The sequence below is a fragment of the Triticum aestivum genome, chromosome 6B (genome assembly GCF_018294505.1).
Source record: "Triticum aestivum cultivar Chinese Spring chromosome 6B, IWGSC CS RefSeq v2.1, whole genome shotgun sequence".
Lineage (NCBI taxonomy): Eukaryota > Viridiplantae > Streptophyta > Magnoliopsida > Poales > Poaceae > Triticum > Triticum aestivum.
The window spans coordinates 692,899,268-692,971,356 of NC_057810.1; the positions used below are offsets into that span (position 1 = coordinate 692,899,268).

General features: G+C 44.4%; 1 protein-coding gene across 1 annotated transcript; it reads right to left on the reverse strand.

Annotated features, from left to right (window-relative positions):
- Positions 1 to 20,997: 20,997 nt before the first annotated feature.
- On the reverse strand, positions 20,998 to 22,815 carry LOC123134921 (uncharacterized). The gene is made up of 7 exons (XM_044554070.1): positions 22,714 to 22,815; positions 22,415 to 22,592; positions 22,195 to 22,293; positions 21,977 to 22,099; positions 21,652 to 21,758; positions 21,463 to 21,535; positions 20,998 to 21,359 (listed from the first exon to the last, which is right to left on the reverse strand). The coding sequence occupies exons 1-7, from the start codon at positions 22,782 to 22,784 to the stop codon at positions 21,255 to 21,257; spliced, it is 756 nt and encodes a 251-aa protein (XP_044410005.1). The 5' UTR covers positions 22,785 to 22,815; the 3' UTR covers positions 20,998 to 21,254.
- Positions 22,816 to 72,089: the final 49,274 nt, after the last annotated feature.

Genomic DNA, 72,089 nt, shown 5'->3' on the forward strand with positions numbered 1-72,089 from the left:
TCACGGAGGGCTTCTACATCAACACCATTACCCTTCCGATGAAGCGTGAGTAGTTTACCACAGAACTACGCGTCCATAGCTGGTAGCTAGATGGCTTCTTATCTCTCTTTGATTATCAATACCATGTTCTCCTTGATATTTTTGGAGATCTATTCGATGTAATACTCTTTTGCGGTGTGTTTGCCGAGATCCGGTGAATTGTGGATTTATGATCAGATTATCTATGAATATTATTTGAATCTTCTATGAATTCTTATATACATGATTTGATATCTTTGCAAGTCTCTTCGAATTATCGGTTCAGTTTGGCGTGCTAGATTGGTCTTTCTTGCAATGGGAGAAGTGCTTAGCTTTGGGTTCAATCTTGGAGTGTCCTTTCCCAGTGATAGTAGGGGCAGCAAGGCACATATTGTATTGTTGCCATCGAGGATAATAAGATGGGGTTTTCATCATATTGCTTGAGTTAATTCCTCTACATCATGTCATCTTACTTAATGTGTTACTCCCTTTTTTATGAACTACTCTAGATGCATGCTGGATAGCGGTCGATGTGTGGAGTAATAGTAGTAGATGCAGGCAAGAGTCGGTCTACTTGACACGGACGTGATGCCTATGTTCATGATCATTGCTTTAGATATCGTCATAATTATGCACTCTTCTATCAATTGCTCAGCAGTAATTTGTTCACCCACCGTATTATTTGCTATCTTGAGAGAAGCCACTAGTGAAACCTATGGCCCCCGGGTCTATTTTCCATCATATAAGTTTCCGATATACTATTTGCAATATTTTTCTTTCTGATCTATAAACCAAAAATATCAAAAATATTTACTTTACCATTTATCTATCTCTATCAGATCTCACTTTTGCAAGTAACCATGAAGGGATCGACAACCCCTTTATCGTGTTGGGTTCACGTTTGTTTGATTGTTTATACATGTATTTGGTGACTTGTGCGTTTTCTCGTACTGGATTGATACCTTGGTTCTCAAACTGAGGGAAATACTTACTCTACTTTGCTGCATCACCCATTCCTCTTCAAGGGAAAAACCAACATAAGCTCAAGAGGTAGCACGGGGTCACAATCTTAAGGCAATCATGATTTATTGAGTGTTAGTAGGACGGGAGTAATGAGAATATATGTCCAGAATTGTTTCATTAATATAATGAATAGTTCCGTGAGGATCCAGATGCATTTCGGGTTCACCGGAAGGGTTTCAGTAAATATCGGGTGATACTGGGTATTACCGATAAATAATATATAGGTTGAATTTTTTTCCGAGGATGTTATATATATAATGGTTTAAAATTATTTAGAACTATTTTATATTTAATTTAATATCAATGGGTCTTAAAAGGCCAAGAGGTGGAATATAACTTGGGCCAAAAAGGCCCAAGTGGAAAAGTGCCTCCTTCCTTTGGGGAAGGGGAGGAGTCAGACTGCTCCTCCCCTAGGCCGGTGCACCAAGGGGTACTCCTTCCCCATTGGTGGCAGCCCTACCTCACCCTCCAACCTATATATACTAGGGGATTTTACTCTTTTGTATACACAAGTTTTAGAGTCTCCTCTTGTTCAAGTTGGTCCTATTTGACTAATTAGAGCTAGGCTAATCCTCTTGTCCTCATAATTAGAAGCCCGATATGGTTCTAATCTCCTTTCTCTAATTCTTTGGAGATGATTATATCTGGATGAAGAAGCACTGCTAGATCGTGAAGGATGCACGCTTGTAACCAAGTAGAGAGGTCATGCTTTCGGCCTTTGGTTCAACGGACTTTTCGTGGGCGGCCCGCTAGATCATTCATCAACGGTTTGAGGGAGTCCAAGTACGATCTACACCGACATGTTCATCTTTCGCTGCAACTTGGTGACGGTAACGATCATGATCACAACCTTTTATACATCTTCATATTGATCTTGGGTGTGCGGCGCAATTTATTTGTTTTCTACTATGTTCCCAATAGTGGCATCATGAGCAGTTATATGACTAGGCACAGGTTGCGATCTAGATCACATGTGATTGTGAGGGTTGATGTTCTTGATATGCTTACCACGAGTGTTGCTTTAGTTCAATTCATAGACGACATGGTGTCGCTTTTACAAGGTTCTGACAATCGATTGGCTCTGGCTGTCGACGATCTGCTAATAGTTCCTTGGGCTTCACCATAGTTGAGAATAGTGAACTGGCGGTACACAAGAGGGTGCAAAATAAGGATTATCTTCTAGGGTCACGTGTATTTGACGAAGTTTAGTGTGGGGACGAGACTTTTAAAGTCCCTTCTTTCACACCTGATACGTCTCCGTCGTATCTATAATTTTTTATTGTTTCATGCAAATATTATACAACTTTCACATACTTTTGGTAACATTTTATATGATTTATTGGACTAACATATTGATCCAGTGCCCAGTGTCAGTTCCTGGTTGTTGCATATTTTTTGTTTTGCAGAAAATCCATATCAAATGAAGTCCAAAAGCAAAAAAAAATTACGGTGAATTATTTTGGAATATATGTGATTTTTGGGAGGTGGAATCAACGCTAATGGAGGCCCACGGCCTCCACAACCCACGAGGGCTCGCAGGGCACCCCCTGGCGCGCCCAGGTGTCTTGTGCCCGCCCCATAAGTTGGTTGGGGCCCTTCTTCGAGTGCAAGAGAGCTAATTTATGGGGAAAACATGTAAACATATCAGTGCAATCGGAGTTACGGATCTCCGGGAATTTAACAAACAGTGAAGGGCTAGAAAGCAGGAACGTGAAACAGTAGGGAACAAAGAGACAAATCCAATATCGGAGGGGCTCCCGCCCCTCTGCTGCCATGGAAGCCATCGACCAAAGGGGGAACTCTCCTCCCATCTAGGGGGGAGGCCAAGGAATAAGAAGAAGGACGGGGTCTCTCTCCCCCTCTCTCCCGATGGCGCCGGAACGCCGCCCGGGAAAGGATCATGTCGGCGATCTACATCAACAATCTTGCTACCGTCAACACCAACTCTCTCCCCCTCTATGCAGCGGTGTAACATCCCTTCTCCCCGATGTAATCTCTACTTAAACATTGTGCTCAACTCCATATATTATTTCCCAATGATCTATGGTTACCCTATGATGGTTGAGCAGATTCGTTTTGTCCTATGGGTTAATCGTGATCTTGGTTGGTATGATAGTATATTTTATTTATGGTGCTGTCCTATGGTGCCCTCCGTCCTGCGCAAACGTGAGGGGTCCCCGCTGTATGGTGTTGCAATATGTTCATAGTTTGCTTATGGTGGGTGGCGTGAGTGACAAATACACATACTCGAGTAAGTGGGCTATTGCGTATGGGAGTAAAGAGGACTTGATACTTAATGCTATGGTTGGGTTTCACAACCTTAATGATCTTTAGTAGTTGTGGATGCTTGCTTGAGTTCCAATCATAAGTGCATATGATCCAAGTAGAGAAAGTATGTTAGATCATGCCTCTCCCTCATATAAAATTACAAGAATGATTATCCGTACTTATTATCGATTGCCTAGGGACAAATGACTTTCTTGTTGACAAAAGCTATCTACTTTTATTACCTTGAAATGTATTCGTAGTTTTATTCTCGCAAAGTACTCGTAGTTTTATTGTTGGAAAATAGTTTTATACTTGTTTTAGGTAAAGCAAACATAAAGTGTGCGCAAAATTGTATAGGTGGTCGATAGAACTTGAGGGAATATTTGTTCTACCTTTAGCTCCTCGCTTGGTTCGACACTCTTATTTATCGAAGAAGGCTACAAACGATCCCCTAAACTTGTAGGTTATCAAGACCTTTTTCTGGCGCCATTGCCAGGGAGCAATAGCGTGGGGTGAATATTCTCGTATGTGGTTGTTTGCTTTATCACTAAGTAGTTTTTATTTTCTGTTCTAAGTTGTTCTCTATCTTTAATCATGGATATGGAACACGAAACACCAAAACAATTAGTGGTACTTGCTACTCATGGCGATGGGGCACCTCCTAAAACCCTCGATGCTTGTTATGTGAAAAATATTATGCACTACTTTGATAATCCCGAGAAAATCCCATTCAACCTTTGTCATGATAATGAGTTTATGTATGAGATGTTTATATGTTGTAATGTTAAGTGGCCTGCATGTCACGGCATGATGGGTGGAGGCACGAGATTGTCACGTTAATGTAAATATCTTAGAGAGCCTACAGGTTACAAGTGACGATAGAAAACGTACACGAAGGACCCCGACGAGGAGAAGGTGTACTAGGCACAGGACGATGAGCTATAATTCCGTGTTACAGCAGAATTTCTGAATTTTGACGCCACGACAACGTTTTCTGAAACGATCGCCACGAAAACATTTTTGAAAATGGACTCTCTTCTAGTCCTTGCTATGGATTGCATATTTGAGAAAATGGAAGCTGAGAACTTGCCACGTCGACAACCTCACTGGCTACTATGGTTTTCCTTGCCCTAGGGTGCTCAACTTGACTGATACTTATTTGAGTGAGCACACCAGTATCATCTGGCGCATCACTAATGACAATGTCAGGTTCTTCAGCTTCATCATCATCTAGATAAACTATCTCATTCTCAAAGTCACTACCAGTGCTGTTGTACTCACTATCCTGCTCCCCATGGTATTTAACATAAACATCTGCTACATCTCCAACACAGATGTAGTCCGACATCCTCACACAAGTATTGTGATCGAACCAGAACATCAAACGATCAGCTGGTTCTTTCCCAGGATAATGAAAATACAACTTCGTTGATTCCTTGAACTCCAGATGGTCTTTCAAATGCCCTTGAACTTCCTGCAAAGACAACTTGTCCCTCTCAATCTCCGAAATCTTTTCATCTCCATCCATATAATCCAAAACAGGACCATTGTGCATGAACTCGCCTCCGAAATGAAATTTGACGTTCAAGATCTCACTAGGGTCCATTATTTAAGCAAAAGAAACATGGTAATAGCACAACATTGTCCTAATCCGAGCTATTGGAATGAAAGAAATGCACAAAAAATCCTCCCAAAACCTAGACTTATAATTGAAGAAAAGCCCCAATTTTTCTCTCTGAATCCCTAACACTAACATCACGGTTAGAGTATAAATTACAACCACCGGAGGTGGAGTACTTTGACGTCTTCTCGTCATTACGCCGTCAGGATCATCACCACTGGAGCCAATCACTCTCCCGTCGCCATTGTCGTTGCTCGAGCAGGGGAATTCCATGGGACACCACGAGTGGGACAGACTGCCCACTGCGTGGGCTGCCTCCGCACTGAGAACAGGGGAGTGCTCTGGGCCGCTATGGGCCGGCCCAACTTGTACGCGCGCAACAATGACCAATCCCAGTTTTGGTCTATGACATCATCAATCCCTGTTTGGAAGTGCGAGCATGGTTCAATTTGGACAGGGATTAGAGAGTTGAGTGCTCTGATTCCTGAGATTTGGAGTTCGGGGTTTGATTTAGCTAATGCCTACGAGTTCAAGGTCTATTTTGGACCTTTTCTGTTTTGAGGGGAACGTGCACAACTTCCTGAGGGCCGTGCTACCGATTGAGCCAGCCTCACTAGTGCAGAATCGACCTCTAGTCCCGGTTCATAAGGGCCTTTAGTGCCGATTCACCAACCGACACTAAAGGGTGGGGAATAAACCCCCCCTTAGTCCCGGTTCGTCATGGCCCGGGACCAAAGGCCCACCACGTGGCACGAGCCCGCGCCGGGGGCTGCGGGACCTATAGTCCCGGTTGGTTACACCAACCGGGACTAGAGGTTTAGGGTTTTAGGATTAATGAATTTTGGTTTATTTTTCCTTTTTGGTTTGTGTTTTCCATTTAATTGTATTTCATTTCAAACATATTTTACGCTAATGCAGTTGTACGTCAAGTGCCACTGCTACCACATACTGTACACGTCATATATAATAGAATTTGTCGTATGACCAATCATTTATCATGGAATTTCTCGTACGACCATGCATGCATACACAGACACACACAGTGTGTGTGTGTGTGTGTGTGTGTGTGTGTGTAGCGGACGTCTCAAGTAACCATGTCTCTTCATTAATGGTATTTGGGTGAATGAACCAAATGCCATAGCGTCCATCTCTTTTCATTTCATACATCTTCATTCTGCATAATACCACATAAAAGAATATAGTGAGGATAATTACAAGTAATGGACGAGCACAACTAGCTAGAGACTTAAGTTACATAAAGAAATCACTTACAGACAATAGCAACTGATGATAGATTTTTCGAGTGCGTCTTGATTGAATAACTGAATCATTTCTTCAAACTCAACCCACAAATCTTTTGCATGGAAGTAATGCTCTTTCTTGACTTTTACCATGAGGGACACTCGCCCGTTGTTTTCTTCTCTCAGGTACCACTCATGAAATGTGCGCATTCTCGTTAATAGAAGCCGGATCTCCTCGGGCTTGACCAGAGGTTGGCCGCAAACATATTTCCATTTTAGTTCCTCCTCTGTAAACCCGAGGAGTTCCTCGATTCCTAGGAGCTGTTCAACAGTGACACCGGCCTCTTTAGCCTACCTTCTATGATCATCGGTTATTACCAGCTGATCAGCGGTACTCACACATGGTTGTACAATGAGAAGGAGGATTGATTGCACTGCCTGTTCTCCCAGCTGGGGAACATTTCCACGCTTTTTTACCAACTGCTTGGCTCGAGCTCGAGCTCGACTCCTTCTGTTTTTGTGCATGATATGGGCGCTCATAGTCTGAGGCCACTCTCTTCACAGCCGGTTGAGCATTATCAATAAAGTGTTGTGTCACTTCCTCAGGTATTTACTCCTTTGGCGGCGGGGGTGGTTTTGGTGCAAAATGGGCCTAAACTTCGGCATCCACTATGGCCTTGTTTTCCCCGACAGTCAAGTCATAAGGAAACTTTGGAGGCCGTAGTGGATGGCAAAGTTTCATCGTAGTGGATGAAACTTCGGCAACAAACAACTCCAGTTTCATCTGATTTTTTGTCTTGTTGTACTGCTAGTCACCGTAGTTGCGGCGCTCAATCAACTCCAGAGTACTGCCAAATACCCTAGTTTCCCCGACAATCAGACATCGACAACAAACAACTCCAGTTTCATCTTCTCTTCTTCAATTCTTTTCAAAAAAAATTCAAATACCTGTTTTCTTGTTCAACTAAATTTAACTTCTCGACAAGAGGGTCAGTTGCAATTTCCGGTTCACATACCTCCTAGATAAAAATATCTATGTCAACTTGATGGGCATAATTTTCATAAACACGAAATGCAACCAGTAGTTATAAAATAGAATATACCACATCTGAATCATAAATCGGACAAGGGCCGACGGGGACGAATATCTAACCATGCCACTATGTATAAGAAACAAGGTACGAGTAAGAAAATTATACAAGTAACTGTCTAAATCACACAAACATGATTTCTCTTTTATAAAAAGGATAAGAACAAGAGGCTCACCTAGGTGGTGCCGGCGAAGGGACGATGCAGGCGATCGACGGTGGTTAGGTCGGGCACGGGAAGGCACTAAGCAAAACACACCTACATATCCAAACTAAGAAGTTAATTTGAGCTCAGATTGCATATAAATCAAATAAACTACCACATAAAATTACTCCCAAACTAAAACCCACAAATCACTATACTTATAGAGCACTGCAAGAGCTAATCTAGCAATGAGAGATGAAAGGACAAAGTTGATAACCTTTGTGAACACTTGGATGGATGGGGTGCCTTCAAATCTTGACAAATTTTGGCAAAAATGGAGGTGAGCTCGAGCAAGATGGAAAGAAAACAGAAAGGAGGGAAAAACAGAGATAATGGTCTCGGGCTCGACCAAGGGTTTATATGGGGGCATCTTTAGTCCCGCTTGGTTAACAAACCGGGACTAAAGGTGCACCTCTAGTCCCGGTTTGTGACACGAACCAGGACTAAATGTGCTCGTGGGGCCCCAGCCTGACACCAGCCTGCCACCACCCCTTTCACTACTAGGAAAAGGCCTACTAATGGCGCACCGGTTTTGCCTACTAATGGCGCACTACCGGTGCGCCATTAGTATCACGCCATTTGTATTTTTTACTAATGGCGCACCACTGGTGCTCCATTAGTATCTGGTATACTAATGGCGCACCACGCAGTGCGCCATTAGTTTTGCCCATAGTGCACCACTAGAGTCTGCTATACTAATGGCGCACCACATGGTAGTGCGCCATTAGTAACAATTTTTTTAATTTTTTTTTCTTAATATCAGGTCACTATTTCACATATGAGATATCCAACACACATATATATATACAACAAGCATCCATATAACAATCATAGCCAACACACAAGTTCCATCATATATACATACATAGCCAACACATAGTTCCATCGTTACATATTACAGAAGTTTCACATTGTTCATCCAACACCGTTATCCATCAATTCACAAAAGTTTCACATTGATACAAAATAAAAACACAAATGGAAAAGAAGCACTCCATCCATGCAAGCTTCCGTGAATTAAATCAAATCTGCAAAATGATAAACAAGAAGTTATAAGAAGAAGAAGAAGAAGACTAGAAGAGTACTAGAAGAAGAAGAACACTAGAAGAAGAATACAAAGAATTTTCGAAAAGAAGAAGAATAAGAAGAAGACTATAAGCTTATTATGTAAACTTGATCATTTTGTGCTAACATAAGTAATTTTGGAGCTAACCTATAGGAAACTAAGCATATAAGCTCTAAGTTAGCATACTAGAGCCAACTTAGGTAAAATGAAGCTAACCTATGTCATTTTGGAAAAGAAGAAGAATAAGAAGAAGACTATAAGCTTATTATGTAAACTTGATCATTTTGTGCTACCATAAGTTATTTTGGAGCTAACCTATAGGAAACTAAGCATATAAGCTCTAAGTTAGTATATTAGAGCCAACTTAGGTAAAATGAAGCTAACCTATGTCATTTTGGAAAAGAAGAATAAGAAAAAGACTATAAGATTATTATGTAAACTTGATCATTTTGTGCTAACATAAGTTATTTTGGAGCTAACCTATAGGAAACTAAGCATATAAGCTCTAAGTTAGCATATTAGAGCCAACTTAGGTAAAATGAAGCTAACCTATAGGAAACTAAGCATATATCATTTTGGAGATCTGACATACCTGACAAAGTTCAGTTCTCATGCATTGTTCTTCTCCTTCTCCTTCCTCAGCCTGATGCGCCAAGAGCGGCGAGGCGGTGGAGGCAGTGGTGGCAGTGGGATGTAGTCTTCTACCACAATTGGCGTGGTCATGTCGCCCAGCTGTGGGATCGCCAGTGCCACCACCGGTGCGTGGTCATTGTCAGGCACCACCACCATCGCGAGGCCACCTTCAGGCATGACCATCGCTAGGTCATCCTCAGCCACCTCCATCTCTTGCCCATGGTCAGCCACCACCATCTCTTGCCCATGGTCAGCCACCACCATCTCTTGCCCTTGGTCAGCCACCACCAGCGCTAGGTCATCCTCAGCCTGATGCCCATTGTCATCCTGCAGCTCCTCATCCCCACTCTGCTCCTCTTCTCCCACACTCCAGTCTAGATCATCCTTCTTGTTGTCTATGCTGCTGCCAGAATCGCTGCTGCTTTCGCTACAGCCAGAATCGCAGCTGCTTTCGCTACAGCCATAGTCGCTGCTGCTTTGGCTGTAGCTAGTGTCGCTGCTGCTTCTCCCATTACCTGTCCAAATGCAACAATGACCGTTAACAATCGATGTGAGATAAAGCCAAATGTAGAGGAATAAGAAGAGGCAAAACGTACCGGCATCATCATCGTCAGTGTAGCGCATGCGACACATAGTCGCGTTGAACACCTTCATGATGAGCATGGTGGCGTCGTCGTCGTACCTGAAGAGAAGGAAGTACCCCAGCCGCAGGTCGTAGGCACGGTAGAACTTCTCCCACCCACGAGACAAGTACATGTGGCCCTCCTTGATCACCAACTCCACATCCCACTGCCTGCGAAACCCGCTGCCGGCCTGTCGCAGCTTCACATTATTTGGCAGATCTTCACCCATCAGCATGTTCATAAAACTGTCAGGCAGCCTCTGCAGTTTGGGACAATGAGTGATGTAGCAAACAAAAGATATCATATTGAGATGGGTGAAGGGGAGATATCTCATTTTATATACCTGCGTCATGGATGATACTGAAGTCTCAAGTATGATAGTGAAGAACTCGGAAGCATCCAACTCGTACTGCGGTGTCGTAGAGCGGCGGTGGCTGCTTCCCGCCATCTCTGATAAGCAGCAGAAGAGACCAATTAGTACCCTTGCAACAGATCATAAAACATGCATGATAACATGCATTACTCGCAAGTACCCCATATGTCCTATTTTTAGCAAAGTCATGCTAAAATTCACGGAAAATTTTAGCATGACCTTTGCTGAAAATAGGACATATGGAGTACCGGAATTTGCCGGAACGGAAGTTAATCGACATTCCGGCAAACTCAAGGGCCTCTCGGGGTACCTGCAAAATCATTATCCCAGGTGGACAAGGCAATGTGCTACTTGCTTAAATCTCTGTCCAATATTTACAAGACAAACAACAGGTGGCAAAGCCCAGTGTTAAAAAAAAGCCCTCCATCACAACATGGAAAATACGTTGGCCTCTGAAGAGGTGAAACAATATATGCATCTCCAGGCAGTATCATTCAACATTTTGGACAAACCACTACAAGCAATACTGGATCAGATACAAGAAGAATGTGAGAAAATGCAGACAAATACTAATAGATTGAGGTGTTTAACTTGTGGTGCTCTCTGTGCTATACAGACATGTATTCTTGACAAACTAGTACAAGCAATGGTGGATCAGATATAGAAGCAATATGATATAATATAAATAAATGCACCCAATAAAAAAGTACCCATCAATGAGCCTTGTCAAAATGGATTGTTTGACGCATAAAACCCAACTCAGTGCATAAGCAACCAGTGTCCCTTGCCATCATAGAAAAAAGACAGAACCATACAAAGAATTGAACAGTTTATCATAACAGCGGAACACTGATGGTCTGGTATGGCAAGCATGCAAGCTGTAAAGTGACAACACTATAACTGTGAAAAGAGCATAGTCCAGCCAAACATATCACACAAATTCCACTGAAATATAACCTAAGCCACACAAAACAAGTAATGAAACCTCCACCAAGAACAGAGCCATACTATAGCAGCAAGACTGTAGTAAGAAAGAACCAATTCCCAAGTCCCAAAATTACTCATGGTACAAAGGCACATGCAAATCCTTATGCAAGAAGTGTAGATTACAAAAGCTAGACACTCATCACTATAGTAGTCTACAGCAACTGCAGAATCACCAACACTGAAAGTCAAATCTATGGGTACCATGAAAAGAAGTTAACATGGACAGCAAGGAGCTGACACAAAACGAATATAGCCTAATTTAGCTAAGAAAACCCTCAGGTTGTAGTAGCAGATACTGCTCTAAAACATGTGATCCTTTTTGCACGCTAGGTTTAGTTAGTGTTACCTGCCAAGTGCACATGTGACAGTAGTTCTAGCAAGCAATGTTGCTGAAGAGTATAGCATGTAAATTGGATCTTGGGCTATAAGTTTAGTGAACTACAGGCTACTGGGCTTCATGGCTATGAATATCTCACAGAGATTTTAATCTCTTCGCTAGCTCTAGAAAACTGTTAGGTATTTGTCCGTTATTTGTTGCATATCTTACATTTGGTCGGAGAGCGCAAGGCTAATGTGACAATTGCCACAACCAACCTCTGTTTCCCTGATGCTTCTTACAGGGCTGATGCATCAATGTGCCTGGGCATACAAAGATTAGTATATAGTGAAGGACACTGTGCATGCTGGATCTCCTTTTTGTTAAACAATTCGGTAAACTAACTATGATCAAGTTAACTGCATATCGAATTAACCAACTTATGATGACAAACTGAAGCAAGCTATAATCTACTACAATTATCACAAGATAGCAGAAGAACTCATCTAGCAATGCTAGTTGCTAGTAACCAAAGAACCTTCAAACGTGACTGGCTCATGGTTTTTTCATTGTTATTAGATCAAAGCATTTAAAAATTGATGATTTGTTCTAACTACAGGCCTGTACCACTTCTACACATTGCGTAGCTGCACATTCAGAACAAAAAAAATTAGAAATTGCAACAAAATGTCACTTGTCAGGCTGTCACTTGAATTACAAGAGGCAAGTATGTCCAGGGAAAAGATGTTGAGGATGCAGATCTGCTCGCTGGAGAGGAGGGCCGAGGGTTTGCTGCTTCAGGAGCGTGTGGAGGGGGTAGACCCGCGGCTTGGTGCTCGGTGACGCTTGTGGGGAGGCCTGCTCGAGGAGGAAGTGCGCGAGGATGGTGGCTGCCAATGGAGTGGCTCGGCGACGACGGTGGTGCTTCCTGTCAAAGGGTGTGGTGGGCTCGCCGGAGATGGACGGGCCCTGCACAGCGGTCAAGACTCATAGCAGAGGTTGAGGGCAAGAGGAAGAAGAAGAAGAAGGAAGTGGAGGGGAGGGGCTCACCTGCAGTCGAGGGCGTACATGGCGCCGACCGGCCGCCTTGGACCCGGAGGAAGCCGCGGTCGTGCCGGATCCCTAGGGCTTGGGGCCGGCACAAGACCACGCTGCAGCAGAGCTGAGCTGAGGTAGAGGCGGTCGTCGTCTCCTCCTCCTCCTGGTCCTCCTCCTCGGGCTTGGGGCGCGGGGGCATGGGGGCGGCGGCGCGGGGGAGCTGCAGTGGTGGGGGCGCGAGGGCGGTGGGGGTGGATTCCGGCAGGGGTTGGGGCGGCGGCGGCAGGGGACGGATGGGGCGTGCAGGCACGGCGGCGGCATACGGTTGGGGCGGAGGGGGCAAATTAGGTGGAGTGGGGAGGATGGGAGGGAAGCTTACTAATGGTGCACCCAGCGGCCGTGCGCCATTAGAATGTTTTTTTTATTACAGTTCGAGCCCTCAGGTTATATTCCACCTAACCCAACATCTACATCAGAACCCGCCCACTAGCCCGACTGGTCAGCACGCAGCACACACACTAGGAGGTCCTGGATTCGATTCCCAGGCTCCCTAATTTTTATTTTTATGCATTTAAAATGCTGTTTGATATTTATTTGTGTTTAAATATGTTCAAACTTGTTTAAATCATAACAGTAATATTTTTTTTATAAAAACAGTAATAATTTTTTTAAAAAATATGTTCAAATTTTTTATTTGAAAATATTTATGAATATGAAAAAGGTGCAGTGGAGGGTGCGGTGGGTCATCGGCGATGGTGGACTGGGGAGGGTGCGGGCCGGGGGTCGGCGGCGGCGGCCGGTGGAGCGGGGGAGGGTGCGGTTGATCATCGACAGCGGTGGAGTGGGGGAGGGTGCGGGCCGGGGGTCGGCGGCGGCGACCGGTGGAGCGGGGGAGGGTGCGGTGGGTCATCGGCGACGGTGGAGTGGGGACCGGATCATTTCTCGATTGTATAAAATGCTGTTTGATATTTATTTGTGTTTAAATATGTTCAAACTTGTTTAAATCATAACAGTAATATTTTTTTATAAAAACAGTAATAATTTTTTTTAAAAATATGTTCAAATTTGTTATTTGAAAATATTTATGAATATGAAAAAGGTGGAGTGGAGGGTGCGGTGGGTCATCGGCGACGGTGGAGTGGGGGAGGGTGCGGGCCGGGGGTCGGCGGCGGCGGCCGGTGGAGCGGGGAGGGTGCGGTTGATCGTCGGCGGCGGTGGAGTGGGGGAGGGTGCGGGCCGGGGGTCAGCGGCGGCGGCCGGTGGAGCGGGGGAGGGTGCGGTGGGTCATCGGCGACGGTGGAGTGGGGGACCGGATCATTTCTCGATTGTATAAAATGCTGTTTGATATTTATTTGTGTTTAAATATGTTCAAACTTGTTTAAATCATAACAGTAATATTTTTTTATAAAAACAGTAATAATTTTTTTAAAAAATATGTTCAAATTTGTTATTTGAAAATATTTATGAATATGAAAAAGGTGGAGTGGAGGGTGCGGTGGGTCATCGGCGACGGTGGAGTGGGGGAGGGTGCGGGCCGGGGGTCGGCGGCGGCGGCCGGTGGAGCGGGGGAGGGTGCGGTTGATCGTCGGCTGCGGTGGAGCGGGGGAGGGTGCGGTTGATCGTCGGCGGCGAGGGAGACGTCGATTTCCCATGAACACGGTTTTCGAAGACCCGAATCTCTATCTAGCTGGCGATACGTTGTGTCATCCATTTACCTTACGCATCCAGAAAATCCGTGGACTACCTGCCCCGTGAGATATCCGTAACCGAGATAGTCGTGTAGTAGTGCAAAATATATATATACTAATGGCGCACCGCGTAGTAGTTCGCCATTACTAGTTTAAACTAGTAATGGTGCACTATGACACGATGCGCCAATAGTAGTTTTGCAAAAAAAAAAAGAATAAAAAAATACAGTACTGGCGCACTCCTTGTCTGGTGCGCCATTACTAGTTAGAACTAGTAATGGCGCACTTCGGTCGCATGCGCCATTAGTATGTATGTAAAAATGAAAAAGAATTATCACTAGTGGTGCACCTTTTGTCTGGTGCGCCATTAGTGTCTTCCACACTAATGGCGCATCACCAACTAGTGCGCCATTAGTATATAGTAGTGGCGCACTACATCCCTGGTGCACCATTAGTGTCAATCCTATCTATAGCCATTTTTCTAGTAGTGTTTAGTCCAGATTCATGTCACGAACCGGTACTAGAGGTTCAACATGAACCGGGACTAATGATGCCCACCCCCCTAGCCATTAAAACCGGCACTAATGGTCATATTAGTACTGGGCCGTTTGCAAACCGGGACTAATGGGGCTCACGTAAACTCATTTTTCTACTAGTGTTAATCGTTTGTTTATTATTCCAGCTGGGTCACGCAAAGCACGCGAGACGAGGTTTTCCTTCTTTGTTCCTCTCCTCTCCACGGGTGAAGGTAAAACATTGAGGACTCGTTGCACCCGCGAATGCTTGCATCTCCTTCTTTGTTGATTGCCTTCACAAAATGTTCATTTTAAACCTTGAACTTGTAGAGCTTAGCTAAATCAAACCCCAGCTTCGAATCCTGGTCCTTGGCACACTGAACTTATCAATCACGGTGTAAATCAAACCGTGAAGTTGTTTAGTGCACCGGGAAAGAGACGATCCTCGGGTTACATCTCTCATGTCACTCCTTTGGTTGGCCGGTCAGGCTGACAAATAGTCATGTTTTTTATGAATTTGAAAAAATATGCATGATTTTGAGAAAAGTTCACAAATCTGAAAAAAGTTCGAAAATTAAAATATATTTGCAAATATGAGAAATCTTCAGGAGTTTGTAAAAATGTTTGTGAACTCAATTTTTTCACAAATCCGGGAAAAATTTGGAAATAAAAAATATTCTCAAATCTGAAAAATCCTCAGGAGTTTGGAAAAAAATTACAAAGTGATAAAAAACAAACATTTTTTTGAAAAATGATCAACTTTGAAAAAAATGAACACTTTGAAACATAAACATTTTTTGAGAAAATGGGAACACATTTTGAAACCTGAACAAAATGATAAAGTGATTTTTGGAGTTTTTAAAAAATGAGAACAAATTTCGAAATGTGAACAAAATTTAAAGTTCAAAATCTTTTTGAAAATTTTAAAAATAGGAACAAACTTTGAAACCTGAAAAATGTGTAAGAAACATGTTTGTGACATCTAAAACATGTCATATAGCTTTATAAAGTTTTTGTGCCATCTAAAAACCTGAACAAATGTGTAAGAACAATGTAAACAAATGTTCATACAGTTTTATAAAATGTTTGTCATTTAAAAAGATGAAAATGTGTATTTGGAAAAATGTTACCTTCTGTTCAAAAATGGGTAGAAAACATGTATTTGAAAAAATATACATAATGTATTTGGAAACTATCGAAGGTATATCAAAAAATGTTTCATGTGTGCATTACAGATGTACATCGTGTACAGAGGAAAATAGACATGTGTAACAAATAAAACCAGTTAATGTTGGGAAAGAAATAAAAAAAAGAAATAAAAATCAAGAATATGAAGAAAGAAAGAAAAGGAAACCGAAAGTATAACAAAGAAATAAAAACCAATGAAAACCAGTGAAAGAAAGTATGATGAAGGAAAAAAGAAAGCCACAAATTGATGAGAAAACAAAGAAAAAACAAAGGAAGAATAATAGGAAAAAAATAGAAAAACAAAGAATAACCAGAGCGGGTGCGCGAGCGACTGTGCTAATGGGCTGGCCGGATTGACTTGCCACGTCAACAAATCCCAGCTAAACACTCTTAATCTACTATTACTATAAAAGAAAGAAAGAGCAAGAACCAGATCATCCTATCCATCAAAACCTGCAATCTAATGGTCTACATTCCTCCAGCATACTAAACGTGTTTTACGTTTTAATTACCCACAATGCCATTACTTAATCTACTACCCCACCCGCATGAAAAAATAAGGCGGCTGCTAGGCGTCATCCGCCTGTTAATATCACAGTTAGCATCCCGCAAAACAGCCGTTGGATTTTATTATGCGCGGGCGTCGGATTTAAGCCACGTGTACACCCTCCCGACCAGTTCCTGTTGTCGTTACCCGTGTTGCTGCAACCGTTTCGTGGAAGCATAATCCCCACCTTCTCTGTAGCTCCTCTGCGCCCGTCCGACGCCAGGGCGAGGAGGAGATCCACGCCGCCGACGCCGCGTCGCCTCTACCACAGCTGCCGCCAACGCAGCATCGACTCTGCCACCGCCGCAAACGACGCCGCATGCCTCTACCTCGCCGCCGTCGAGGGAGCAACGCCCCTGTTCACCTTCCAGCGCCATGGCAGCTCACCACATAGTTCGATCTATGTTGTCGGCCGCCATGGATCGAAGCTCCGGTGCTCCATCGAGTAGCAGGAAGGCCAGATCGGCCCCGATTCTCGACGGCGAGCCGATTCACCGGAGTGGAGCTGCAAGGGAGCTCCGTGATCCTCCTGTCTTCTCTGCTGAAGCCTCCCGGGCAAGCTCGTCACAAAGTTTGGTAAGTTTCAAGCTCATCACATGCATGAAGCATTCAGGTTGTTTTGACTTCTGCTATGTCAACTGAAAAAAGGCAGTATGAATTGCAGCATATCTCCTTATGCCAACTGAAAAATTCCTTAAAGTGTGTACAGAAAAAACTCCTCCCAATTTCAGTTTAGAAATGCTCCAAACAAAATGTGATGGGGGAGGTAGTCTGAAAAAATGCTCCTTACACTTTCAGTTTAGAAAATGCACCAAATAAAAATGCGCAGGAGGAAGTCAATTCATGACTGTGTATAATTTGCTACTTGCAAAATTCAGTTTAATATTTGCAAAAACAAAAATGCTGGGTGGGGGTTATCTGTATGTTGTGAAAATTATATAGCACCGGTGCTATTTTGACTATGTTGCATCGTTTTAAACAGCGATCATGCTGGATAAAAGTTCCTTTACTAGAATTTTTTTAAATAGAAATGTTGCATCAGGTAGGAAAAAGCTAAATTGTATTACAAAAAATTTATCAACTTGATTACTTTGCTTGTAGCACTGTGATCATTGAAGTAGAAAAGATGTGAAAGCATTTTGTTTAGTAACATGAGGTGAAAACATGGAAACATGAACACAAAAATCGGATGTAATACATCTTTTATGCTAGAAGCACTACTTTCTTGCATATTATACCTTTTTACCTTTTTTACTGACATTGTGATAACTTTTTTCTGCAACAACAAAAATAGGATGCTGGTGCTGGAGGTGATGATGATGAGAGCTATGTTGTGGGGCGAATTTCTGCTGCAAATGGAGTTAGTATGGAAGGGATGATTAATGCTGGTGATATCCAACATGATGTGGATGATGCAGATGATGATGCAATATCATCGCAACCACTTGTTCCATATGTGGGCATGACCTTTGATTCAGTTGACGATGCAAGGAAATTCTACAACACATATGCTTTCAGGCATGGGTTTGGAATCAGAACATCTGCTTCAAAAAACAGCCAGGCCAGAGGATCCACAAAGCTAATTAGCAGGACTTTCACGTGTGTTCATGCACGAACTGATGGAAGCAAAAGTGAATCTGATAGCACTACAGAGAGTATTGCAACAGAGTCAAGCAACACTGGCAAACGCCCTAGACTTTGGATGATCATGGCAGACACAAGAAAAAGGAATAGGTTGCAACGTCATGATTGCAAGGCTCACATGATAGTTGGACTCCGAGATAACCGATGGACCGTCACGTGCTTTACAGACGACCATACACATGCTCTGGTGCAACAGGAAGAGAAGGTTAGGTTTTATCGGTCTCATCGAAAAATCCCACGAGAAGACCTCCAAATGATAAGGACGTTGCATGAACGCAACTTGTCAACCTCGGATTGCATGGGAATCCTTGGAGATTGTCACGGAGGTGATCAGAGGCGCCTTGGTTATGTCAAAAGGGATGTTTCAAATGCACGGTCCGAAATGCGGCAAACCATGGCGTTTCAGGACATGGCCATGACAATTGAATACTTTGAGAGGCGGCAAGCTGAAAGCCCACAGTTCTTCTATGCAACACAAGTGAATAAGGAGACAAATGAGGTAGAAGCATTGTTTTGGGTGGATGGAAGGACAAGAGCACTATACCCCAAGTACAAGGACTATGTCTTTTTCGATACAACCTTTTGCACAAACAAATATAATATGCCTTTTGCTCCGATCGTAGGCATCAACAACCATCTTCAGACTATTGTCCTAGGTTGTGCAATTCTTCCAAATGAGCAAACTGAAACCTTCAAGTGGGTCTTTCGGCAATGGTTGCTTGCGATGAACAATGAGTACCCAACAAACCTTATGACCGACCAGTGCAGAGCAATGGAAACTGCAATTTCTGATGTGTTCCCTCACACAATCCATAGATGTTGCAGGTGGCATGTACAGCGGAAGGCGCGTGAGAAACTTGGGAGGATGCTTACAAGGGATTCAATTTTTGAGAAAGCTTTCTATGAATGCATCAATGAATCTGAGACAGTGGATGAATTTGAAGAAACATGGCAACACATGTTGCATTGCTTCAAATACACGGACAATAGGCACTTACAAAACATGTGGGAATGCCGTCAGACATGGGCTCCTGCATACTTCAAAAATGATTTCTTCCCTTTCACAAGCACAACCGGGAGATCGGAAGGGCTGAATTCTTATTTCAAAACGTTGGTGCATCCACAAAACTCGGTTTTCACATTTGTAAGGCAGTATGAACTCCTACAAGAAACAATGCTAGACCGTGAAGATAATACTGCTTTCACTGGAGAAACGACAACAACACCCCTATGGGGTCGATACAGAATAGAGCGCCAAGCTGTTAACTTCTACACACGCAGCGTCTTTGGCAAGTTCCAAGAGCAAGTGGCAGCATCAACAGCTTATATAATCAACCAAGTGCCTAATCTTGAGCAGGAAGGTATCATGTTTGAGCTTTACTCAAACTTGTATGATAATCCAAAGTTGTACCATGTGCATGCTATGATAGAAGAGGGGCTGTACTCATGTAGCTACCATTACTTTGAGATGAATGGTGTGCTTTTCTCACACATCATAAGGGTGATGATACGGCTAAATGTGCAAGAAATTCCAAGTAGATACATGCTGGAAAGGTGGTCCGAAGCAGCTATGACAAACATGGACACATCTGGGAGGTTCCTTGAGTTTGGACTACCAGAAACAAACACTCTCAAGTACAACTCACTGTGTAGAGACATGAATGCATTGGCAGCAGAAGCAAGCTCTGTTGATCCAGCTTACAACTTACTGACAGATGTGATGAAGCAGCTCTGGCCCATAGTTGCTTCAATGAAAAAAGAGCAAATGGCAAGGAAAGATGTGGTGCAGCAGCAACAACCCCCTTGAGCAGGTGAATCTAATGATGAAACTGGAGCAAACCCACAACCATCAGCACCGCTACAAAATGCTGCTCGTGTGCCGAAGCAAGGTCGACCAACAGAACGAGCAAAAAGAAAAAAGACATTGTTGGAGTAGCGAGAAGAGGAGCATAAGAAGAAGCTTCAGAAAGAAGCCAAGAAAGAAAGCAAAAAAGCATCCAAGAAAGAAAGCAAGAAAGAAGACAACGTGGAGTCATCGAGCAAGCCAAAACCTAGGAGGAAAGTTACTTGTTCATTTTGCAGTGAAGAAGAACACACTATCAAAACCTGTGAGTCATTCCGTGAGTACAAGGCAATGATGGCTACTAATCTTACAACAAAATGTCAGTTTTGCTCCGAGGAAGGCCACACAATGCAATCATGCATTCACTTTAAAGCTGCGATGGCAAAAGTCGAGGGACATGCTCAATAGGGTCATCTGTAGTTGAATTTCATGTATTAGCAATTTTAAAAGTGTAGTTTCGAAAGTAGCACATATTTGTACTGGGTAGAAGTACTGAAAAATTATGTGCACTTTGTTAGAGGTTTTGGTTCATATTACTGCTCATGTTGCTGCTCATATTGCTCGTGTTACTACTCATGTTACTTCTCAAAAAACCATGTATGTTCAAAAAGTTCATATTGCTGCTACAAAAAAAGGTGACGGCGAAAAAATTATGAAGCATTCTTACTGTGTTTTGTGGTGAGTTGAGAAGGATCTATTTTAAATAATGTTACATAATTTTCAGTTATTAAATAAAAATGAGTTTCTCAACATGTGTTGATTCTCTCAAAATAATTTCAAGTAAATTTTTTTGAGAATGCTTCTAGCGCTCACTGCTTAGTTGCAAAATCTCCCAGAATGCTTCTTCCAGCAACATTTATCACAAAAAGCTGTTGCTTCAAAAAAAGAAATTGTACAAAAAATGTTTCATGAACATGCTTCCTCTAGCCATTCCGATTCCTTAACATTGTGGCTGATTTTGTGACAACATAAGGAAGCACATGGTAGAAAAACACACATGAAAACCCAAAAAAATGAAAAGCATTCCATGAACTTGTAAAACTTGAGCACCAAACAGCGAAAAAATTATAACTTGCTTACAAATTCACCACATAGTTATAGCTTCCATCAAATCTCGAAACAAAAAAAATATGTTTCCTTACTACAAACTACTGATAATTATTCCAGCCATCCAAAAGAGCCCAACATCTGGTTTCATTACATGGAGTCTCATTTGGCACACAAAGATAACAGAGATGCACTACTAGCGAAATGAATTACCCAAAATTGCAAAGTTGCATCTTCAAGGCCGCTGCAAACGCCTTCTACAATGCAATGTGGTCACTTCCTTCAAGCCGCTATGATCGCCTTATGCACATCAGCAGGGAAAACCTTGTTCAAAGGATGGAAAAACAACTTCGAAGCAATGGTCTTCCGCACATCAAGCATATTTTGCTGCATTAAAAAGGTGAAAAAATGGAGAAAGAATAAACCAAACATTATCAGAGACGCAAACTTATGAAAAAGTACCAAAAAAGCAAGATCATCAAATTTTTACCTTCTTGAAATCATTCATCATTTGGCCATCAAAATTTTCAAGGTACATTGTTGAAAACAATCCACAATCAAAGCTGTTTTCATTACACCATACATAAAAAAATTGGGTTGAGAAAAAGGTTTAAGGTTTTACATAAAAAGGACATCGAAAAACACTACTTTTATGGATGGGGTGTATGATTAGACTTACTGAGTTGATTGTTGTGGGTAGTCAAGCACAGGCCAGTCTGTTTTGAAAGAAGATAGATCCGCTGTGAAATCCGACTCTTCGGTAGCAATCCTCTTGAAATTGATAAACTGCAGAAATATGAAACATTAGCATAAAAAAAGTAGTGGCTATGTCAAACACGAAAAGTGATGGGGGGGGGGGGAATGCTACCACCACTAAAACATGAGACACATTCAGATTCACTCCCAACAAAAAATTGAGCATGTGTTCATTGGGGGATCTGCTTTTTTCATTTTAATAAACAAATGAAAACTACACATAGAAAAATATAAAAAGTGTTACTTGCCAGATTCCTTGCAGCAACGTCCAATTTCCCGTCATCCAAAGAGTCAAACATATTGAACTCCTTGTGCAAGAGGTTAACCACACAGACAATCCAGTGGCCATCACGGACGATGGTGAAGAAAAGCTAGAAAAGAAGTAAAGACAAGATATATGTTAAAATGGAATAAACTATAGGGAGCATAAAAAAATTGAGTAAAAAAATGTTGGGAGCAGACTTACTAGGTCGAAACCTGAAATCTGAAAATTTTGGCACGCCTTCCTCAGCTCTCTTGCACAAACACTCGGATCAAAAACTTCTGGGTGGACAGAGAGTTGAAGCTGCAACACATTGGACATAAGGAGAAGACATGAGAAAAAATGATGGATAACTTCTGCAAATAGGGCATAAAACTCTAGAAAACTGATGGCAATAAAACGGAGCAACAATAGATGAACTAACACTCATTAAAACAGAGAAAGCAAATTTCTTCTGCTTCTTTGAAGACGACAACTGTTCAATGTTGAAGGTTTCGATGAATAAAGACATGACTTCGTTGCAAATCTGAGCACGTGGCTTCAACGACTTCTGGAAGTTGGGGTAGGTAATGTGGAAATCACCAATCCTAATGAAAGGAGGCCTGCAACAAGAAGGATGGAGCACAAAAAATTAGAGTGGAGCGTTTTGACAAAGGCGAAAATGTAATAAATATGAGATAACAACATGATGGAAGCAAAAATCAGTAAAAAGATGACACTTACTCAATTTCCCCTCTCTTCATCTTCTCCATCTTGTACCTCTTCATGACATAGTACTGGTACATTGCTTCCATCTTTGAATCTGTCTTGATTTTCTTGTACTTTGATCCGGCTGACATTGGACTCCCTACTCTTTTCTTGCTCTTGAGCTTGTTCTCGTCCTTACTCTTCAACTTCTCCTTGTTGAGGTCCGGACTTGGTTCCCTGCTGCTAACTAGAACAACTGGCTCTCCTTGTGTTTTCAATGGTCCATCTTACAAAAACAAAGGAAAAATTGATTTTCTAGAAAAATGTTGCGAGCAGAGATTTGTTCAAAAACAAACTAGTAGTAGGGCATACCTGCAGCCCCGCTCGAGAATGGAGCCATGGAGATTGGTGTCACATCAAACACTGGAGCTTGTGCTTCTGTTGAGATTGGAGCCCGAGGAGTCACATCAAAAACAGGACAAGACTTTGGTGTTGTAGCAGTGTTTCCATTGCCATTGGGTGGAGCATTGGAGTTCCCATCTTGACTTTGGACACTAATCCACCAATCATACTCCTCGGTGCCCTCTTGGAACAGACACATCGATGGCGCATCACTCCAATCTCCAGCCACAGTAGTATGTATGTATTGATTGCGCTGGCTGAGTTGGTGACCATGCTCAATATCTTCACAACTAGCCACTTTATCCTTTGCATTCTCAAAACACTCTGCAGGGGGGTCAATAACAACAGGACTAGTTCGTGTGCCCTTCTTAACCACATTGCTGCCATTACACTCATGAGCATTGTTGTTTGCATGATTGCTTCGAGCTCCTTCAGCAGACTCAACCACCTTGTGTGTTGTTGGCTCATCTGCAGCCTTCCTGCTAGAAGTTTCTTTGGTACATCCATGATGATCTGACTTGTCTACATCATTGCTGCGAGGGGGTGGCACATGAAAACTAACATCCGCTGCTTCCTGAGAGCTTGGCGAAGCAGCGTGCACATCTTTGAGTAGGTGCCCCATTCGCTTGCAATGCATTGCTTGCAACACTTGCCCAAAAGAGCTAAGAGCACCTTTTAACTCCGAAGAAAAAAGTTTTGTGTGCTTGTCGTAGATTGCAGCCAGATTTGATGGTAGCTGACAAAATGTATAGAAAGAAATTGTCATCGGTATGGAAGCAACATATAATAGAACTAGAAAAAAGAAAAAAGCGATAGAAAGGTATTTAAAAAAATTTAAAAACAGAAAAATAAATACATAAAAAAACCTCACCTCGAGCTCTGCCCCAAATGGTGTTGGGTTCTGAAGCCAATCATCTAGTGAACCACACACATCTCCATCGGTGCTTTTGCCATCTTCTGTTGGATTGCTACCTTCTGTAGGATTCTGTTTCGCAGCCATGTCATCCTGGTTATCATCAATGTTGATATTTTCATCCCCACGATCTTGAGTATCACTGCAATCTGGGTTGTCCGAAACATGCTGATCTTGAGCAACTTCACTGTTGTTTCCTTCATGTCCTTGGGCAAGCAATGCTGCATAAGGTGTCTCTGACAAAGGGCGAAACTACATGACACAAAGTAAAAAGAAACAAGTATTAAAACCATGAGTACACAAGCATAAAATAAAAAAGGGCAGATAAAAATGGGAAAGAAACAATACTGCAAAGATGGATAAGGAGAGTAAAACCAAACAAAAAACTTACCCGACACTTCCCGAATGATGGTTTGCCCAAAGAAAGCTTGTTCCTATCATATTCCAACACAATATCAAAATCAGTCTGATGCACAAAGCAAGCCCTTGGGAGAGAATAGTTTAATTTGTGCTCGTTGATGGCAGCTTGAGGAAATATCAAATGGTCCATGTAAATAACCTGAATAGGAAGACAAGACATAATATATCAGACACAAAAAAGAAAAAAAATGTGATTTTAAAAAACACAAACATGTTGTGATATATAGAAAAATTCCAAAAAAGAAAGAATTGTACAGCAAGCATAGGGAAGCATCCCCCAACCCAGAATGAAGTAGAAGCATGTTTTTTAATCTTGTCCTGACACTTCTTGACCTGTCTCATTGCAACACTTAAAACATGCTCATCCTAAGCAAAATCAGTGACCTTGTCCATATCTTCGAGGCTTTTCAAGTACTCTAGGGGCACCATGTTGCCAGTGCTTGGAGTTAAAACTGTTGCAAGCGCTAAGAGCACCCATGACCTCTTTGTAGTATTTCCATCATGGTCCCCTGCCCAATGAAGCACATCCACTGTATGCGCAATTGGAGCCCTGCCATTCTTGTGATAAATGTTGCGGAGCTCGCAATGATGGTGTCTCTTGAAAAGCTCAACTGGTTTGTTGCCTGATGGGATGTTGAAAACCTTCTTCACCATGTCTCTAGTGAACACAATGACCTTATTCCGACTCAGCCTGAAAACCCCCCAAAAAATATTGTATTAATTCCTTACTATCAACATGGCCTAAAGAGAAAGACAAAAAGTATATGATGCAGGGGAAAAAAGGAAGAAAAGAAAAAGGGTGGGTGCAATACCTCAGCTCATGAGTGTCAGTGTCGATATTCATAGTTATCCACTCCATCAGATCATGTGGTATTGTGAAAGGGGAGATGCTCGTGAGATCACCAAAGCCAGTTTCATTTATGTATTCCCTCTTCCTATCATTGAGCTTTGTATTCGCAACTTCACGCAAGCGTTTTGCTGCAAAGCGTTGACTGAATGCAGTATCAGACTCCATTACTTCTTCCTCCGACATGAAACTGCAAAAATCAAAATGAATAAAAAATGTAGTGGGGTACAAAAAACATTACATAATTACTACAGAAGCGACGGTCATTCAGATTTTAGCATACTCGACATCTACCAAAAATCATAACAATGAAACAAAAACAAAAAAGTACCATATGTTCAAAAAGTTATTAAACTGAGCTGGTTTTGCAGCATAAGTGATGGTCGTCGCGGCATAGTCTATAAGTGATGTGTCTCTAGCTAGTTAAGTTTTCCTGATGCAGTAGATTTGGCTTTGTAGATCAAGTATCTAATATCACACACTGTAGTTTGTATTTTCCTAACTAATGGGAAGAGAGTTATCAATGTGAGAAGGAAGCATCTCCACCCGAAAAAGCAGAGTAAGGCGGTCTAGCTCTGGTTCAAAAACAGTCGACCAGAGCAAGTAAAAGCTGCAGGCAAGTAAAGTCAGAGCAAAAAAGCAAAGGAACCACACTTACAGCATGTATCTATACATCAATTCCAAAAACACTGACTTTCATTCTAAGAAAACCCCCTAGGCTAAACAACAAATGTAGCATAAAACTTGCCTGACCACATAGCAGCATAAAAACCTATGCAACATAAAAAACATTCCTGACCAGATAGCAGCATAAACACCTACCCAAACATAAAAACTTGCCCTGACCAGATAGCAAGCATGAACACCTATGCAACCATAAAAACTTGCCCTGATAAGATAGCAGCATTGCAAAAATGTAACATCACTGACAAACCTAGTCATCCACTCTCTGAAAATCTTGTCCCCTATCCCTAAAGTCTCAACTACAAACATTTCCAAACCCTATCTACAACATGGAGCGATCAACACACCAACCCCTAGGTGAAATGGGGGTGAATTTGGCGACATAGAGGGAGTAACTGCTCAATTGAAACCCCTGAACGAACAAAACTCATGAAATTCGACCCGGATCTACTCATCCAACACTGTGAACTACTGGGATTAATCGCGAAATGAATCCCTAAAAGGAGATCAAGCAGCGCGGGGAGAAAATTTCTACGAACCGTAGGACACCATACCTCTCGTCCGCCGCCGCAACTAGAGGGGGGTCATGTAGCTTGGCGCCGTCGCCGACGATGCTCGCCGCCGCCCAAACCTCCGGTTCCCTTGCCGTCCCCGCAGCATCCAGTTCCCCTGCCGCCGCCAGGATTCTGGATCTAGCAGTCGCCTGCGTCATCGCCCGAGCTAGAGAGAGGATGGGGATCACAAAACGATGGAAGCAGGAAGGGAGGGCGAGCTAGTGGGGGGTCGAAGCAAAAAAAAAACACCTGGGACACGTGCTTCAACGCCCCTGGTAGTAACGCCCCTCCACCGTCTGATGCCGCGTGATCCAACGGCTCGCGAGACGGTCGCTCTGATGGCTGCGTGCATCCGGCTGTTTTAGAGCGTTTTCCAAAAAATAACCTCCGGCCATGCACGCACGCACGCCCCGCACATCCCACGCCCCGCACCTCCGCTCAAGGAACAGAGCACGGCCGGGGCCTCCACTGCCATCCGCCCCCATCCGCCTCCATCCTCCGTCGCCGCCGCCTCCACTGCTCCCGCCTCTGCCGCCTCCCGCATCCCCCTATTTTGTTGCCTCTCCCGCCTCCCCGCCCATCTTCCTCCGTCGCTGTCGCCGCGGCCTCCGCCGCTCCCCGCCTCCACCCTCCGCCGGTCCTCTGCCGCCGCCGCCGTCAGCCGATCCTCTTCTCCGCCGCCGCGAGTGTGAGCCTGACGGCTACCCCTCGCTTCCTGGCACGTCCCCCACACACCTGACGTCGCCTCCCCGCCTCTTCCCTTCTCACATCCATGCCGCCATGCGCAAGCCTCACTCCCTTCCCCTCACGATGCCCCTCCCCGTCGGCGTCCTCCCTCTGCAACATCGCCTTTCCACGTGGCCGCACGACGGTGCCTCCCCACGAGCCCCCACGCTCCTCGACGACCAGGTCACCACCACCCCTGACCGGACAAGCGATGGTTCTATGACGGACAAGATGATGGGTATGGGGACACTACAGCCGATGAACACGGCTCAGAGCAGACTTGCTAATTTGGCAATTGTGCAGGAGCCCCTCCCTCTGCAACATCAATTTTCCAATGCGCAGGTGAGCCATCTGCTTCCAACGGTGATCTGCCCTAAATTCTTTTCCAGTGTTTTTCCCCATTGTGGTCTACTTTTTTCTGCTGATTTGATTGGCTCGCCTAGCAGGAGCCTCGGGAGCGAGACGTTGCTGCGCCTCTTTATGTTTTTAGTGTTTTTGTTTACTAGCATTGTGTTCTGCTTCGAGATTCAAAGAACAATAGATGCATTGTGAGACTAATATATGCCCAGAATTAGCAAAGAGCCTAAGACATACTCAACATTTTTCTTAGCTAAGATAGTTATGAAAAAAGAGACTTTGTTAATCAGTACTGAAATGCATAACACCTATGCTACAATGTTATTTTTCGTTGTATATAATGTGAACAACATGATTTTTTTTTCAGGTCATAAATTGCTTGGAAAAATGCAACATCGATGCTAGAATCCCGAGGAGACTATGGCCGGTGGTGGAGATTATTTTGTGTGCTGACGGTGGTGGCTACACGGCGGAGGCCCACACACTCGACTTCGACATTGCCATCTTCAACAAGAAGGTGTCCTTCGCCGGCCAAGATCAGGTTCGCACCTGCACTCCCGTTCCCATTCCTTAACCCTCTCCCGAAATTGGTTTCTGATGTCTTTTGTTTTGTGTGTGCCTCTGCAGTATATGGCGGCGGGCGGGCGGAACCTCTTCCCACTGCTCCCGGAGGCGTCAAGGGTGTCAAGCCCTCCGCCGTGATCGGATGGGGCTCCCAGGTTCATTCCCAGCTTTGCTTTGCTTCCTCACTATGCAGTTTCTCTCCTATCTGTCAAGATTTGCTATGCCTCTCTCTGCTGTTATTCTACTGAAAATTGTTCTTGGAGCATCAAAGCCAATTGCTTGACTGGTAAACATGTGTAGGAGGATTCGTTGTTTAGCGTTATTAGACCTCTATAAATACATGTATAGGAGGATTCTTGGAGCTTTGTACAAATAGTAAGGCCATCAAAGCTAATTGCTTTACTGGTGAACATGTATAGGAGGATTCTTGGAGCTTTGTATATACATGTTTGCTCTGTGCTATAAATAAAGACTCTCCTTAGTGGTGAGAATAAAAAGGAAGAAATTTATTATTCACAATAAAATTTTATTGGGTGAACCGTAGAAGCTGACTTTGTTAGAGAAAGGTTCAGAACCCACCCTTTCTTTCTTGAAGGATTGAGAAGATTTTGACTTTGGAACCTTTTAGATGCACACAAAGAAAGCAGATTGTGCTGGTTGATAATGATGGTGAGAAGATCAAATTTATTTTATGGGGAGAGCGGTTTCACATATTGTACTTGTACAGAAAGAGAGCTATTGTGTTTCTTTTCAGAGGATAACTTTTGTCAGCCATTGTGTTGCTTGCAAGCAGAATACTTACTGATTTAGTTCTCACACCGATTCTGCTGAAGCTGTGATTTGTACCGAGTTATATTGTGTCAATCCTAACGTTGGTATATGCAACCTAACATGTTGAGTTTACTGCAACGAAAACAAAAAGAATTTAATATTTTTTTTGATAACAAAAAGAATTTAATATTGTATATGGTGTTACATGTCATAATATGTTTAGTTCCTGTTAGCTATCTTCTGCTTTCAGTCCATGGAGACTTGCAAAATATGCAAAACCACAAACTAGGTGCAATCTGATGTTCCGTTGGTAGAACTCGCTTTTTGAGAAAATAGTACCCAACGTTCCATGCTTTCCACTCGCTTTTGGTGATTATTTTGCCATTATGTAAATAAAGGGAAACTGTTGAGAACACTTCGGATCCCCCTCCCTGCACCACACATCATGCTGTTTGATACAACTTGTGATATATCTTGCATGTTTGAAACCATATTTTGTACAAATACATCTGCAGGTCATTAGGTAGAGTTGGAGTTAGTCATATGTTGTACATCTCTGATCTAACTCAAGAAATTTCTTCCTACAATTATACGTGCATTGCACGTGCAAGCTTACTAGTTGTCTAAAAAAATAAACACTCTCAAATTTCAAAATAGACCGCGATCATAAAGTTTGGTGTGCTGATTTCAAGGATTGAAAACTCAGGATTTGATTTAGCTTTCATCTAAAAATGCAAGGTTTGTTTTAAACATTTTCCCCTCAAATCAAAACATAAAAGGAGGTTGTGCCCGCACGACATCCTGATGGCACCGGTGATGCCGTCGTACGTACGTAGTCTAGCACGGCCCCACCGCCCAGGCATTGCATGGCGGTCAATGCATGCATGCTAGGGATCTGGTCAGTGTCCAGTACCTGGAAAACTGCAATGCCGAGATCCCGGTTTCACCGGGGAACCGAGAATCGAGAGCCAGATCCGATCGAGCCTACCATTACAGATCAAGCCCCAACACCTCCCCCTTTACCGGACTTCCAATTCCATGCCTGCTGCCATGCCAATGTTGCGTCGCGTGCGGCCACGCACGGGCACGGCCGGCGTCGACGGCGAGGACCGCCTCAGCGCACTACCCGACGATCTCATCCGCCTCATAGTACGCAGGCTCGACACCCGCACCGCGCTGTCCACCGCCGTCCTTGCCAGGCGTTGGGCGCACATCCCCCGCGATCTGCCGGAGCTCCACTTCAGGGTCAGCGACGTGCTCCCGCCCGAGTACGACCGGACCGTCGCCCTCCGCCGGCGCAACATGCCGCATGACACGTTTCTGGCCGAGATGCTGGACCGTCTCATGGCGCGCTGCGAAATCGACACGATCACGGCGTTCATCGACGGCATCACCGGATTCTTGGAAGCGGGCGGTGGCCCTGCTGACAGCGACGCACGTCGGCGCGCCAAGACCCTGCGTCTGGAGTTCTTCCAGGCACACGATGGCGGCTGCATCGTCGACCGCCTGATTGCCGCCGCGGTAGGCGCATGGGGAGTGAAGGATCTGGAGGTTGTTGCCAGGCAAGCTTCCTGCCATGTCCTTCAGGCGCCGCCATACTGCTTTCCTCACGATCACGACTGCCTCAAGGACGGCCTTCGCAGCTTGACGCTGGGTAACTACTGCACGCTCCCGCCGCTGCATAGGTACGGCGCTCTCACCACGCTAGTCCTGCGAGACATGGCCGCTTCCACGCCCGTTGACGTGTATCAGAGGGTGTTCACTGAGTGCACGCGGCTGCAGGTGCTTCACCTGATATCCTGTTGCTGTGCACAGGACTATGTCGTGGTGGACGCGCCGTGTTCACAGATCAGGGAGCTCATCCTGGACAAGTGCAAGTTCATGGTGATCGAGCTGCGCCACCTTCCAATGCTTGTTAGCCTGGCATGCTGCCTAAACGACACTAAAAGACTCGTATTCGGCTCGGTCCCCAGCCTCATGCACACTAACCTCACATTCGCAATAGAAAGCTGGATAGTTCCAAAGCGGTGCAAGGATTTCTTCACCCGGTTCATCGACGTGTCTCCTACCATGACGAATCTCATCCTCCGCTTTTCCGGGCTGAGAAGATGGATGGTGCCCACTGCACCGGCCAAGCCATTGCTCAACCTGAAAAAGCTCCTTGTGGCCGATCTGCCTGCGAATTGGAACATCACATGGCCACGCGGCCTCCTTTTGGCCGCGCCCTCACTCGAGGTCCTGCACATTCATGTGCCTTGCTCGGAGGAGGAGCCAACTTACGGGAGCTTGAGAATGAGCTCACTCGAGGCGCTTCAGCGCCATCACTGCCTCAAGGAGCTTGCCATTACTGGATTCTTGCAGCGCCACATGTGGTTTTTGAAGTATGTTGTGAGCGTGTGCACATCGTTGCAACGTGTTATCCTGCTTAAAGATGATGGTCATGTTCGATACAATGGTCTTTGGGATTGGGAGATGATTGGGCAGCAAGCATGTCCTTGGAGCAATGATGATGAATTGGTGGTGAGGAGAATAATCAAATCTGGGTGCAGGCCTCTCGTTGAAGTCACCCTGGGATGATCTTGGCGAGCTTGGCATTGCCGACTTCGAGCGATTCAGAAGGGATTTTCGGCTTCGCTGTCCGTGGTTTGAAAGCGACACCCCGATAGGCCTTGTGTGGGATCAAAGCATGTGATGAGACGGATATAGAACTTTTTATCTTTTTCATGCCTCTATTTCAATCATGGTTTTGGGTACCGCCCGAGAAATTCGGATACCGGGCCGTATCCGCGTTTATCGTTGGCCCACGAGAAACACTGATCTCGAGCAAAAAATTCCGAATTATTTGAATATTTTGAATTCAAACGCTCAAAGTCTATTAATTAGTGTAGTTTTTTATTTGATCCAAGAATCTTAGTGTGGCGTAGCGTTTGTGATCTGATTTCCTTGTCCATAGGTAGCTGGTTCAAATCATCGTTCCACACTTTTTTTGTTTATTTTTCAGAATGGGTAAGTAGAAAACGTGAAAAAATGAGGACCAAAAGAATCGAACTCGCAACCTCAAGCACCGCAACTTTTTTTGTTTATTTTTCAGACTGGGTAAGTAGAAAACGTGAAAAAATAAGGACCAAAAGAATCAAACTCGCAACCTCACCGCATAGCGCAAACGTAGTTGACCTTCCACTGAGCTACTACATCTATTCTGAAAAAAAGTAGTTCATGATATTTTAATATCTACTTCAAAAAAAATTGAATTCAAAATTCAATTACAAATTTCGTCCGAAATTTGTTCGGAATTTCTCGGTAACCGTGGTTACCAAGAATTTCGCCCGCCCATGAGAAAATTTGCCCATTCGGAATCAAAAACCTTGATTTCAATTGCCCTAACAACGGGAGGAAGGCGCTTTTCTGGCATGGCGACTAGACGGGTAGGGGTCCATCCAACACCTCGCCATGGATCTCTTCAAGATTGCCACCAGGAAGCGAAGGAAGGTTTATTTGAAGCTCCGCGGTGAGGGTTGGGTGCATGCGGTCGCAAAAGTTAGCGCCCTCGAGCAACTCAAGTAATTTGTTCGTCTTTGGGGAGTGCTCGCCACCATCAACCTACAAGCGATCATGATGATGCCATCACCTGGAAGTGGATTGTCAATGTGCTTGCTTGTCAGTCTCAGCATATAATGTGCAATTTCAGGGTTCCCACCCTTAGTTTGACGCCTCCATGATTTGGAACGCGCACGCGGAGCCTAAATGCAAAATGTTCACTTGGCTTGTGCTTTAATGGGCATATCCTCGCCGCTGATATGCTTGCGGTTCCAGGGTTACCGGATGACCCCATGTGCCAACTGTGTCTCCATGCTCCAGCGGAGTGGCCGTCTTCTGTACACTGTGTAGAATATCTGGAAGAAGGGGAATCGTCGCATTTTCGACAAAACACAAATGACCTATATCAAGGTGGCCCTAATGGCCCTGGAGGATATCAAGCAAAGAGAAAGGGCTTTCGGGTCGCCCAACTGAGCGAGGTCTTTGGATAGATCGTCTGTTTCTTTTTGTCTCTTTTGTGTTTTTGACTCATCCATCAATCTCTTGTACTACATATGGATCTTTCGTCTAAGTGAAAAAGGCAGTGCTTTGCCGGTTCCTCAAAGAAAAGAAAATTACTCCTCCTTATCTATATTATAGTCTCTCTTTTTTAGAAAATATTGTGTATAAGTTGTTGTTTAAGACTGGAAATCTCCGGTGATTTATCTGAACGTGCCTCCTATGTAAAACAAGTTTGTCCTTTGTTTAGTTTCACCCAACTCATGAGCATTGTCAAATTGTCAAAGAAATGGACCTTGAATATGTGATGGGGTCTATTCATCATTTACTTTGCATTTGAGATACAACTGATCTATGCACAAGTGCAAGTCCTCAGATTAGTTTCACCTGATGTGCATAGTTGGATTCTCAAACGTAATGGATCTTTTATATGTTATTCTACCGTTGGGGCAAGTTGGGCAGCCGCTCAATCTTCGCCAAGAAGCATGAGAGATGTTGGCCCAGGTCATGTGCAAACTTCAACAAACTAGATCGTTTAAAGTTCTAAATTGTATTCATGATGCAGAGGGCGGAGTGACCCTATTTTTTTTCTAAAAAAAGAGTTAATTTCATTTATTTATTTTTTGCGGGAAAACTTTCGATTTATTCATCAAACATTATGGTCATATTACGACAAAGAAAATCAGACGTAGCAATTACATCCATGTTCGTAGACCACCTACGACGACTACAGACACTGGATCAAGCCGAAGACGCACCGCCCAAATGAACCCTCAAACCACCCGCATCCGTCTGGACCACACAGTCCGAATGTGTTTTGCCAGCCAACGGGGCCTGTATCCGTCCGCCGATCGGTCCGGATCGTCATTTTTCCAGCAAATCGGAACCAAACCAGGGTTTCAAGTCGTCGCCAATGTGTTGTGCAATCAAGTTGGGCCGTAGTGTTCTGTTTCTGAAGACCCCTTCATTTCTGTTATGCCAGAGATTCACTGCACAAGCTGCCAGTACAATCGGCCACTGATAATGGTTGATGAGTTTTTGTGCTTCATGCGCAAACTATGTCAGGTTAGATGCCTGTCCGGCAACGTGCTGCAGATGTAGAACTTGCCAGCTGTATTGTGCAGTTTTGCAGTGCAGCAAAATGTGCTCGATTGATTCAATAGCTGGGCAAATGCCACACCAACGCTCCTGAGTCCAACATTTTTTAGTACCATTACCGTTGGTGTTTAGACGTCCTTCGGAAAGCAAGCCAGAGGAAAACTCTGTTTTAAAGGAATAGTCGATACTCGATGGCCAGGTGAATTTGGAAAATGAAGTATTTGACATTTGCAGCGCTACCAAATATTCGGCCTGACCTTGTCTCTGTCGTGGGAGTAAGTCTGACAGTAAGTATAGGCGGTACATAGGAGGAGGCAAGGTCCTAGCTACGGTGAGGTTGTGCACGCAAGTTTTACGAGTTCAGGCCCTTCTTGGAGGAGGTAAAAGCCTTACGTCTCGGTGCCCTGAGGCTGTCTCGACTGGATTATGCGTGAATGTTATAAGGGTGCGAACCCTTGTGCCAGAGGAGGAGGGTGGCTTATATAGAGTGCGCAAGCACCCTCTCAGGCCTCCGTTACACAGGGTTCAACATGAGTTAAGATGGGACGTTACTAGTAACGTCAGCCATAAATGATCTTTAAGACTACAGAATAAACGCCTGACCGTTGCCATCCAGGGGTGGCTTTAGATCTTGTGTACTCCGAGTGGTTCTCCACATGTTCGAGTGACTATGTTGTGGTCGAGTGGAATTGGGGTATCCGTGTGGAGTCTTCTGTCGAGTGGATCGCACTTTAGGGTGATTCTAGTCGGTACTTTCTGTTGGTCCTTCAATGTCTTTGACTGTAGGTCAGTGTCCTTGGGTGGGGTGTCCAGGTCAAGCCTAAGACCCTACCCTAGGTACATGTCCTCATCATTAGCCTCCGAATGGATTGAGGTCTGAGTGAAGAAAGGTTGAAGTTGATTCCGAATCAATTCAATGCTCCCGAAGCATCTCATAAAAGTCTGGGAAGCACACTGGCACTTTCAATCTTGCTTTAGTTGGCTCGATCGATTCTGGTAGCTCGATGTCGCCGAGTGAATAAATGTGGTAAGCCTCCGAGTGAATTAGGACGCGAAATCTTAGACGCGGTTGATTGCCCTGCGGTTTCCGTATTTCACGGGATTTGAAATTTCGGAGAAGCGCGTCGGACGAGGCGCGGCGCAGTAAACGGAACGAATCGGGTAAGGACTCCTCGATTTTCACACTGCCTTTTTCGCCACATATGGAGCCTCCGCCTGCGACGGGATATGATTTGATCGCTGGGGGCCACCGGTCAGCCAATCGAAGTCAGCCTCATAAAAGACGTCGGAGCCGATGCGAGGTGCAGTGCCTTCAATCGATCCCCATTCTCTCTTCTTCTCCGCCTCCTTTCTCTCTACTTCCCACGTCTCTCCTCGACCCTCCCAAGCTCCACGCAATGGTGGAGGAGAAGACCGCGGCTCTGCAGCGCGCGAAGAAGGTGGCGGCGGCAGCGAAGGGGAAGAAGACGGTGAGGGGCTCATCGTCGCGGTCGGGTTTGCCACCCGGTTGGATCCAAGGGGATTTGACCCGTTCGACGGTCGCTAAGGAGGACTTGGCGAATCTCCGCCACGATGGCTTGATTACTCCTGGGTCCTGGAGACTGCCTGGGGACGAATTTGAGCCTTAGTCGCGCGATGGTGAGTGTGTTCTCCCCACCACCCATGTCGAGCACGGTTTTTCTTTGCCTCTGCACCCATTCTTTCGAGGATTCTTGAACTTCTTTGGAGCCCAGATTCACCACTTCTCTCCCAACACAATCTTGTATCTTGCTGCATTCATTTGCATGTGCAAAAACTTCATGGGATGCCACCCGCACGGGGGTCTCTTCAATCTTGTCGAACTCAGATGGTGAAGAAAGCTAACCCGGTCGACCAGAAAACGCACGTGATCCAGATGTGTGGGGGGTTAGGGATCCAAATGAGGGGTAGGCGGTGCTTTCCCCTGTGACTTTTCCCGAGTCGGTTAGAGGGTGGTAGTCGACCTGGTTTTATTGCAAGGATGTTTCGACTCCTAGTCAGTCGACTGGCCTCCGTCCCTTCACTATGGAGAGACTCCGCACCCCTCGCTCACTAGTGGTAGCTCCGGAGGAGAGGGAGGATGTGCAGATGTTGGTTGCGTCCATTGTTGAATTGGTAAAGGGAGGAGTGATGGGGATGGATTTGTTGGAGGTGTATCTCAGTCGACGGATCCAACCCCTGCAAGCCCGTGAGCACCACATGTGGATGTACTTAGGCCCGGAGGACACCGCTCTGACCCACCCAGGGGGTTGACGAGGAGACGGTGGCCCAGTGGCTCCGGAGCATCACTGACAACAAGGACAACCCAAGGGGGCCAGAAGGATTCTACCATTCGACGCCAACAATGCCCCATGAGAGGTCAGGCTCACATATCCGTGTTTTTTGTTCTTTTCTCTTTGTAGAGTGGTTGTTCTTGAATCCGAATCATTTACATAAATTGTGTCTTGTAGGTTTTCACCAAGCTGCACTCGATGCCCAACGGAGAGCAGTACCAGGAACGGATCAATAGCGATAGTGAGGATAGCGACAACCAGTATGCTGAAGACAGTGAAGTCAAGGTCTCGAGCAGCAACAGCAAGGAAGTCGACTCGCCGCCTCGCTCAGAGCGTCGATCCGAACAATTGCAAGACCCTGCAGGGGGACGTGGAAAGGTTGCTGCGTCGAATGCCAAAGTCCCGAAGCGCACTCGAACGTCAACTCACGAGCTGACAAACAAGGTTGCGAAGCAAGCCAAAGTTGTCCCGCCCAAACCTCGGAAGGCCCTGCCAAAGATCAAGGTGGATGTGCCCGTGACTTCAATGTAAGCATTTCTTTCATGTGTTCTTCTGTGTTATCGTAAACTCATTGGCTTGTTTGACCAAGTGAAATCTGGAATTTTCAGCGCTGCTACTGCGTTTGCAACATCCATGGATATTGATGAGGAACATGGCGATGCGGAAATTGCAGATACAGGCACCTCTCGAGCAGGTATGATTCCATGACTACCTCTGTGTTCTGTTAATGAATTTTGGAGTCGACTGAAATTTCACCGTCGAGTCTTTGCGGCACCAAGGAATATTATTCAACTCCCTGATGATGATGATGAGGATGTGCCTCCAAAGAATACTGGGAGGAGAGGTCGAACTTTGAGCAGGAGGGTGCCTGGATCCAGAATGCCTCGCTCGTCGTTTGAGCTTGTGGTCCAGCCACTCAACGATCCAGCACGAGCTTCAATCTCCTTTTCTAATCCTCTGTCGACTGGCCAGCCTTCAACGTCGACTGCTCAGGCTTCAAAGCCCATTGCACATGTTCAAGCTCCTACTCCACCCGTCCGGTCACCTGCTCCGTCATCTCGCATGTTTGCTGCTTACCCTGTCCTAGAGGACCAAGTAGGAGCTGCCAAGGAGGCCATGATTCAAGCAGGTCTAATGATGGACCGACTGAAGGTTGCCTATGACACCAGCAAGGCCGCATATGACGCTACTACCTCTTGATCTTGGATTTCCCTTGAAGAGGAAAGGGTGATGTAGCAAAGTAGCGTAAGTATTTCCCTCAGTTTTGAGAACCAAGGTATCAATCCAGTAGGAGACGACGCACAAGTCACCGAATACCTGCACAAACAGTCAACAACTTGCACCCAATGCGATAAAGGGGTTATCAAGCCCTTCACGATCACTTCCAAAAGTGAGATCTGATAGAGATTAATAAACAATAAAGTAAATATTTTTGGTATTTTTGGTTTATAGATTGGAAAGTAAAGATTGCAAAATAGTAGATCGGAAACTAGCAAGATGTAAACGAGATTCAATATAATGGAAAAGAGACCCAGGGGCAATAGGTTTCACTAGTGGCTTCTCTCGAGATAGCAAATATTATGGTGGGTGAACGAATTACTGCCGAGCAATTGATAAAAAAGCGCATAGTTATGAGGATATCTAAGGCAATGATCATGAACATAGGCATCACGTCCGTGTCAAGTAGACCGACTCTTGCCTGCATCTACTACTATTACTCCACAGATCGACCGCTATCGAGCATGCATCTAGAGTATTAAGTTCATAAAGAACGGAGTAACACATTAAGCAAGATGACATGATGTAGAGGAATTAACTCAAGCAATATGATGAAAACCCCATCTTTTTATCGTCGATGGCAACAATACAATACGTGCCTTGCTGCCCCTTCTGTCACTGGGAAAGGACACCGCAAGATTGAACCCAAAGCTAAGCACTTCTCCCATTGCAACAAAGATCAATCTAGTAGGCCAAACTAAACCGATAATTCGAAGAGACTTGCAAAGATATCAAATAATGCATATAAGAATTCGGAGAAGAACCAAATAATATTCATAGATAATCTTGATCATAAATCCACAATTCATCGGATCTCGGGAAACACACCGCAAAAGAATATTACATAGTATAGATCTCCAAGAACATCGAGGAGAACATGGTATTGAGAATCAAAGAGAGAGAATAAGCCATCTAGCTAATAACTATGGACCCGAAGGTCTGTGGTAAACTACTCACGCTTCAACGGAGAGGTAATGGTGTTGATGTAGAAGCCCTCCGTGATCGAATCCCCCTCCGCAGGACGCCGGAAAAGGCTCCAAGATGGGATCTCACGGGTACAGAAGGTTGCGGCGGTGGAAAAGTGGTTTCGTGGGTCCCCTGATGTTTTTAGGGTATAAGAGTATATATAGGCGAAGGAACTAAGTCAGGGGAGCCACGAGGGGCCCACGAGGGTGGGGAGTGTGCCCTACCCCCCTGGGCGCGCCCTCTTGCCTTGTGGCTGCCTCGCTGCATCTCCGACTTCATCTCCAAGTCTTCTGGTTTGATTTTGGTCCAAGAAAGATCATCGCGAAGGTTTCATTCCGTTTGGACTCCGTTTGGTATTCCTTTTCTACAAAACTCTAAAATGGGCAAAAAAACAGAAACAGGCACTGGGCCCTCGATTAATAAGTTAGTCCCAAAAATAATATAAAATAGCATATAAATGCCTATTAAACATCCAAAACAGATAATATAATAGGATGGAACAATCAAAAATTGTAGATACGATGGAGACGTATCAAGCATTCCCAAGCTTAATTCCCGCTCGTCCTCGAGTAGGTAAATGATAAAAACAGAATTTTTGATGTGGAATGCTACCTAACATATTTATTCATGTAATTTTCTTTATTGTGGCATGAATGTTCAGATCCGAAAGATTCAATACAAAAGTTTAATATTGACATAAAAATAATAATACTTCAAGCATACTAACAAAGCAATCATGTCTTCTCAAAATAACATGGCCAAAGAAAGCTATCCCTACAAAATCATATAGTCTGGCTATGCTCTATCTTCATCACACAAAATATTTAAATCATGCACAACCCCGATGACAGGCCAAGAAATTGTTTCATACTTTTTATGTTCTCAAACTTTTTCAATCTTCATGCAATACATGAGCGTGAGCCATAGATATAAGACTATAGGTGGAATAGAATGGTGGTTGTGGAGAAGACAAAAAAGGAGAAGATAGTCTCACATCAACTAGGCATATCAACGGGCTATGGAGATGCCCATCAATAGATATCAACGTGAGTGAGTAGGGATTGCCATGCAACGGATGCACTAGAGCTATAAGTGTATGAAAGCTCAAAAAGAAACTAAGAGGGTGTGCATCCAACTTGCTTGCTCACAAAGACCTAGGGCATTTTGAGGAAGCCCATCATTGGAATATACAAGCCAAGTTCTTATAATGAAAATTCCCACTAGTATATGAAATTGATAACATAGGAGACTCTCTATCATGAATATCATGGTGCTACTTTGAAGCACAAGTGTGGAAAAAGGATAGTAACATTGCCCCCTCTCTCTTTTTCTCTCATTTTTTATTTGGGTATTCTTCTTTTTTATGGCCTCTTTTTTCTTTTTTTTTTAATTTTTCGTACGGAGTCTCATCCCGACTTGTGGGGGAATCATAGTCTCCATCATTCTTTCCTCACATGGGACAATGCTCTAATAATGAAGATCATCACACTTTATTTACTTACAACTCAAGAATTACAAATCAAAAATTAGAACAAAATATGACTTTATGTGAATGCCTCCAGCGATGTACCAGGATGTGCAATTATTCAAGAGTGACATGTATGAAAAATTATGAACAGTGGCTTTGCCACAAATACGATGTCAACTACATTATCATGCAAAGCAATATGACAATGATGAAGCGTGTCATAATAAACGGAACGGTGGAAAGTTGCATAGCAATATATCTCGGAATGGCTATGGAAATGCCATAATAGGTAGGTATGATGACTATTTTGAGGAAGGTATATGGTGGGTGTATGGTATCAGCAAAAATTGCGCGGCACACGATAGGCTAGCAATGGTGGAAGGGTGAGAGTGCCTATAATCCATGGACTCAACATTAGTCATAAAGAACTCACATACTTACTGCAAAAATCTATTAGTTATCAAAACGAAGTACTACGCGCATGCTCCTAGGGGGATAGATTGGTAGGAAAAGACCATCGTTCGTCCCTGACCGCCACTCATAAGGAAGACAATTAATAAATAAATCATGCTCCAACATCATCACATAACAGTTCACCATACATGCATGCTATAGGAATCACAAACTTTAACACAAGTATCTCTCAAATTCACAACTACTCTACTAGCATGACTCTAATATCACCATCTTCATATCTCAAAACAATCATAAAGAATCAAACTTCTCATAGTATTCAATGCACTTCATATGAAAGTTTTTATTATATCCATCTTGGATTCCCATCATATTAAGACTAAATTTATAACCAAAGCAAATTACCATGTTGTTCGAAGAGACTATCAAAATAATATAAGTGAAGAATGAGAGTTCAAAAATTTCTATGAAATAAAATCACCGTCGTGCTCTAAAAGATATAAGTGAAGCACTAGAGTAATATTGCCTAGCTCAAAAGATATAAGTGAAGCACATAGAGTATTCTAATAAATCACGACTCATGTATGTATCTCCCAAAAGGTGTGCACATCAAGGATGATTGGGGTAAACTAAAAAGTAGAGACTCAAATCACACAAGACACTCCAAGGAAAACACATATCATGTGGCGAATAAAATTATAGCCTCAAGTAAAGTTACCGATAGACGAAGACGAAAGAGGGGATGCCTTCCGGGGTATCCCCAAGCTTAGGCTTTTGGTTGTCCTTTAATTTTACCTTGGGGTGCCTTGGGCATCCCCAAGCTTAGGCTCTTGCCACTCCTTATTCCAAAATCCATCAAATCCTTACCCAAAACATGAAAACTTCACAACAGAAAATCTCATGAGCTTCGTTAGTATAAGAAAATAAATCACCATTTTAAGGTAGTGTTGTGAACTCATTCTTTATTTATATTGGTGTAATATCTACTGCATTCCATGTTCTCCATGGTTCATACCCCTACTCATAGATTCATCAAAATAAGCAAACAACACGCGAAAAATAGAATCTGTCAAAAATAGAACAATCTGTAGTAATCTGTAACTTTCGAATACTTCTGTAACTCAGAAAGTTCTGAAATAAATTGGTGGACATGAGGAATTTGTCTATTAATATTCTTCAAAAATAATCAACTTAAAATCACTATTCTATAAAAAAATGATAGCTAATCTTGTGAGCGCAAAGTTTCTATTTTTTATAGCAAGATCGCATTAACTTTCACCCAAGTCTTCCCAAAGGTTCTCCATGGCACAAACACTAATTAAACATAAAACCACATCTAACCATAGGCTATATGAATTATTTATTACTAAACAGGTGCAAAAAATAAAGAACAAAAAATAAAATTGGGTTGCCTCCCAACAAGCGCTATCGTTTAACGCCCCTAGCTAAGCATAAAAATGTGAATAGATCTAGGTATTGCCATCTTTGGTATGCAATCCATAAGTGGCTCTCATAATAGATTCATACGGCAATTTAATTTTCTTCTTAGGAAAGTGTTCCACGCCTTTCCGTAACAGAAATTGGAATCTAATGTTTCCTTCTTTCATATCAATAATTGCACAAATCATTCTAAGAAAAGGTCTACCAAGAATAATAGGACATGTAGGATTGCAATCTATATCAAGAACAATGAAATCTACGGGCACATAATTCCTATTTGCAACAATAAGAACATAATTAATCCTTCTCATAGGTTTATTAATGGTGGAATCCGCAAGATGCAAATTTAAAGAACAATCATCAAATTCACGGAAACCTATAGCACATCACACAAAGTTTTTGGAATCGTGGAAACACTAGCACCCAAATCACACAAATCATAACATTCATAATCTTTAATCTTAATCTTAATAGTAGTTTTCCACTCATTATCACTTTTAAGTCAAGCTTTTCTTCAATCCCACTTTTATCAATTTTTGCATCTAGATCTAAAAACTCTGAATCATTGGGACGTCTTTTAATTAAATTTGACTAATATCCAGTCCCATATTTATCAAGATTCATATTGGAAAACAAAGATTTAATACGAGTCACATCAATCACTTTTATATCTTCATCATTATTATCATGAAAACGAGAAGAACACGATTTTACAAACCAATCTTTTTTAGCACGTATCTTGGCGGTTCTTTCTTTGCACTCATCAACGGAAATTCTCATGGCCTTGAGAGACTCATTGATATAATGCTTAGGTGGGATAGATCTAAGTTTCAAAGAATCAACATCAAGAGAAATTCTATCCATGTTCCTAGCCAACTCATCAATCTTAAGCAATTTTTCTTCAATCAAAGCATTGAAATTCTTTTGCGAACTCATAAATTCTTTAACACTATTCTCAAAATCATAGGGCATCTTATTAAAAATTTCCATAAGAGTTGTTGTAGGAATTACCATAATTATTGGAGGAATTACTAGGAAACGGCCTAGGATTAAAATTGCCTCTATACGCGTTGTTACCAAACTAGTTCCTACCAATAAAATTCACATCCTTAGATTCATTATTATTCTCAATCAAAGTGGACAAAGGCATATGATTAGGATGAGACGAAATACTTTTAATTTCATAAGTTCATCCATCTTTCCACTCAAAATATTAATCTGTTCAATCGCTTGAACTTTTTTACTAGTGGATCTTTCGGTGTGCCATTGAGATTAATTAACCATAATATTATCTAGGAGTTTATTAGCTTCTCCTAAAGTGATTTCCATAGAAGTGGCTCCCGCGGTCGAATCTAAAAGATTTCTAGAAGCAAAATTCAATCTGGCATAAAAAATTTGTATAATTATCCACAAATTCAAACCATGTGTAGGGCAATTACGTATCATCAATTTCATCCTCTCCCAAGATTGTGCAACATGCTCATGATAAAGTTTCTTAAAATTCATAATATCGTTCCTAAGGGAGATGATCTTAGCGGGAGGAAGATACTTAGAGATAAAAGCATCTTTACACTTATTCCATGAATCAATACCATTTTTAGGCAAAGATGAGAACCAAGTTTTAGCACGATGCCTAAGTGAAAATGGAAATAGCTTCAATTTAATAATATCATTATCCACATCTTTCTTCTTTTGCATATCGCACAAATCAACGAAATTGTTTAGATGGGATGCAACATCTTTACTAGGAAGGCCAGAAAATTGATATTTCATAACAAGATTCAACAAAGTGGCATTAATTTCACAAAATCCAGCATTGGTAGTAGGAGCAATCAGAGTGCTAATAAAATCATTGTTGTTGGTATTGGAAAGTCACACAATTTAGTATTATCTTGAGACGTCGTGACAAAGCAATCAATGCAACACATACACTAGTAGAAAAGGGGGCAATGGTCCAGGCCGGTCCAGCCCATTAGTCCCGGTTCAATCCAGAACTGGGACCAATGGGGGCATTGGACCCGGTTCGTGAGCCCCGGGGGCCGGCCGGGCCACGTGGGCCATTGGTCCCGGTTCGTCTGGACCTTTTGGTCCCGATTGGTGGGACGAACCGGGACCAATAGGCCTCGCTCCTGGCCCACCACCATTGGTCCTGGTTGGTGGCACGAACCGGGACCAAAGGCAACCCTTTAGTCCCGGTTCATGCGACCAACCGGGACCAATGGTGGTGCCTATATATACCCTCTCGCGCAAGAGCAGAGCACACTTCTCTGTTTTTTCTGGCCGAGGGGGAGAGGGCTTGGTGGTGCTCTAGCTCACCTCCTATGCACACAAGGTGTTCGATGGAATGCACGAGCCACACTACTTAAGGTTTCTCCTCTCCAAGCTCGACCGCCAAGCTCCATTTTCCTCAATATTTGTCTAGGTTTAGCGGTCCGTCACGCCCCGTCCCCGTCTTCATCGTCGTCGATCACCCGCGCCGATCTCATCGCCGGCACCACCGTGGTGAGCCTCTTGTTCTTATCTTCTTTCTGAAAGGAAAAAAAAATCTTACTTGTATATTTATATAGATACTTGTATAATTTTCTTACTTTTATTATTGCATCTTATATAGTGCGATGGTTTTGGTATCCGCCCCCGTCGGCCCTCGTCCTGTCTATGATTCAGATGTGGTATATATTATCTTTTCATAACTATTGGTTCATTTATTGTTTATGACAATTATGCCGACCAACGTGACATAGATTTTATTTATCTAGGAGGTTGTTGAACCGGAAATTCCAACCGACCCTATTGTGGAGAGGTTAAATTTAGTTGAAGAAGAAAACAATTTGTTGAAGGAAAAAATTAGAAAAATTGAGGAGGAGAAGATGATATTGGAGTTGCATGTTGCGGATGTCGTCGATGATCACAAGATCTAGATCGATGCAATGCGCTTGAAGATTAGAAATATTAGAAAATATGCCATTCATACCGAGGCTTGGAATCATTATGCCGTTGGATCAGTTGTTACATTGGTTGCGATTATGATTGCATTTGTTTTCGCATTGAAATGTTTTACATAGTTTCAGTGTATGGTTTAATTAATTTAGATGCTCTGCAGAGCTTTATGTTGTTAGATGAGAACTATGTATGTACTTTGGTTTTAATGTGATGATGAACTTCTATTAATTTGGTCACTTAATTATCTATTCATGATGTTCTGTAATGATTTTTGACACACTTAATTATATATAATGCACGCAGATGAACCGGCAATGGATGTTCGGTTCAAGACACACCTCCGAGTACATTAAGGGCGTGCATGATTTTCTCGAAGTGGCTGAGGCAAACAAGAAGAATGGTTTTATGTGTTGTCCATGCCCTATATGTGGGAATACGAAGTCTTACTCTGACCGGAAAATCCTCCACACCCACCTGCTTTACAAGTGTTTCATGCCACACTATAATGTTTGGATGAGGCACGGAGAAATAGGAGTTATGATGGAAGACGACGAAGAAGAAGAGTACGATGACAACTATGTGCTCCCTGAATACGGTGATGCTACTAAACATCAAGAGGAACCAGACGATGTGCACGAAGATGCTGCAACGGGCGAAGCTGCTGAAGATCAAGAGGAACCAGACGATGTGCCCGATGATGATGATCTCCGTTGGGTCATTGTCGATGCAAGGACGCAATGCAAAAGTCAAAAGGAGAAGCTGAAGTTCGATTGCATGTTAGAGGACCACAAAAAAGGGTTGTACCCCAATTGCGAAGATGGCAACACAAAGCTCGGTACCGTACTGGAATTGTTGCAGTGGAAGGCAGAGAATGCTATGCCTGACAAAGGATTTGAGAAGCTACTGAAAATATTGAAGAAGAAGCTTCCAAAGGATAATGAATTGCCTGACAGTACATATGCAGCAAAGAAGGTCGTATGCCCTCTAGGATTGGAGGTGCAGAAGATACATGCATGCCCTAATGACTGCATCCTCTTCCGCGGTGCGTACAAGGATCTGAACGCATGCCCGGTATGCGGTGCATTACGGTATAAGATCAGACGAGATGACCCTGGTGATATTGACGGCGAGCCCCCCAGGAAGAGGGTTCCTGCGAAGGTGATGTGGTATGCTCCTATAATACCACGGTTGAAACGTCTGTTCAGAAATGGAGAGCATGCCAAGTTGATGCGATGGCACAGTGAGGACCGTAAGAAAGACGGGAAGTTGAGAGCACCCGCTGACGGGTCGCAGTGGAGAAAAATCGAGAGAAACTACTGGGATGAGTTTGCAAGTGAGCCAAGGAACATATGGTTTGCTTTAAGCGCGGATGGCATTAATCCTTTCGGGGAGCAGAGCAACAATCACAGCACCTGGCCCGTGACTCTATGTATGTATAACCTTCCTCCTTGGATGTGCATGAAGCGGAAGTTCATTATGATGCCAGTTCTCATCCAAGGCCCTAAGCAACCCGGCAATGACATTGATGTGTACCTAAGGCCATTAGTTGAAGAACTTTTACAGCTGTGGAATGGAAACGGTGTACGTACGTGGGATGAGCCCAAATAGGAGGAATTTAACCTAAAGGCGTTGTTGTTCGTGACCATCAACGATTGGCCCGCTCTCAGTAACCTTTCAGGACAGACAAACAAGGGATACCACGCATGCACGCACTGTTTACTTGACACCGATAGTATATACCTGGCAAGCTGGAGGAAGAATGTGTACCTGGGCCATCGTCGATTTCTTCCGACCAACCATCAATGTCGAAAGAAAGGCAAGCATTTCAAAGGCGAGGCAGATCACCGGAAGAAGCCCGCCATGCGTACCGGTGAACACGTACTTGCTATGGTCAATGATTTACACGTAATCTTTGGAAAGGGTCCCGGCGCACTAGCTGTTCCGAGTGACGCTGGGGGACACGCACCCATGTGGAAGAAGAAATCTATATTTTGGGACCTACCCTACTGGAAAGACCTAGAGGTCCGCTCTTCGATCGACGTGATGCACGTGACGAAGAACCTTTGCGTGAATCTGCTAGGCTTCTTGGGCGTGTATGGGAAGACAAAAGATTAGCTGAGGCACGGGAGGACCTACAACGTTTGCACGAAAAAGACGGCATGCCTCCAAAGCAGTATGAAGGTCCTGCCAGCTATGCTCTTACCAAAGAAGAGAAGGAAATCTTCTTTGAATGCCTGCTTAGTATGAAGGTCCCGACTGGCTTCTCGTCTAATATAAAAGGAATAATAAATATGGCAGACAAAAAGTTTCAGAACCTAAAGTCTCATGACTGCCACGTGATTATGATGCAACTGCTTCTGGTTGCATTGAGGGGGCTTCTACCGGAAAACGTCCGATTAGCCATTGTGAAGCTATGTGCATTCCTCAATGCAATCTCTCAGAAGGTGATCGATCCAGAAATCATACCAAGGCTAAGGAGTGATGTGGTGCAATGTCTTGTCAGTTTCGAGCTGGTGTTCCCACCATCCTTCTTCAATATCATGACGCATGTCCTAGTTCATCTAGTTGACGAGATTGTCATTCTGGGCCCCGTATTTCTACACAATATGTACCCCTTTGAGAGGTTCATGGGAGTCCTAAAGAAATATGTCCGTAACCGCGGTAGGCCAGAAGGAAGCATCTCCATGGGCCATCAAACAGAGGATGTCATCGGGTTTTGTGTTGACTTCATTCCTAGCCTTAAGAAGATAGGTCTCCCTAAATCATGGTATGAGGGGAGACTGACTGGAAAAGGCACGCTTGGAAGGGACTCAATAATATGCAGGGACGGATATTCTTGGTCTCAAGCACACTACACAGCTCTACAGAACTCTAGCTTGGTGACCCCGCATGTCGATGAACACAAGAACAGTCTGCGCTCCAAACACCCGGAGCAGTGCGACGACTGGATTACATGTGAACACATCAGGACTTTTAGCAGTTGGTTGGAAGCACGTATCAGAGGTGACAACACTGTTTGTGATGAGCTGTACTTGTTGTCCAGGGGACCATCTTTGACTGTATTGATTTGGAAAGGATACGAGATAAATGGGAATACATTTTACACGATTGACCAAGATCAAAAGAGCACCAACCAAAACAACGGTGTCCACTTTGATGCAACAACCGAGAGGGGAAAGGACACATATTATGGTTACATAGTGGACATATGGGAACTTGACTATGGAGTAGATTTTAACGTCCCTTTGTTTAAGTGCAAATAGGTCAATCTGTCAGGAGGCGGGGTACAGGTAGACCCACAGTACGGAATGACAACAGTGGATCTGAAAAATCTTGGGTACACTGACGAACCGTTCGTCCTAGCCAATGATGTGGCGCAGGTTATCTATGTGAAGGACATGTCTACCAGACCGAGAAAGAGAAAAGATAAGGAAGCGAATACATCAGACGATGAGCCAAAGCGCCACATAGTTCTTTCAGGAAAAAGGGACATCGTGGGAGTGGAGGACAAGACAGACATGTCTGAAGATTATGAAAAGTTTCATGAAATTCCTCCCTTCAAAGTCAAGGCTGACCCCAGCATCCTGATAAACGATGAAGATTATCCATGGTTACGGCGCAATAAGCAAATGACAGAAGCGAAGAAAAAGTGAAGACTTTCTCCTGCAACTATTATGATGATACCATGCCAACTTTGTAACTGACGAGTATGATACAATTGTCCGTTTTGAACATGCACATGCTATGTGGGTCAATTTATGATACCATGCCAACTTTCAACTTTTTCATAGTTCATTTGAAATGCTTTAATGTCTTATGGTTTGGCCCTCGTAATAATTAAAAATAGCAACAATAAGTATTTTATTGTAAGTAGAAACAAAATAAAATAAATAAAGCAAGAAAGAAAACAAAAAAACAAAAGAAGTGTTTTCAAATTTGAAAACTAATGGCACTAACAGAAAGTTTATAATTTTCCTAAAACTAAAAGCAAAAACAATTAAAAAATAAAGCAAAAAACAAAAGAAAATAAATAATGCAGAAAACAAAAGAAAAAAACAACAATAAGTATTTTGTTGTAAGTAGAAACAAAATAAAATAAATAAATCAAGAAAGAAAACAAAAAACAAAAAAAGTGTTTTCAAATTTGAAAACTAATGGCACTAACAGAAAGTTTATAATTTTCCTAAAACTAAAAGCAAAAACAATTAAAAAATAAAGCAAAAAACAAAAGAAAATAAATAATGCAGAAAACAAAAGAAAAAACTTGAAAATAAATAAATATAGCAACAATAAGTAAAGAAAACAAAAAAACAAAAAAAATGCCTCCTACTGGGCCCCCACGGCCTGAATACGACTAGAAACCCTACTATGGGCCAGGATTCAGGCCCGCAGTAGGCCCAGAAGGCCCATCAGGCAAAGCAATAGCAAGTAGGCCCGAAAGCCTGCGGTGGAGAGGAGCTCGAGAGGGGTGCGGCAGTGGGGCTTATAAACCACTGCGCGCCCCTCTCGACTAGCGAGGTGGGACTAAACTTTGGCCCCGAGGCGGGCAGCACAGAGGCCTTTGATCCCGGTTGGTGGCACCAACCGGGACTAAAGGGGGGGCATTAGTCCCGGTTGGTGCCACCAACCGGGACCAAAGGCCGACGGTTCCCGCCCTTTGGGCTGCCGAAAAAGAGGCCTTTGGTCCCGGTTGGTGGCACCAACCGGGACTAAAGGGGGGCATTAGTCCCGGTTGGAGTCACGAACCGGGACCAATGCCCTTCGTATATATACAGCACTTAGCAGTTTTCGCCAAAACCCATCTCTTTCTTCTCGCCCCGACGCCTCTGCTCCTCGTCGCCGTCGCCGCCGAGCCCTGCCCCGACGCCGTCAGGCTGGTCCAGCTCGCCGTCGCCGCCACCGAGCCACTGCCCCGACACCGTCGCGCGCCCGCCGCCCCTGCCGGCCCCGACCCCATCGCCGTCGCCGCGCGCGCCGCCCCTGCCCCGACCCCGTCGCCGTCGCCGCGCGCGCCGCCCCTTCCCCGACCCCGTCGCCGTCGCCGCGCGCGCCGCCCCTTCCCCCACCCCGTCGCCGTCGCCCCGACCACACGCCGCCGCCTTCGGTCCGGCCGCCGGCGCCCTTTCCTCTTATTTTTTGTGCATTTTATGTATATGTTCTCTGTGTATATATGTATATGTTCTCTGTGTATATATGTTCATATATGCAAAAGCTAGATTTTAGAAAAACTTTATATATGCAAAAATTTATACATATATGTAAGTATATATGTATGTATAGATGTATGTATGTGGATACATGAGGGGGGTCGATATACCCCCTCTCCGATAGCATTTTTGTGCGTTTTAGGTTAGTGTATATATATGTTGATGTATATATGCAAAAGATAGATTTTTAGAAAAAATACTATTTTTTCTGTTGATGATATGATGATGTTTTTTTTCATATATGCATTTTTTCATATATGTATTATTTTTTAAGTTGTTAGTAGATATCGATTTTAGGTTAGTGCATTTTAGGTTAGTGTAGAGGAGAAATTTAAAGTAAAATAAGGAAAAGGAAGAAAAGAGGAAGAAGGAAGAAGGAAGAAAGAAGAAGAAAAAGAATGAGAGGAAAAAGGAAAATAAGAAGATGAAGAAGAGGAGAGGAAGAAGAGGAGAAATAAATAAGAAGAGGAAAAAGAAGAAAAAGAAGAGGAGAAGAAGAAAGGAATAGAGGAGAAGAAGAAAAAATAGAAAAAAATTCTATTTTTTCTTCTTCTCCTCTATTCCTTTCTTCTTCTCCTCTTTTTTTTCTTCTTCTTCCTTCTTCCTTCTTCCTCTTTTCTTCCTTTTCCTTAATTATTTTCCTTTCTCGTCGTTGTCGCGTCGTTGTCGATATAACCCCCTCGAGATAACTTCGACATGAGGGGCGGTCGATATAAATACCCCCCCCCTCGGCCCTCTCGCTCGACCAAAACTCTCGAGGACACCCAAACCCTAGAGAGAAAACGATGTTGGTCTCCTACCCCCTCCCGCCGCGCCCCTACCCGACAAATTAACTCTCTCGAAGCGTTGTTGTGTCGAGGCGACCCCAAACCCTAGAGAAGCAGCGTCGAGGCCACTAACATGATTCCTTATTGTGATTAGCTGGCTAGTTCTACGTTTGCCACTAGTTCCATCTGTACCATATATAAACATGTTGTAAATATTTGCAGAAACTATGGAGCACTGCCGAGACGAAGAAGCAGAAGCGATATTGAGGGACATAATCTCAAATGGAAGGGATGAAGTTGCGTCATTTCTCCTCGACACCGTTGTTGGTCAGCTGGAAGAACGGGGTGAAGAAGAGGGCTATGTTCATGATGGCTTCGGCCCATTAATGCCGGTACAAGAACAGGACTATGTTCATGATGGCTCCGGTGACACAATGGAGGAACAAGAAGGAGACCGTGCTGACTGCTCCGGTGACCGAACCGAGCCCGGCCAGGTATATATATATTAGTTAAGCCCGTGCTGACTAGTTAATTGATGCTTCCATTGTTTTGGTATATGTACACATATTAATTACTCTCGTCTTTCTTCCTTATAATTTCTAGCCCTCCGGATCGAGCACAACTTCGGTAAGGAGACGAGGCCCGAAGAAAAAGTTGAGCTCGGATGAAAAGTTTGAGATCATAGAAATCGCGCCCGACGGCGAACCGATTGAACCCATCCGGACAAGGAAGGCATTTTCTTCTCAGTGCGGGGTTCTTGTTAGGGAGAAGATCCCGATCAGCATCCAGCAATGGTATAAGCCTAAGGAGGAAGACCCTGAGGTGTCTTATGTCAATGATATGCAGAAAGAATATCTTTGGACTGAGCTGAAGGCAAATTTCACCCTACCGCCAGAGGAGGATCCGGAGAACCCAGTTAAAGAGGAATTAATCAAGTCTTGTGCTCTTAAGAAGATGGCAACCCTAATGAGGAGGTGGAGGAAAGAGCTGAACCAGTTTGTCAAAAATAAAAAGACACCAGAATTCATCGGCAAATATGAGAAGATCAAAGATCACTGGCCCGCATTTGTGGCCCACAAGACATCGGAAAAGAGTAAGAAGATGTCGGAGACAAACAAGAAAAATGCTGCGAAGAAGACGCTTCACCATCGCACGGGTTCAGGTGGCTACCTGCAAGCCCGGCCTAAGTGGTCCAAGGCTGAGAATGATCTGCTTGAAAAAGGGATCGAACCAGAGACAATGAGATGGCCAGACCGTTGCCGGACTTGGTTCTTCGGGTCTGGCGGAACCTTGGACCCTGTAACAGGGTTTTGCCAGTGGACGGACGAGCAACTGGAAATACCAGTCAAGAACCTTCGACACTATATCGATGCAGCGCAGCGAGGGACGTTCCTTCCAAACAGGGAGAAGGACGAGCTCACAATGGCCCTTGGGAATCCTGAGCACCCTGGACGGACACGAGGCACGCCAGGCTCCATTCCGTGGAAGGTTGGTTTTCCGGACGCAGGGGGTTACAAAACCCACGAGAGGAGGAAGAAACTGGAGCAGGACCAACTGCAGGCGCTGCACGAAAGGGTAATGGGGCTAGAGGATCGAGAAGAGGAACGAGAAGCAGCAGATCGCAGCAAACGACCTGCCGAAGCTTCCCCCGAAGCTACCCCGCCATCTCAGCCGAGAAGCAGCGTGGCTTCCACCGAGCTGCTTCAGCCGGAGCATGTCTTGACGGCTCCTGCCAGCTATCCCGTGGATGGTATCACGGAGTCTCAAAATTGCCACATGATGGCGCGATGGATGACTTTGAAGGTCAAGGCGGCTGTTGGCCAAGTTTATCCTAGTGGACCCGGCACAACTTATCACTGCCAGCCGATTCCAAAAGGATATGCTAAGGTGATGGTGGATGAAATAACGGAGGGATTTGAGGACCTCGTGCTTGACCACCCTACCGGTGAAGGGGAGACTAGGCTGGGTTCTGCTCTGAAGACTCCATGCCTATGGAAGAAGGAGCTCATCAACCTTTTGAACTGGACGCCTCCGCCTCCTCCTCCTGCTCCGGCGAGTCAGGGCACTCCGCCTCCTCCACCGCCTCCTCCTCCGGCGAGTGACGATCAGGGCACGCGTGGCGGCACTCCGCCTCCTTCTCCGGCGCATGGCGGCACTCCGCCTCCTTCTCCGCCTGCGCCGGCGCTCCCGAGCAGCCAGCAGCATCCTCCTTCTCCGCCTCGCCAGCAAGGGCGGAAGAGACCCGCCGCCGCCCCGGCTGCTCCGGCGCGTCGTACTCCTTCTCCTCCGCCTCGTAAGCAAGCACGAAAGAAGACAGACGCCGCAGCCGCTCCGTCTGCTCCGGCGTCTAGCAGCACAACCAGAGGCGGGAGGCAATACAAATACGGTCCATCATCTCTCAAGCCTCTAGAGAAGTTACCGTACGAGAGGTCCGAGGAGGAAAACGATACGATTGTGCGGACCCACGTGAAGGAGTTCTTTGAAGGGGTGAAAGCAAAGAGACATCCACCTCCGGAGGAGAAGGTAGATCCGGTGAAAGCAAAGCGCACTCTCGACGCCCTGAGGAAACCACCAAAGTCTCCGCCGAGAACCAACTATGAGCGCATTACTGAACAAACATATCTCCAAGCCCAGCGGTCGGGAACTACTGTCAGTGCTAAAAGGTCAAAAGAACGAGCAAAGGGGAAAAAATTGCCCATCTCGGCGAACAAGCACAGCAATCGTGCCCCCCGCTCAATGTGTCTAATGCTCCGGGGACGGTGGCCGGTTATGGCAATCTTGACGATTACCTGCCTGACGATGCACTTCCTGATTTCTTGGAGGTGGACGAACACAGATACGAGTACGGGAAGCCTCTCGTCAAAGATGAAAAATCTCTGACAACAATGATGCGAAGATTCCATAATTGGTACATGGAAACCTGCAGAGAGTCTGAGGGTAAGAATCCTTTGTATCTGCATATTAATAAGGAGCACGATCTCGTTGCAAATGATCTGTTGACTGTTCCATTTGAGGAGTTCTTCGAGTTCTTCAATCAAAAGGCCCTCGATAAATTAATGGTCTTTTGCTACTGCCTGTAAGTACTATTTCTGTCATTAAGTCTCTATATATAGCTTGGCTCTTTCATTGCATGTATTTATAATTAATTATCCTCAATATATTATGCAGATTGAAGATCGTCGAGTGCAAAAAACAAGAAATTTATGATATTGGGTTCATTAACACAAATATCATAGATGTATTTCTAGTTGAAAAGGATGTCAAAGAGGCCGAGGACAACCTACTACGATCGTTGCTCAAAAATCAAAACAAAGATACCATACTCTTTCCTTACAACGGCCCATGAGTGTTACTGTCGTGTGCATATTCGGTTTCCCTTATTACTCAAGCGACTTTATAGTAATGTAATTGATGAGTTATGCATGCGTGCGCAGGTACCACTATATTCTTCTGGAGATTAAGCTTGAGCGTGGACTAGTAACCGTCTTAGACTCGAGACGGAAAGATCCCAAATCCTATGCAGACATCACTGAAATGCTCAGCAAGTAAGTTCAATCGATCATTATCGCACCATATCGGCAACTTTTTGTTCATTTCCTGATATCTCAAGTAATAATAATAATTTTCTTTGTCTTGCAGGGTTTGGAAACAGTTCACCACAGAAACTCCGGGACTGCCGAAGGAGTTGACATATAAATGGCCGAAAGTAAGTACTACTGGCTAGCTAGTTGCGCGCATCTCCCGTTGATTCTATAGCTATACTTTCATCAATGCCATTTATAATGCTTCATTATCAGTTTGATTGACCTCTATTTCTCGTAAAGTGCTTGTGGCAGGAGGAAGGGAATGATTTCTGTGGATACTACGTGTGCGAGTTCATCCACACCGCGACTTTGAAAAACAAGCAGGGCTACTCTCAAAGACAATATGAAGTGCGTAAGCAATAATATCCACAATTTCATTTTATTACACCATCATTTCTGTTGAGTTTCATTCATATATATGTATTAATTAACCCCCTTCTTCAAATTAGACGTGGCAGATGCGGAATGAACTCCTAGAACCAGATCGCATGAAAGCAATTCAAGAGGAATTGGCGGGATTCTTTCTTGACCACGTCATCAATAAAGCCGGAGAATACCATGTGGAAATTGATTTCAAATGCTAGGGGTTTTTAATTAAGAGATCTTATACATATTGTACATGTATGTAGCTAGTAGCGTCGGATACATGATACGAAAACTTGTTGTTCGACCAATCTCTCGGAGAAGGAGAGGTCGATCGATCACTTCTCTCGGTATGCATGACGAACTTCTGTACTGAATGGTTCTCTCGATCACTTATGTATATATAGTATGTAGCATCGACCAAGCACGGACATAAGAGAGGACACTTCTCTCTATCAATTAGCTAGCTAACACAATATATGAAACACCTAAATTAACCCCCCAAAACCCGCAACCTCCCCTCCTTTAAAAAAAAACAAAAACCCCAGCCACTGGAATGCTGACGCGTGGATGCCTTTTGGTCCCGGTTGGAGCCACCAACCGGGACCAAAGGCCCCCTGACTGGGCTCGGCGCACAGGGCCACGTGGAGGCACATTGGTCCCGGTTCTAGTTTGAACCGGGACTAATGGGTGGAGGTATTAGTAACGGCCCATTAGTCCCGATTCATGAACCGGGACTAAAGGCCCTTACAAACCGGGACTATTAGGTGTTTTTCTACTAGTGATAAGCACACAAGAAGCAAGCGAAAAGAGACGAACAGAAGAGGGGCGAAGAAAAAGGCAAAGGTTTTCGAAAATCGTTTTAGCAGTGGGGGAGAGGAAAATGAGAGGCGAATGGCGAATAATCTAATGCAAGGGAGAAGAGTTTATGATGGGTACTTGGTATGGCTTGACTTGACGTAGATCTCCCTGACAACGGCGCCAGAAATCGGCAAGTTGACGGGAGATCAAATCTTGTCTTGACTTGGCGAAAACCTCCCCACCAACGGCGCCAGAAAAGCCCTCTTGCTACCTCTTGAGTTGGCGTTGGTTTTCCCTTGAAGAGGAAAGGATGATGCAGCAAAGTAGCGTAAGTATTTCCCTCAGTTTTGAGAACCAAGGTATCAATCCAGTAGGAGACGACGCACAAGTCACCGAATACCTGCACAAACAATCAATAACTTGCACCCAACGCGATAAAGGGGTTGTCAAGCCCTTCACGGTCACTTGCAAAAGTGAGATATGATATAGATAGATAAACGGTAAAGTAAATATTTTTGGTATTTTTGGTTTATAGATTGGAAAGTCAAGATTGCAAAATAATAGATCAGAAACTAGCAAGATGTAAACGAGATTCAATATAATGGAAAAGAGACCCGTGGGCCATAGGTTTCACTAGTGGCTTCTCTCGAGATAGCAAATATTACGGTGGGTGAACGAATTACTGCCGAGCAATTGATAGAAAAGCGCATAGTTATGACGATATCTAAGGCAATGATCATGAACATAGGAATCATGTCTGTGTCAAGTAGACCGACTCCTTCCTGCATCTACTACTATTACTCCATACATCGACCGCTATCCAGCATGCATCTAGAGCATTAAGTTCATAAAGAACGGAGTAACACATTAAGCAAGATGACATGATGTAGAGGAATTAACTCAAGAAATATGATGAAAACCCCATCGTTTTATCGTTGATGGCAACAATACAATACGTGTCTTGCTGCCCCTACTATCACTGGGAAAGGACACCGCAAGATTGAACCCAAAGCTATGCACTTCTCCCGTTGCAACAAAGATCAGTCTAGTAGGCCAAACTAAACCGATAATTCGAAGAGACTTGCAAAGATATCAAATAGTGCATATAAGAATTCAGAGAAGAACCAAATAATATTCATAGATAATCTTGATCATAAATCCACAATTCATCGGATCTCGGGAAACACACCGCAAAAGAATATTACATCGAATAGATCTCCAAGAACATCGAGGAGAACATGGTATTGAGAATCAAAGAGAGAGAAGAAGCCATCTAGCTAATAACTATGGACCCGAAGGTCTGTGGTAAACTACTCACGCTTCATCGGAGAGGTAATGGTATTGATGTAGAAGCCCTCTGTGATCGAATCCCCCTCCGGCAGGACGCTGGAAAAGGCCCGAAGATGGGATCTCACGGGTACAGAAGGTTGTGGCAGTGGAAAATTGGTTTTGTGCCCCCCTAATGTTTTTAAGGTATAAGAGTATATATAGGCGAAGGAACTAGGTCAGGGGAGCCACGAGGGGCCCATGAGGGTGGGGGTCACGCCCTACCCCCCTGGGCGCGCCCTCCTGCCTCGTGGCTGCCTTGTTGCGTCTCCGACTTCATCTCCAAGTCTTCTGGTTTTCTTTCAGTCCAAGAAAGATCATCATGAAGGTTTCATTTCGTTTGGCTCCGTTTGGTATTCCTTTTCTGCAAAACTCGAAAATAGGAAAAAAAAACAGAAACTGGCACTGAGCCCTCGGTTAATAGGTTAGTCCCAAAAACAATATAAAATAGCATATAAATGCATATTAAACATCCAAAACAGATAATATAATAGCATGGAACAATCAAAAATTATAGATACGTTGGAGATGTATCAAACGCCAGCTTTGCCCTTCAAGCCAATGTCCAAGTAAGTGGAATTGTAAGTTAATTTCTGATTGATTTCTCTATCTTTGCTTTTTGCTCTGTTCAAACATGCTCTCTACAAACTGCTGCTTTATTATTCATAAGATGTTCATGCATCTACCTTGAATTTTGCAACTTGCATCTGTTCACCCACTGGGTGTTTTATTTCCATACTGTAGCTTTTTCACTTGAGTTGACCAGGTCGTGTCGGGTGAAAACATTGGTCTAGTGGGGGCACGCTAAGTGCACACACTAGGTGTAGTCCTCGAGACCACCATTGAATGTTTGATTCGGTGGGGGTCTTATCAAAATATTTGCTTATAGCACTTCCACTCGACCTAGACGGGTCTTGTCGAGTGGGAACTGAATCAGTGGGGGCATGCTAAGTGCACCCACTGGGTGTAGTCCCCGAGACCACGGTCGACTGCGGGCAGTTGGTGGTGGTCAGAGACCCAAAAGATGTCATTGTGGTTTTTTAACTCCTTCCACTCGAGCTGGGCTGACCATCTAAGTGGTAAATGAAACCAATGGGGGCACGCTAAGTGCACCCACTGGGTGTAGTCCCCGAGACTGCTTTTGGATGTTTGATTCGGCAGCAGTCTTAGAACTCTTTTACTATGTAATTCATTCTTGTATCTTTCCATTTGGAAGTAACTGTCGACTGACTTGTCAAGCTATTATTTGCAGAAATCTTGCGAACTTGGGGCCCAATACGCCACTTTGGAGCAGGAGAAAAACCAACTTAAGCTCGACCTGGACCTGGCTAAGGAGAACTTGAAGAAAGCCTAAGAGGAAGTGGCAATTATGGGAGGTAACCACTCACTGACTGTATGCCTTGTCATTTTCCTAGTCTATCCTTTGAACCAAGTGATTCCACTCAAACAGATGTGCATAATGAAAATCCTTAACTCCAAGCATGTTTGAGGAATGTTATTTCTTTAAACAAAATGAAGTAAGCCCTAGAGCAGAAGGATCTTGATCTTGTTGCGGCACAAAAGACGACCCATGAGAAGACTGAACTTGCCGACTGGAAGTTGGCTTCAGTCGGTAAATTAGAAGATGAGAACGCCAAGCTGAAGAATGTCATTGATAAAGCGAAGAAAGAAACCCTGCAACTGAAGGAGGAAAAGCGGCTCTGACCAAGAAGAGGGACGAACTGGAAGCTTATCTGCCAAAAGATGTTCCTTAAGCTTGAAGGTATTCCCTTTCACTCGACTGAAAAAAACTTTCCTGCCACATTGCTGTTGATTCACTATCTTTCCATGCTTGCATAATTCTGTTAGAACTTTGAGGAGGAGACCAGGCGGATCGAGACTAGATTGGACCCCATCCACTCCCCTGTCAAATATGAAGCCGTCATGAACGTGATGCGACTGGAAGCTCGACTTGCTAGCGTCTTGGACTACCTCGCCCGCCTGAAATCTGCAATGTCTCGGGTCGACAAGGAGCTCTAGCCAGATGTTGTGTTACAGAATGACCTCGAGTCACTGATGACTCAACTTAACAGCATCCTTGACCGAGTGCAGGCGTGGAAGAAGTCAGCTGCGCGTTGTGGTGCTGATGTCGCTTTATCACTTATCCACATTCACTATAGGGACGTCAAAGAAGAGAAGTTGAAGGCTCTACAAGTAGCCAACACCAAGAAGCACCAATTCCAATCCTTCATGAAGACCTTCATTGACGCGGCCACACGCATCGCAGATGGCATTGACTTGGATGCATTTGTTGAGCCAGCCAGCCCTCCTCCCGATGATTGAAAAACTTAATGACTTTATTTGCCTCGGAATGTCGAGTGGATTTTGTAATCGTTAAAACTCTTTCGAGTCTGATGCTAGAGTACTTTCGCTTGTGATGTTGAACCTTGATGGATTTATCCGAACTTGGTTGCTTTATTTAAACGTAGTTGCTTCATTTCCATTGTTCTTTGGATTTTCTTGGTTCGAGTGAATTTGGGATCGCAACTATTCCCTCGAGTGAGAGGTTTGCTCTATACTCGGAGTCAACATTGTACTTGTGGTGCAGCTCAGAGTGCATCCGGATGTTGTACTTGTGGCGCAGCTCTGAGTGTGCCTTGGAGTATTTTTAACTTAGGCGAGTACGGGATCACATCTAAGCCCCCGAGTGAGAGGATTGCTCTTCACTTGGAGTGTTTTTAACTTAGGCAATTACGGGGTCGCAGCTAAGCCCCCGAGTGAGAAGATTGCTCTTCTCTCGGAGAGTTTTTGACTTAGGTGACTACGGGGTCGTAGCTAAGCCCCCGAGTGAGAGGATTGCTCTTCACTTGGAGGGTTTTTAACTTAGGTGAGTACGGCGTCGCAGCTAAGTCTTCGAGTGAGAGAATTGCTCTTCACTCGGAGTGTTTTTAACTTAGGCGAGTACGGGGTCATAGCTAAGCCCCCGAGTGAGAGGATTGTTCTTCACTCAGAGTGTTTTTAACTTAGGCGAGTACGGGTCGCACCTAAGCCTCCGAGTGAGAGGATCACTCTTCACTCGGAGTTTTTTTACTTAGGCGAGTACGGGGTCACAACTAAGCCCTGGAGTGAGAGGATTGGTCTTCACTTGGAGGGTTTTTAACTTAGGTGAGTAGGGGGTCGCAGCTAAGTCTTTGAGTGAGAGGATTTCTCTTCACTTAGAGTGTTTTTAACTTAGGCGAGTACGGGGTCGCAGCTAAGCCCCCGATTGAGAGGATTGCTCTTCACTCGGAGTTTTTTTAACTTAGGCGAGTACGGGGTCGCAGTTAAGCCCCCGAGAGTGAGAGGGTCACTCTTCACTCGGATTGTTTTTAACTTAGGCGAGTAAGGGGTCGCAGCTAAGCCTATGAGTGAGAGGATCGCTCTTCACTCGGGGTGTTTTTTAACTTAGGCGAGTACGGGTGCAGCTAAGCCTCCGAGTAAGAGGATTGCTCTTCACTCGGAGTGTTTTTAACTTAGGCGAGTATGAGGTTGCAGCTAAGCCCCCGAGTGAGAGGATTGCTCTTCACTCGGAGTTTTTTTGGACTTAGGGGAATCGATTTCGCAGCTAAGCCCCCGAGTGAGAGGATTGCCTTCACTCGGATAGTTTTTTTAACTTAGGCGAATCGGGTTTGCTACAAAGCCACCCACTGGGGGATTTGAACACGAGTATATGCGAAAAACAGTCAGTTTGAGATTGCGGAAATCATGTCTTTGATAAATCATCTGAAAAGTACTTCTTATTCCATCTCATCGATCCGAGTGTTTTTACGTATAAAAGTAGCAGAGCAGATCTGCGTTCTAGGCGTGCGGCTCGTCCTTCCTCTTGGTCATGTTGTAAAGGTGATATGCTCCATTGTGAAGTACCTTGGTGACAAAGGGGCCTTCCCAGGCAGGAACAAGCTTGTGAGGCCGTTGCTGATACACTCGGAGCACAAGGTCTCCTTCCTGAAATGCACGAAGATCTTGCTGATAAATGGTCGACCGGATCGAATCCATCTCTCTCTCTCCTCTTCCAGAAGGTCAATAGCGTCTTGACATGCTTGTTCGGCTTCAACTTCTAAGAAGAGTTCCACTCGGGGCGCATTGTGGAGCAAGTCACTCGGAAGCACTGCTTCAACTCCATATACTGAAGAAAGGAGTCCGACCAGTCGACCGGTTGGGGGTCGTCCTTAATCCTCACAGAACGAAGGGCAGCTCCGTCACCCAGGCGCCTGCCGCAGCTTGAGGTCGCGCATCAATCGGGGTTTCAGCCCTTGCAAGATCAAACCATTTGCTCTTTCTGCTTGTCCATTCAACTGCGGATGTGCTACGGATGCATAGTCGACCCGAGTGCCATGGGTAGCACAGAAAGCTCTGAATTCATCGGTATCAAAGTTTGAACCATTATTTGTGATGATATTGTGCGGAACTCCATATCTGAATATTATCTCTCTGATGAAAGTGATGGTCGTGCTTGAGTCGAGGTTCTTGATGGGTTTAGCTTCAATCCACTTAGTGCACTTGTCGACCACCACGAGCAGATGGGTGGAGCCGCTTCTGCCAGTCCTCAAAGGCCCGACCATGTCGAGTCCCCAAACGGAAAATGGCCAGATGAGTGGAATAGTCTTCAAATCTGATGCAGGTTTGTGAGAGATGTTCGAGTAAAACTGGCAACCTTCACACTTCTCGACTATCTCCTTAGACATTTTGTTTACTCGCGACCAATAGAATCCCGCTCGGTATGCTTTGGCCACGATGGTCCGAGAGGAAGCATGGTGACCACAGGTCCCCGAGTGAATCTCATTTAGGATCAGTCAACCCTCTTCTGGAGTAATGCACCACTGAGCTACGCGAGTCACACTTTCTCTGAAAAGTTGATCACCTATCATTGTGAAGGCTTTGGATCTGCGAACGATCTGACGAGCTTCATCCTCATCCTCCGGGAGCTCTTGCCTAAGTGATGACCCACAAGTGTAGGGGATCGCAAAAGCTTTCGAGGGTAAAGTATTGAACCCAAATTTATTGATTCGACACAAGGGGAGCCAAAGAATATTCTTGAGTATTAGCAGTTGAGTTATCAATTCAACCACACCTGTATAACTTAGTATCTGCAGCAAGGTATTTAGTAGCAAAGTAGTATGATAGTAATGGTAACGGTGGTAAAAGGTAAAGATAGCAATATTTTTGGTGTTTTGTAGTGATTGTAACAGTAGCAACGGAAAAGTAAATAAGCGAAGCACAATATATGAAAAGCTCATTGGCAATGGATCAGTGATGGATAATTATGCCGGATGCGATTCCTCATGTAATAGCTATAACATAGGGTGACACAGAACTAGCTCCATTTCATCAATGTAATGTAGGCATGTATTCCATAAATAGTCATACGTGCTTATGGAAAAGAACTTGCATGACATCTTTTGTCCTACCCTCCCGTGGCAGCGGGGTCCTAGTGGAAACTAAGGGATATTAAGGCCTCCTTTTAATAGAGAACCGTACCAAAGCATTAACACATAGTGAATACATGAACTCCTCGAACTACGGTCATCACCGAGAAGTACCCCGATTATTGTCACTTCGGGGTTGTCGGATCATAACACATAATAGGTGACTATAGACTTGCAAGATAGGATCAAGAACACACATATATTGATGAAAACATAATAGGTTCAGATCTGAAATCATGGCACTCGGGCCCTAGTGACAAGCATTAAGCATAGCAAAGTCATAGCAACATCAATCTCAGAACATAGTGGACACTAGGGATCAAACCCTAACAAAACTAACTTGATTACATGATAAATCTCATCCAACCCATCACCATCCAGCAAGCCTACGATGGAATCACTCACGCACGACGGTGAGCATCATGAAATTGGTGATGGAGGATGGTTGATGATGACGACGGCGACGAATCCCCCTCTTCGGAGCCCCGAACGGACTCCAGATCAGCCCTCTCGAGAGAAATTAGGGCTTGGCGGCGGCTCCGTATCGTAAAACACGATGAAACTTCCTCTTTGATTTTTTTATCCCCGAGACGGAAGATATAGAGTTGGGGTTGAGGTCGGTGGAGCTCCAGGGGGCCCACGAGATAGGGGGGCGCGCCCTACAGGGGGGCGCCCCCCTGTCTCGTGGACAGGACATGGGCCCCCTTGTGTATTTCTTTCGCCCAGAAATTCTTATTAATTCCAAAAAGTGTCTCCATCGATTTGCAGGTCATTCCGAGAACTTTTCTTTTCTACACATAAAACAACATCATGGCAGTTCTGCTGAAAACAGCGTCAGTCCGGGTTAGTTTCATTCAAATCATGCAAGTTAGAGTCCAAAACAAGGGCAAAAGTGTTTGGAAAAGTAGATATGTTGGAGACGTATCACTAAGCAGGTATGCAATGTACGGTACTGTCGAGTCGGGGATGATCACGAAAACCTCCAGGATTAGGTCGACAACTGCTGGGACTTCAACTTCAGTCGAATTAGTTAAACTTATCGGTTGTGGGGGCTCCTCTGTAAAGGGATCTTCTTGAACTGACGGGGTGTGGAGATGCTCCAAGAACACCTTACTGGGAATAGACTTCTGAGTGGAACCTATTTTCGCCAGATCATCAGTAGCATGATTCTTGAGTCGGGGTATGTGGTGGAGCTCCAACCCTTCCAACTTCTTTTCTAACTTCCTCACTGCATTGCAGTATCCTGTCATGGCCGGGCACCCGATATCCCATTCTTTGATCACTTGATTCACTACCAAATCTGAGTCGCCGTAGACCATTAGGCGATGGACGCCGAGTGAAATGGCCATACGCAACCCATATAAAAGCGCTTCATACTCAGCTTCATTGTTGGAAGAATCAAAGTGAATCTGCAACACATAACTGAGCCTGTCACCTCTCGAGGATACCAGAACCACTCCAGCACCAGGACCATTCTACATCTTGGATCCGTCAAAGAATATGGTCCAGTGTTCTGAGTGGACTTGAGTCGGTTGTTGATGCTCAATCCACTTGGCCAAGAAATCTGCAATTGTCGGAGAGTTAATAGCCTTCTTTGCTTTGAACTTGATATCAAGAGGAAGCAGTTCAATAGCCCACTTAGCCCCTCGATCAGTTGTGTCTCGATTGTTGATGACCCAGAAGTATATGGGATCTATCGTAGTCCTTTCCATAAGTAAGAGTGTCGAACCCAACGATGAGCAGAAGGAAATGACAAGCGGTTTTCAGTAAGGTATTCTCTGCAAGCACTGAAATTGTAGGTAATAGATAGTTTTGTGATAAGATAATTTGTAATGAGTAACAAGCAATGAAAGTAAATAAGGTGCAGCAAGGTGGCCCAATCCTTTTTGAAGAAAAGTACAAGCCTGAACAATTTCTTATAATGAGAAAAGCGCTCCCGAGGACACATGGGAATTATCGTCAAGCTAGGTTCATCACACTCATATGATTCGCGTTCGGTACTTTGATAATTTGATATGTGGGTGGACCGGTGCTTGGGTACTGCCCTATGACGCCCCCGATTCAATCGTACACTAATCATGCACGCAAATGTGTACGATCAAGATCAGGGACTCACTGGAAGATATCACAACACAACTCTAAAAACATAAATAAGTCATACAAGCAACATATTACAAGCCAGGGGCCTCGAGGGCTCGAATACAAGTGCTCGATCATAGACGAGTCAGCGGAAGCAACAATATCTGAGTGCAGACATAAGTTAAACAAGTTTGCCTTAAGAAGGCTTGCACAAACTGGGATACAGATCGAAAGAGGCGCATGCCTCCTGCCTGGGATCCTCCTAAACTACTCCTGGTCGTTGTCATCGGCCTACACGTAGTAGTAGGCACCTCCGGTGTAGTAGGAGTCGTCGTCGACGGTGGCGTCTGGCTCCTGGACTCCAGCATCTGGTTGCGGCAACCAGAAAGAAAGGAAAGGGGGGAAAAGGGGGGAGAAAGCAACCGTGAGTACTCATCCAAAGTACTCGCAAGCAAGGAACTACACTACATATGCATGGGTATATGTGTAAGGAGGCCATATCAGTGGACTGAACTGCAGAATGCCAGAATAAGAGGGGGATAGCTAGTCCTATCGAAGACTACGCTTCTAGCAGCCTCCGTCTTGCAGCATGTAGAAGAGAGAAGATTGAAGTCCTCCAAGTAGCATCTCCAAGTAGCATCGCATAGCATAATCCTACACGGCGATCCTCCCCTCGTCGCCCTATGGAAAAGCGATCACCGGGTTGTCTGTGGAACTTGGAAGGGTGTGTTTTATTAAGTATCAGGTTCTAGTTGTCATAAGGTCAAGGTACAACTCCAAGTCGTCCTGTTACCGAAGATCACGACTATTCGAATAGATTAACTTCCCTGCAGGGGTGCACCACATAACCCAACACGCTCGATCCCATTTGTCCGGACACACTTTCCTGGGTCAAGCCCGGCCTCGGAAGATCAACACATCGCAGCCCCACCTAGGCACAACAGAGAGGTCAACATGCCGATCTAACTCCTATGCACGCAGGGGTCTGGGCCCATCGCCCATTGCACACCTGCATGTTGCGAGGGCGGCCGGAAGCAGACCTAGCCTCTCTTATACAAGAGTAGGTGTTCCAGTCCAATCCGGCGCGCGCCGCTCCGTCGCTGACGTCAAGAAGGCTTCGGCTGATACCACGACACCGGGATACCCATAACTACTCCCGCGTAGATGGTTAGTGCGTATAGACCAAATGGCCAGACTCAGATCAAATACCAAGATCTCGTTAAGCGTGTGAAGTATCCGCGAACGCCGAACAGGGCCAGGCCCACCTGTCTCCTAGGTGGTCTCAACCTTCCCTGTCGCTCCGCCACAAAGTAACAGTCGGGGGCCGTCGGGAACCCATGCCCACCTCTATCGGGATGGAGCCACCTGTCCTTTCAGCCCCCTCATCAGAATCACTTGCGGGTACTCATCGAGCTGACCCGACTTTAGTCACCATCTGTATGGTATGTATGTATGTATAGTATATACCCGTGATCACCTCCCGGGTGATCACGGCCCAATAGTATAGCGAGGTAGACTGACAAGAATGTAGGGCCAATGATGAAACACTAGCATCCTATACTAAGCAGTAGGATAGCAGGTAAGGGGTAACAACTGTAGCAACAATGACAACCTATGCATCAGAATAGGATTACCCGAAAGCAGTAACATGCTACACTACTCTAATGCAAGCACTATAGAGAAGAGTAGGTGATATCTGGTGATCAAAGGGGGGGCTTGCCTGGTTGCTCTGGCAAGAGAGAGGGGTCGTCAACACCGTAGTCATACTGAGTAGCAGCGGCGTCGGTCTCGGTGTTTAGCGAGAGAAGAGGGGGGAAGAAACAATGAATACCATGCAAACAGATGCGTAACGATGCATGTCAAAGCAAAGCGTGATGCTAGGCGTGCCCTAACGCGGTATGAGGTTATACCGGTGAAGGGGGGAAACAACCGGGAAAGTATCCCCGGTGTTTCGCGTTTTCGGGCAGAGGAGCCGGAGGGGGAAAGTTGCGAGTTTGATATGTTAGGAGTGCGTGGCGGACGAACGGGTTGCATATCCGGGTTCATCTCGTCGTTCTGAACAACTTTCATGTTGAAAATAATTTAATCCGAGTTACGGATTAAAAGATATGATTTTCTAAAGATTTTATTAATTTCTGGAATTTAATTAATTATTTAAATTAATTCAAAAATGGATTTATGACATCAGCATGATGTCATGCTGACGTCAGGAGTCAACGGGGGTTGACTGGTCAACCTGACCAGTGGGTCCTAGCTGTCATTCACATAGTTAACTAAACAGGATTAGTCAACTTAATTAAAGTGATTAGGTTAATTAATTAGGCTTAATTGGATTAACTAATATGATTAATTAAGTTAATTAATTATCTTAATTAATTACTTATATTATTTTAATTAATTCTTTTTTTAAAACGTTCTGGGGGTAGGCCCTATCTGTCATAGGGCCAGGAGGCGATGCGGTTTACGGGCGCTGGGTGCGGTTGTCACCCGAACGGCGCATGCCCGAGGGGCGCTGGGCGCCGGTGCGCGCCAGGGCGGTTGGCACGATGGCCGGTAGGGGTGGCCGTGGGGCGGAAGTGGTTCAACGCCGGCGAGGTCAGGCGGAGACGGCTGACGAAGGTGGTTGTCGGGGCGGCCATGGCTGTGGCCCGGAGCAGCGAGCGCGCGTCGAGCGCGGCAAGGACGGCGACTACGGGGGCGCGACGAGGCGGAGCTCGTCGGGGCGGTCGGGAGCGGCGAGCAGCTCCGCGGCAGTGCGAGGCAGGGCTCGGGCTCGCGCGCCTAGGCGCGTGCAAGGGTGCGCGGGGCGCCGGCCATCGCGGCCAGGGGGAGGTGAGGCCGCGCGCAGGCGAGAAGAGACGCAAAGGGGGAGAGGGGCGAGGCTCACAGGGGTTCGCGGGGTCCGTGGCAGCGGGGGTCGAGGGGGGGGGACGAGGACGTCGTCGGCATCGAGGAGGCAGGCCGGTGGGGGAGGGGAGGCAGGCTGGCGATGTAGCTCGGCGACGTCGTGCTCCGGGCGGCGATGAACGGCGTCGGGCGGCGGGGATCGTCGGCGTTGGGGTGGAGGGGCGAGGGGATCGGGATCCCGATCCAGGTCCAACCGACGAGGGGGAGTGGGGGGCGAGTGGGTGTCGGTGGGGTTAGGGATTGGGTAGTGGGGGATATGGCGGCGGGGTGGGCCCGTTAGGGCCAGGTGGGCTGGTTGGTTGTTGGCCTGGTGGCCAGCTGGGCCACGGCCCAGCAGAGGGCTTTGTTTCCTTTTTTTAGTTCTTTTTCTGTTTTTATTATAGTTTTAATAGCTATTGGTTTTGTAAAATTATAAAAAGAGTACCTAAATGGAGGTTGCAATTTAGCCCACCGCCACAATATATTTTGGTATTTAAAATATTTAGTTCTCATTTTTATAAATTTCAAAAGGGCATTTACAATAGGTTTAGCTGCTGTTTTATTTATTTTAGTGCATTTGAATACCTTACAGAAGTGTGGTTTCCTCTCCATACCTACCTATGCATTATTTGGCTCACCCTGGACATTTTAGTTTTAATATCTTGAAAACTTTTGTTGTTTGCTTTTCTTTCGAATTAGAATTCGAATCAATGTCGAACTAACGCAAGATTAGCAACCGTAATCGAGGTGTCGTGGCATTATTAGCAGAGGTTACAGTAGCTTGATTATCCGGGCGTCACATGCCCTTACTTGGACAAGCATCCCACTTATAATTAACCCCTATTGCAAGCATCCGCAACTACAACAAAAGTATTAAGGTAAACCTAACCATAGCATGAAACATATGGATCCAAATCAGCCCCTTACGAAGCAATGTATAAACTAGGGTTTAAGCTTCTGTCACTCTAGCAACCCATCATCTACTTATTACTTCCCAATGCCTTCCTCTAGACCCAAATAATGGTCAAGTGTCATGTAGTCGACGTTCACATAACACCACTAGAGGAGAGACAACATACATCTCATCAAAATATCAAACGGATACCAAATTCACATGACTACTAATAGCAAAACTTCACCCATGTCCTCAGGAACAAACGGAACTACTCACAAAGCATATTCATGTTCATAATCAGAGGAGTATTAATATGCATTAAGGATCCGAACATATGATCTTCCACCAAGTAAACCAAATAGCATCAACTACAAGGAGTAATCAACACTACTAGCAACCCACAGGTACCAATTTGTGGTTTTGATACAAGATTATATATAAGAGATGAACTAGCGTTTTGAGAGGAGATGGTGCTGGTGAAGATGTTGATGGAGATTGACCCCCTCCCGATGAGAGGATCGTTGGTGATGATGATGGTGATGATTTCCCCCTCCCGGAGGGAAGTTTCCCAGTAGAACAGCTCTGCCGGAGCCCTAGATTGGTTCCGCAAAGGTTCTGCCCTCGTGGTGGCGAAGTTTCATCTTGTGAGCTTGCCTCTGATTTTTTGCATGATAAAAGACCTCATATAGCAGAAAATGGGCGCCGGAGGGCCACCAGGAGGCCCAGGAGACAGGGGGCGCGCCTAGTAGGGGGGGCGCCCCTCACCCTCATGGCCAGGGTGTGGGCCCCCTCAGGTACTTTCTTTGCTCATAATTTCTTATTAAATCCAAAAGTAACTTTTGTGGAGTTACGGGACTTTTGGAGCTGTGCAGAATAGGTTTCCAGTATTTGCTCCTTTTCCAGCCAGAATCCCAGCTGCCGGCGTTCCACCTCTTCATGGTAAACCTTGTAAAATAAGAGAGAATAGCCATAAGTATTATGACATAATGTGTAATAACAGCCCATAATGCAATAAATATTGATATAAAAGCATGATGCAAAATGGACGTATCAACTCCCCCAAGCTTAGACCTCGCTAGTCCTCAAGCGGAAGCCGAAATCGAAAAATATGTCCGCATGTTTAGAGATAGAGGTGTCAATAAAAATAAAATACAGACATGAGGGCATCATGATCATTCTTATAACAGCAACATATATAGATTTTGTCATATGATTTCTCATGCTCAAGTAACAATCTATTCACAATGTCAAGTATGGAACATAAACTTCATTGGGAACTAACAAACTATAATCTCAGTCATTGAAGCAATTGCAGTTTATCATAACATCAGAAAGAGTCAAGAATAGAGCTTTTCAGCAAGTCCACATACTCAACTATCATATAGTTTTCTACAATTGCTAACACTCACGCGATACTTATGGTTATGGAGTTTTAATCGGACACTAAGAAAGATAGGGGCTTATAATGTTGCCTCCCAACGTATTCACCTTTAGGTGATGTCAACAATAATAATTCATGCTAACGAACATCTAATTGGATATATGTATCAGGATCTTTCCAACACGAGGTGCTTGCCAAAGGATAAAATGAAAAAGGGAAAGGTGGTGATCACCTTGACTCTTGCATAAAGTAAAAGACATAAAGTAGAAGATAGGCTCTTCGCAGAGGGAAGCAGAGGTTGTCATGCACTTTTAGGGTTGGATACACAAAATCTTAATGCGAAAGAACGTCACTTTATATTGCCACTTGTATATGGACCTTTATTATGCAGTTCATCGCTTTTATTGCTTCCATAACAAGATCGTATAAATCTTATTTTCTCCACATTAATAAGTTATGCATATTTAGGGAGCAATTTTTATTGCTTGCACCGATGACAACATACTTGAAGGATCTTACTCAATCCATAGGTAGATATAGTGGACTCTCATGGCAAAACTGGGTTTAAGGATATTTGGAAGCACAAGTAATATCTCTACTTGGTGCTAGGAATTTTTGGCTAGCATGAGGGGGAAAGGCAAGCTCAACATGTTTGAAAGATCCATGACAATATACTTTAACTGAGATGCGAGAAAACATAAACCATTACGCTGTCTTCCTTGTCCAACATCAACTCTTTAGCATGTCATACTTTAATGAGTGCTCATAATTATAAAATATGTCCAAGATAGTGTATTTATATGTGAAAACCTCTCTTTCTTTATTACTTCTTATTAATTGCAACGATGACCAAAACTATGTTTGTCAACTCTCAACAACTTTTAAGCCTCATACTTTCTATGTGTGAAGTCATTACTATCCACAAGATCAGTATGAACTCTTTTTATTCTTTTTATATTCTTTCTATTTTCTCAAGATCATAGCAAGATAGCAAAGCCCTTTGACTCAACACTAATCTTTATTTTAGATAACTCACGGACTCGATTACATAGAGATCACAAAGCAAAACTCAAAACTAATTCATACCAAGACTTCAATCTACTAGATCAAGATATTACTAAAGGATCGAACTAAGTAAAACGGTAAAGATAGGAGTGTGATGGTGATACGATACCGGGGCACCTCCCCCAAGCTTGGTTGTTGCCAAGGGGAGTGCCCATACCCATGTGATTATGTCCTCAGAGGTGGTGAAGAAGGAGTTGTTGACGATGGATAATCGCACATCGAGCATAAAAGGTCCTCCAACTTGCGGATAATGCCCTTGAGTCCTGTGATATGATCCTTCAACAAAATATTTTCCTGTGTGAGATACTTGTTTTGTATGCGATCTAACTCAATCATCTTCAAAGCTTCAATCTCGTTCGGGGTAAAGAGGTTAGGAAGAGGTTGAGGGATGTTTTCTTCTTTCGCCACCGGAGCGTGATCCTCCATGGCCTTGTTGATCCCTTCATCCCTATTGATCTCCTCCGGTTCTTCTCTCTTCAGCTCTATCTTCAATAGCCAAGCATCCTTGTCTTCATTGTTGGAGGACGGCGACGTCATGATGCTCTAGATCTGTCAGAAAAACAGCTCGAAATGAAAACAAAAGATTTTTGCGTGATACGGTGGTCAAAACTTTCGGTATATTATATAATGAATTTTTACCGACCAAAATACGTAATGTGCAAGAAAACAGAGTCCGGAAGACACATGAGGTGTCCACGAGACAGGGGGCGCACCCAGTGGGGGGGCCCTCCACCCTCGTGGAGGCCTCGTGTCCCTCTCAGACTACTTCTTTCTTCCCAAAATTCTTAAATATTCCAAAACGGAGAAAAATTGCCATTAGAATTGTTTTGGAGTCGGTTTACTTACTATACCACATACCTGTTCCTTTTTGGAGTCTGAAACATTCTGGAAAGTGTCCCTTATGTATTCCTCCGGGGTTAGGGTTTCAATAATATTAGTTTCAACATTAATAGGGTTACCTGAGATATAATGTTTGATTCTTTGACCGTTAACCACCCTCGGACTTGTGCCTTCAAAGTTGTTGATTTTTATGGAACCGGAACGATAGACCTCCTCGATAACGTAAGGGCCTTCCCACTTAGAGAGAAGTTTTCCTGCAAAAAAATCTTAAACGAGAGTTGAATAGTAACACATAATCACCTACGTTAAATTCTTGCTTTTGTATCCTTCTGTCATACCATCTTTTAACTTTTTCTTTAAACAATTTGGCATTCTCGTAGGCCTGGGTTGTCCATTCATCAAGTGAGCTAATGTCAAATAACCTCTTCTCATCAGCAAGTTTGAAATCATAGTTGAGCTCTTTAATGGCCCAATATCCCTTACACTACAGGAATCAGCTACTTTGCATCAGCCACGGTGGACGGCAAAGGCACGGATGGCGGACGGCAAAGGTCTTTGCCGTCCGCGGCAGATGGCAAAAGTGGACGGCAACGTACGGGACGGCAA

Excerpts from the sequence above, each read along its gene's own strand:
- LOC123134921 (XM_044554070.1), bottom strand. The coding sequence starts at position 22,784 with ATGGAAGCAATGTACCAGTACTATGTCATGAAGAGGTACAAGATGGAG. Across the intron at positions 22,593-22,713 it reads ATGAAGAGAGGGGAAATTGA|GCCTCCTTTCATTAGGATTG; the intron begins GTAAGTGTCATC and ends TTCTTGTTGCAG. Across the intron at positions 22,100-22,194 it reads AGATTTCAGGTTTCGACCTA|CTTTTCTTCACCATCGTCCG; the intron begins GTAAGTCTGCTC and ends CTTCTTTTCTAG.